This window comes from Schistocerca americana, chromosome 11, assembly GCF_021461395.2.
Source record: "Schistocerca americana isolate TAMUIC-IGC-003095 chromosome 11, iqSchAmer2.1, whole genome shotgun sequence".
In the NCBI taxonomy this organism is placed as follows: domain Eukaryota; kingdom Metazoa; phylum Arthropoda; class Insecta; order Orthoptera; family Acrididae; genus Schistocerca; species Schistocerca americana.
This window is the reverse complement of record NC_060129.1, coordinates 163,782,356-163,854,444: the sequence shown is the minus strand read 5'-3', so window position 1 is coordinate 163,854,444 and position 72,089 is coordinate 163,782,356. Positions and strand designations below refer to the sequence as shown.

The window sequence follows — 72,089 nt, the reverse complement described above, 5'->3', positions numbered from 1 at the left end:
AAGTAAATATCTGAGAAGAAATTTTTGGGATAACAATTTCAGTAAAAGAAGGAATCGGTTGGTAGCATGGGTTTATGAGTAATGGGAAAAATTCAATATGGGAAAAACGCAAATATGGGAAAAACGCAAATATGGGAAAAACGCAAATACGGGAAAAACGCAAATAAGGGAAAAACACAAATATGGGAAAAACGCAAATATGGGAAAAACGCAAATATGGGGAAAACGCAAATATGGGGAAAACGCAAATATGGGGAAAACGCAATATGGGGAAAACGCAAATATGGGAAAAACGCAAATATGGGAAAAACGCAAATATGGGAAAAACGCAAATATGGGAAAAACGCAAATATGGGAAAAACACAAATATGGGAAAAACGCAAATATAGGAAATACGCAAAAATGGGAAAAACGCAAATATGGGGAAAACGCAGATATGGGAAAAACGCAAATGTGGGAAAAACGCAAATATGGGAGAAACGCAAATATGGGGAAGACGCAAATATGGGGAAAACGCAAATATGGGGAAAACGCAAATATGGGGAAAACGCAAATATGGGAAAAACGCAAATATGGGAAAAACGCAAATATGGGAAAAACGCAAATATGGGAAAAACGCAAATATGGGAAAAACGCAAATATGGGAAAAACGCAAATATAGGAAATACGCAAAAATGGGAAAAACGCAAATATGGGGAAAACGAAGATATGGGAAAAACGCAAATGTGGGAATAAAGCAAATGTGGGAAAAATGCAAATATGGGAAAAACGCAAATATGGGAAAAACGCAAATATGGGAAAAACGCAAATATGGGAAAAACGCAAATATGGGAAAAACGCAAATATGGGAAAAACGCAAATATGGGAAAAACGCAAATATGGGAAAAACGCAAATATGGGAAAAATGCAAATATGGGAAAAACGCAAAATTGGAAAAAACGCAAAATTGGGAAAAACGCAAATATGGGAAAACCACAAATATGGGAAAAACGCAAATATGGGAAAAACGCAAATATGGGACAAACGGAAAAATTGGGAAAAACGCAAATATGGGAAAAACGCAAATATAGTTAAAACGCAAATATGGGAAACACACAAATATGGGACAAACGTAAATATGGGACAATCGTAAATATGGGACAAGCGTAAATATGGGACAATCGTAAATATGGGACAAGTGTAAATATGGGACAAACGTAAATATGGGACTAAAGTAAAAGTGGGACAAAAGTAATTATGGGAGAAGAAAAATTTGGGGCACAATTTGAGTAAAAGAAGGAATCTGTTGGTAGCATGGGTTTATGAGTAATGGGAAATACGCAAATATGGGACAAGCGCAGATATGGACAAATGCAGATATGGGACAAACGCAAATATGGGAAAAACGATAATATGGGAAAAACGATAATATGGCAAAAACTCAAATATGGGATAAATGCAAATATGGGATAAACGCAAATATGGGAAAAACGCAAATATGGGATAAATGCAAATATGGAAAAAACGCAAATATGGGAAAAACGTAAATAAGGGGAAAAACGCATATATGGGAAAAACGCATATATGGGAAAAACGCATATATGGGAAAAACGCAAATACGGGAGAAACTCAAATATGGGAGAAACGCAAATATGGGAGAAACTCGAATATGGGAAAAACGCAAATATGCAACAAACGCAAATATGCAACAAACGCAAATATGGGAAAAACGCAAATATGGGAAAAACGCAAATATGGGAAAAACGCAAATATGGGAAAAACGCAAATACGGGAAAAACGCAAATATGGGAAAAACGCAAATATGGGAAAAACGCAAATATGGCAAAAACGCAAATATGGCAAAAACGCAAATATGGGAAAAACGCAAATATGGGATAAACGCAAATATGGGAAAAACGCAAATATGGGAAAAACGCAAATATGGGAAAAACGCAAATATGGGAAAAACGCAAATATGGGAAAAACGTAAATATGGGAAAAACGCAAATATGGGAAAAACGCAAATATGGGAAAAAAGCAAATATGGGAAAAAAGCAAATATGGGAAAAAAGCAAATATGGGAAAAAAGCAAATATGGGAAAAACGCAAATACGGGAAAAACGCAAATACAGGAAAAACGCAAACACGGGAATGTTGCAAATACGGGAAAAACGCAGATACGGGATAAACGCAAATACGGGAAAAACGCAAAAATGGGAAAAAAGCAAATATGGAGAAAACGCAAATATGGGAAAAACGCAAATATGGGAAAAACGCAAATATAGGATAAACGCAAATATGGGAAAAACGCAAATATGGGAAAAACGCAAATATGGGAAAAACGCAAATATGGGAAACACACAAATATGGGACAAACGTAAATTTGGGACAATCGTAAATATGGGACAATCGTAAATATGGTACAATCGTAAATATGGGACAAGCGTAAATATGGGACAATCGTAAATATTGGACAAGTGTAAATATGGGACAAACGTAAATATGGGACAAACGTAAATATGGGACTAAAGTAAAAATGGGACAAAAGTAATTATGGGAGAAGAAAAATTTGGTGCACAATTTGAGTAAAAGAAGGAATCTGTTGGTAGCATGGGTTTATGAGTAATGGGAAATACGCAAATATGGGACAAACGCAGATATGGGACAAATGCAGATATTGGACAAACGCAAATATGGGAAAAACGATAATATGGGAAAAACGCAAATATGGGATAAATGCAAATATGGGATAAACGCAAATATGGAATAAACGCAAATATGGGAAAAACGCAAATATGGAAAATCGCAATTATGGGAACAACGCAATTATGGGAAACACGCAATTATGGGAAAAACGCAATTATGGGAAACACGCAAATATGGGAAAAACGCAAAAATACGAAAGACGCAAATATTGGGAAAAACGCAAATATGGGGAAAAACGCAAATATGGGAAAAACGAAAATACAGGAAAAACGCAAACACGGGACTGTTGCAAATACGGAAAAAACGCAAATACGGGAAAAAACGCAAATACGGGCAAAAAGGCAAATTCGGGAAAAACGCAAATATGGGATAAACGCAAATATCGGACAAACGCAAATATGGGAAAAACGCAAATATGGGGAAAACGCAAATATGGGAAAAAAATGCAAATATGGGAAAAACGCAAATGTGGGAAAAACGCATATATGGGAAAAACGCAAATATGGGAAAAACGCTAATATGGGAAAAACGCAAATATGGGAAAAACGCAAACATGGGAAAAACGCAAACATGGTAAAAACGCAAACATGGGAAAAAACGCAAATATAGGAAAAACGCAAATATGTTAAAAACGCTAATATGGGAAAAACGCAAAAATAGGAAAAACGTAAATATGGGAAAAATCGCAAATATGGGGAAAAACGCCAATATGGGGAAAAACGCAAATACGGGAAAACGCAAATACGGGAAAACGCAAATACAAGAAAAACGCAAATACAGGAAAAACGCAAACACGGGAATGTTGCTAATACGGAGAAACGCAAATACGGGAAAAACGAAAATACGGGAATAACGCATATACGGGAAAAACGCAAATACGGGAAAAACGCAAATATGGGAAAACGCAAATATGGGAAAAACTCAAATATGGGAAAAACGCAAATATGGGACAAACGTAAATATGGGACAAACGTAAATATGGGACAAACGTAAACATGGGACAAACGTAAATATGGGAAAAACGCAAATACGGGAAAAACGCAAATATGGGATAAATGCAAATATGGAAAAAACGCAAATATGAGAAAAACACAAATATGGGGAAAGCGCAAATATGGGAAAACGCAAATATGGGAAAAACGCAAATATGGGAAAAACTCAAATATGGGAAAAACTAAAATATGGGAAAAACGCAAATATGGGAAAAACTCAAATATGGTAAAAACGCAATTATGGGTAAAACGCAATTATGGGAAAAACGCAATTATGGGAAAAACGCAATTATGGGAAAAACGCAAATATGGGAAAAACGCAAATATGGGAAAAACACAAATATGGGAAAAACGCAAATATGGGAAAAAATGCAAAAATGGGAAAAACGCATAAATGGGAAAAACGCAAATATGGGAAAAAACGCAAATATTTGGAAAAACGCAAATATGGGAAAAACGCAAATATGGGAAAAACGTAAATATGGGAAAAACACAAATATGGGAAAAACGCAAATATGGGAAAAACGCAACTATGGAAAAAACGCAAATATGGGAAAAACGCAAATATGGGAAAAACGCAAATATGGGAAAAACGCAAATATGGGAAAAACGCAAATATGGGAAAAAAGCAAATATGGGAAAAAAGCAGATATGGGAAAAACGCAAATACGGGAAAAACGCAAATACAGGAAAAACGCAAACACGGGAATGTTGCAAATACGGGAAAAATGCAGATACGGGATAAACGCAAATACGGGAAAAACGCGAAAATCGGAAAAAACCAAATATGGAGAAAACGCAAATATGGGAAAAATGCAAATATGGGAAAGACGTAAAAATGGGAAAACGCAAATATGGGAAAACGCAAATATGGGAAAAACGCAAATATGGGAAAAACGCAAATATGGGAAACACACAAATATGGGACAAACGTAAATTTGGGACAATCGTAAATATGGGACAATGGTAAGTATGGGACAATCGTAAATATGGGACAAGCGTAAATATGGGACAATCGTAAATATGGGACAAGTGTAAATATGGGACAAACGTAAATATGGGACAAACGTAAATATGGGACTAAAGTAAAAATGGGACAAAAGTAATTATGGGAGAAGAAAAATTTGGGGCACAATTTGAGTAAAAGAAGGAATTTGTTGGTAGCATGGGTTTATGAGTAATGGGTCAATACGCAAATATGGGACAAACGCAGATATGGGACAAATGCAGATATGGGACAAACGCAAAAATGGGAAAAACGATAATATGGGAAAAACGCAAATATGGGATAAACGCAAATATGGGATAAACGCAAATATGGGAAAAACGCAATTATGGGAAAAACGCAAATATGGGAAAAACGCAAAAATACGAAAGACGCAAATATGGGGAAAAACGCAAATATGGGGAAAAACGCAAATATGGGAAAAACGAAAATACAGGAAAAACGCAAACACGGGACTGTGGCAAATACGGAAAAAATGCAAATACGGGAAAAAACGCAAATACGGGAAAAAGGCAAATTCGGGAAAAACGCAAATATGGGATAAACGCAAATATCGGAAAAACGCAAATATGGGAAAAACGCAAATATAAGGAAAACGCAAATATGGGAAAAATGCAAATATGGGAAAAACGCAAATGTGGGAAAAACGCAAATATGGGAAAAACGCAAATATGGGAAAAACGCTAATATGGGAAAAACGCAAATATGGGAAAAACGCAAACATGGGAAAAACGCAAACATGGGAAAAACGCAAACATGGGAAAAACGCAAACATGGGAAAAAACGCAAATATAGGAAAAACGCAAATATAGGAAAAACGCAAATATGTTAAAAACGCTAATATGGGAAAATCGCAAAAATAGGAAAAACGCAAATGTGGGAAAAATCGCAAATATGGGGAAAAACGCAAATATGGGGAAAAACGCAAATACGGGAAAACGCAAATACGGGAAAACGCAAATACAGGAAAAACGCAAATACAGGAAAAACGCAAACACGGGAATGTTGCTAATACGGAAAAACGCAAATACGGGAAAAACGAAAATACGGGAAAAACGCAAATACGGGAAAAACGCAAATACGGGAAAAACGCAAATATTGGAAAAACGCAAATATGGGAAAACGCAAATATGGGAAAAACTCAAATATGGGAAAAACGCAAATATGGGACAAACGTAAATATGGGACAAACGTAAATATGGGACAAACGTAAATATGGGAAACACGCAAATATGGGAAAAACACAAATACGGGAAAAACGCAAATACGGGAAACACGCAAATATGGGATAAATGCAAATATGGAAAAAACGCTAATATGGGAAAAACACAAATATGGGGAAAGCGCAAATATGGGAAAACGCAAATATGGGAAAAACGCAAATATGGGAAAAACGCAAATATGGGAAAAACACAAATATGGGAAAAACTCAAATATGGGAAAAACTCAAATATGGGAAAAACGCAATTATGGGTAAAACGCAATTATGGGAAAAACGCAATTATGGGAAAAACGCAATTATGGGAAAAACGCATATATGGGAAAAACGCAAATATGGGAAAAACGCAAATATGGGAAAAACGCAAATATGGGAAAAAATGCAAAAATGGGAAAAACGCAAAAATGGGAAAAACGCAAATATGGGAAAAAATGCAAAAATGGGAAAAACGCAAAAATGGGAAAACGCAAATATGGGAAAAAACGCAAATATGGGAAAAACGCAAATATGGGAAAAACGCAAATATTGCAAAAAACGCAAATATGGGAAAAACGCAAATATGGGAAAAAAGTAAATATGGCAAAAACACAAATATGGGAAAAACGCAAATATGGGAAAAACGCAAATATGGGAAAAACGCAAATATGGGAAAAACGCAAATATGGGAAACACGCAAATATGGGACAAACGTAAATATGGGACAAACGTAAATATGGCACAAAAGTAGGAATGGGACAATAGTAATTATGGGAGAAGAAAAACTTTGGGGGCACAATTTGAGTAAAAGGAGGAATCTGTTGGTAGCATGGGTTTATGAGTAATGGGAAAGACGTAAATATGGGACAAACGCAGATATGGGACAAACGCAGATATGGGACAAACGCAAATATGGGACAAACGCAAATATGGGAAAAACGCAAATATGGGAAAAACGCAAATACGGGAAAAACGCAAATATGGGAAAAATGCAAAAATGGGAAAAACGCAAATATGGGAAAAACGCAAATATGTGATAAATGCAAATATGGGATAAACTCAAATATGGGAAAAACGCAAATATGGGATAAATGCAAATATGGAAAAAACGCAAATATGGGAAAAACGCAAATATGGGAAAAACGCAAACACGGGAATGTTGCAAATATGGGAAAAACGCGAATACGGGGAAAAACGGAAATACGGGAAAAAACGCAAATATGGGGAAACAAGCAAATACTGGAAAAACGCAAATATGGGAAAAATCGCAAATATGGGGAAAAACGCAAATATGGGGAAAAACGCAAATACGGGGAAAAACGCAAATACGGGAGAAACGCAAATACAGGAAAAACGCAAACACGGGAATGTTGCAAATACGGGAAGAAGACAAATACGGGAAAAACGCAAATACGGGAAAAACGCAAATATGTGAAAAACGCAAATATTGGAAAAACGCAAATATGGGGAAAAACGGAAATATTGGATAAAACGCAACGATGGAGAAACACGCAAATACTGGAAAACCGCAATTACGGGAAAAACGCAAATACGGGAATGTTGCAAAACGGATATATGGGGAAAAACGCAAATACGGGAAAAACGCAAATACAGGAAAAACGCAAACACGGGAATGTCGCAAATACGGGAAAAACGCAAATACGGGAAAAACGCAAATATGGGAAAAATGCAAATATGGGAAAAATGCAAATATGGGAAAAATGCAAATACGGGAAAAACGCAAATATGGAAAAAACTCAAATATGGGACAAACACAAATATGAGAAAAACGCAAGTATGGGAAAAACGCAAATATGGGAATAGCGCAAATATGGGAATAACTCAAATATGGGAAAAACTCAAATATGGGAAAAACTCAAATATGGGAAAAACTCACATATGGGAAATACGCAAATATGGGACAAATGCAAATATGGGACAAACGTAAATATGGGACAAACGTAAATATTAGACAAACGTAAATATGGGACAAAAGTATATATGGGAGAAGAAAAATGTGGGGGCACAATTTGAGTAAAAGAAGGAATCGGTTGGTAGCATGGGTTTATGAGTAATGGGAAAAACGTAAATATTTGAAAAATGCACATATGGGAAAAACGCACATATGGGAAAAACGCACATATGGGAAAAACGCACATATGGGAAAAACGCACATATGGGAAAAAAGCAAATACGGGAAAAACGCAAATACGGAAAAAACGCAAATACGGGAAAAACGCAAATACGGGAAAAACGCAAATACAGGAAAAACGCAAACACGGGAAAAACCCAGATACGGGATAAACGCAGATACGGGATAAACGCAAATACGGGAAAAACGCAAATACGGGAAAAACGCCAAAATGGGAAAAAAGCAAATATGAGGAAAACGCAAATATGGGAAAAACGCAAATATGGGAAAAACGCAAATATGGGAAAAACGCAAATTTGGGAAAAACGCAAATATGGGAAAAACGCAAATATGGGAAAAACGCAAATATGGGAAAAACGCAAATATGGGAAACACACAAATATGGGAAACACACAAATATGGGAAACACACAAATATGGGACAAACGTAAATATGGGACAATCGTAAATATGGGACAAGCGTAAATATGGGACAATCGTAAATATGGGACAAGTGTAAATATGGGACTAACGTAAATATGGGACTAAAGTAAAAGTGGGACAAAAGTAATTATGGGAGAAGAAAAATTTGGGGCACAATTTGAGTAAAAGAAGGAATCTGTTGGTAGCATGGGTTTATGAGTAATGGGAAATACGCAAATATGGGACAAGCGCAGATATGAGACAGATGCAGATATGGGACAAACGCAAATATGGGAAAAACGATAATATGGAAATAACGCAAATATGGGATAAATGCAAATATGGGATAAACGCAAATATGGGATAAACGCAAATATGGGAAAAACGCAAATATGGAAAAAAGGCAAATATGGGAAAAACGTAAATATGGGAAAAACGCATATGTGGGAAAAACGCATATATGGGAAAAACGCATATATGGGAAAAACGCATATATGGGAAAAACGCAAATATGGGAAAAACTCAAATATGGGAAAAACGCAAATATGCAACAAACGCAAATATGGGAAAAACGCAAATATGGGAAAAACGCAAATTTGGGAAAAACGCAATATGGGAAAAACGCAAATATGGGAAAAACGCAAATATGGGAAAAACGCAAATATGGGAAAAACGCAAATATGGGAAAAAAGCAAATATGGGAAAAAAGCAAATATGGGAAAAACGCAAATACGGGAAAAACGCAAATACAGGAAAAACGCAAATACAGGAAAAACGCAAACACGGGAATGTTGCAAATACGGGAAAAACGCAGATACGGGATAAACGCAAATACGGGAAAAACGCAAAAATGGGAAAAAAGCAAATATGGGGAAAACGCAAATATGGGGAAAACGCAAATATGGGAAAAACGCAAATATGGGAAATACGCAAATATGGGAAAAACGCAAATATGGGAAAAACGAAAATATGGGAAAAACGCAAATATGAGAAACACTAAAATATGGGACAAACGTAAATTTGGGACAATCGTAAATATGGGAAAAACGCAAATATGGGAAAAACGCAAACATGGGAAAAAGAAGGAATCTGTTGGTAGCATGGGTTTATGAGTAATGGGAAATACGCAAATATGGGACAAACGCAGATATGGGACAAATGCAGATATGGGACAAACGCAAATATGGGAAAAACGATAATATGGGAAAAACGCAAATATGGGATAAATGCAAATATGGGATAAACGCAAATATGCGAAAAACGCAAATATGGGAAAAACGCAATTATGGGAAAAACGCAATTATGGGAAACACGCAATTATGGGAAAAACGCAATTATGGGAAAAACGCAATTATGGGAAAAACGCAAAAATACGAAAAACGCAAATATGGGGAAAAACGCAAATATGGGGAAAAACGCAAATATGGGGAAAAACGCAAATATGGGGAAAAACGCAAATATGGGGAAAAACGCAAATATGGGGAAAAACGCAAATATGGGAAAAACGAAAATACAGGAAAAACGCAAACACGGGACTGTTGCAAATATGGAAAAAACGCAAATGCGGGAAAAAACGCAAATACGGGAAAAACGCAAATTCGGGAAAAACGCAAATATGGGATAAACGCAAATATCGGAAAAACGCAAATATGGGAAAATCGCAAATATGGGGAAAACGCAAATATGGGAAAAACGCAAATGTGGGAAAAACGCATATATGGGAAAAACGCAAATATGGGAAAAACGCTAATATGGGAAAAACGCAAATATGGGAAAAACGCAAATATGGGAAGTACGCAAAAATGGGAAAAACGCAAACATGGGAAAAACGCAAACATGGGAAAAAACGCAAATATGGGAAAAACGCAAATATAGGAAAAACGCAAATATGTTAAAAACGCTAATATGGGAAAAACGCAAAAATAGGAAAAACGCAAATATGGGAAAAATCGCAAATATGGGGAAAAACGCAAATATGGGGAAAAACGCAAATACGGGAAAACGCAAATACGGGAAAACGCAAATACAGGAAAAACGCAAATACAGGAAAAACGCAAACACGGGAATGTTGCTAATACGGAAAAACTCAAATACGGGAAAAACGAAAATACGGGAAAAACGCAAATACGGGAAAAACGCAAATACCGGAAAAACGCAAATATTGGAAAAACGCAAATATTGGAAAAACGCAAATATGGGAAAACGCAAATATGGGAAAATCTCAAATATGGGAAAAACGCAAATATGGGAAAAACGCAAATATGGGACAAACGTAAATATGGGACAAACGTAAATATGGGACAAACGTAAATATGGGAAAAACGCAAATACGGGAAAAACGCAAATACGGGAAAAACGCAAATATGGGATAAATGCAAATATGGAAAAAACGCAAATATGGGAAAAACACAAATATGGGGAAAGCGCAAATATGGGAAAAACACAAATATGGGAAAAACTCAAATATGGGAAAAACTCAAATATGGGAAAAACGCAATTATGGGTAAAACGCAATTATGGGAAAAACGCAATTATGGGAAAAACGCAATTATGGGAAAAACGCAAATATGGGAAAAACGCAAATATGGGAAAAACGCAAATATGGGAAAAAATGCAAAAATGGGAAAAACGCAAAAATGGGAAAAACGCAAATATGGGAAAAAACGCAAATATGGGAAAAAACGCAAATATGGGAAATACGCAAATATGGGAAAGACGCAAATATGGGAAAAAACGCAAATATGGGAAAAAACGCAAATATGGGAAAAAACGCAAATATGGGAAAAAACGCAAATATGGGAAAAAACGCAAATATGGGAAAAAACGCAAATATGGGAAAAAACGCAAATATGGGAAAAACTCAAATATAGGAAAAACGCAAATATGGGAAAACGCTAATATGGGAAAAACGCAAAAATAGGAAAAACGCAAATATGGGAAAAATCGCAAATATGGGAAAAATCGCAAATATGGGGAAAAACGCAAATACGGGAAAAACGCAAATACGGTGAAAAACGGAAATATGGGAAAAAACGCAAATATGGGGAAACACGCAAATACTGGAAAAACGCAAATATGGGAAAAAACGCAAATATGGGGAAAAACGCAAATATGGGGAAAAACGCAAATATGGGGAAAAACGCAAATACGGGAAAAACGCAAATACATGAAAAACGCAAACACGGGAATCTTGCAAATACGGGAAAAACGCAAATACGGGAAAAACGCAAATATGGGAAAACCGTAAATACTGGAAAAACGATAATATGGGGAAAAACGGTAATATTGGAAAAAACGCAAATATGGGGAAACACGCAAATGCTGGAAAAACGTAAATACGGGAAAAACACAAATACGGGAATGTTGCAAAAAGGAAATATGGGGAAAAACGCAAGTACGGGAAAAACGCAAATGCAGGAAAAACGCAAACACGGGACTGTCGCAAATACGGGAAAAACGCTAATATGGGAAAAACGCAAATATGGGGAAAAACGCAAATATGGGAAAAAACGCAAATATGGGAAAAAACGCAAATATGGGAAAAAACGCAAATATGGGAAAAAACGCAAATATGGGAAAAACGCAAATATGAGAAAAACGCAAATATGGGAAAAACGCAAATATGGGAAAAGCGCAAATATGGGAAAAACGCAAATATGGGAAAAACGCCAATATGGGGAAAAACTCAAATATGGGAAAAACGCAAATATGGGACAAACGCAAATATGGGACAAACGCAAATATGGGACAAACGCAAATATGGGAATAACGCAAGTATGTAAAAAACGCAAATATGGGAAAAACGCAAATATGTGAATAGGATCATACCCCTACGCTACAAAAGCAAATAAGAGATACGTTAAGGAGAAGTAAACATCTTATGAAAGAGTTTCAAAAGAAAACCTTAATTAACATGAACCCTAGAGCACCTACGCTTAGAAGTCAGTTTAAGGTACACAAAAGTCAACACCCAGTTCGTCCCATTGTTAATGGAATAAAGAGCCCACATCACAAATTAGCGAGATTTTTACACACTAAAATTAAAGAAGCCTTTGTTTTTGAAAACAATTACTCTGTTAAAAATAGTGCTGAGGTAGTAAACAAGCTAAAATCAATAGAGATCACTTCTTCCTCTCGTTTGGTTTCTTTTGACGTCGTAAGTTTATACACCAATGTTCCAGTGGATATCACTCTTAAGATTATTGAAGGTAACATTCGACAACATAAAACTTTAAGTGAGCTACAGTTGTCGGAACTTACGTCACTACTGCAGGTTGTACTAGATTACAATTACTTTCAGTTTAATGGTAAAATGTATGAGCAACCATTCGGCTTAGCCATGGGTTGCCCGTTAGCTGGCATCTTTGCTGATATCTTTATGAATGCACTAGAAGAAAATTTCTTCAAAAACAACCCTACGTTAGGCAATAAGATTTCTTTTTATGCTCGTTATGTTGATGATATACTCATACTATTTCAAGGTTGTGACCAAGATCTACAACAACTGTTTCATGTTTTCAACAGTTTCCACGAGAAAATGAAATTTACAAAAGAGATACAAAATAACGAGAGAGAACTCAATTTTCTTGATTTGAAACTTAAGTTATCGGGTAACACCATTAGCTTCGACATTTTCCGTAAAGAAACTTTCTCTGATAATATTATTCCAGCAGATTCCTGTCATCCTCAAACTCACAAGATCGCCTTTTTTCATTCTGCAGTTCATCGCGCTGTGAGCACACCTTTAGCACAGAATTGTTTTGAAAATGAAATATTTTTATTAAAATCAATAGCCACTAACAATGGATACGACCCTAAATTAATTGACCAAATTGCTAGAAAAAAATAGCAGTAAAATTTTCTACTTTAGGAGATGACAGGGCAAAGAACTATGAGAGTAATAACTTTATTTCTATTCCATTTTTAGGGAACGTTTCATATAAGATAAAAAGACTTTTACAGAAACAATACGGTTATAGAGTTGCTTTTTCCGTAAATAATAGCCTCAAACGTAGAGTAATTCATAAGATTGGAGCACGAGAAGAACTCAGCACTAAGTCCGGTGTATACAAAATTACTTGTAATGACTGCCCAAACTATTACATAGGGCAGACAGGTAGACCCATTAAAGTTAGGTATAAAGAACACAAGTTAGGTAAAAATGGGGAAAACGTATATAATTCCACTTTTGCTGAACATCTATGGCTCTTACAGCACACGCCAAGAGAACTGGACGACGTAGAGCTGCTTCATGAAGCTGATAAAGGTGACAAACTAGACTTGCTCGAAGAATTAGAGATTTTCAAGCATCTGTCTCTAAAAGATGGTTTTGTTCTTAATGAACAGGTGCAGCTTCGAAACAAAAATTTTTTAGACAGTTTCAAACCCCTCATTGCCTTAATGTAATATAGTCTGGCTGACTAGGAGTTAATTTCTTGCTTGTTGATGCCGGTGAAATGCGCTTTTCCTATCTTGTTGGGATCTACATAATGTGATGTTTGTTAATTATGAATTTCAATGTGTATGTGTGGTTAAATGACTACTATGTTTTATTCATACAGACAGATGGTTTCGTTTTATTATAACATTTTGGTTGTTTCGCTAGTATGATTTCACTGCCTACATTACGCGAGACTCTCGCGCATTACAGTAGTGCCCTCTCTCGTTAGATGTTCCAAGCGCAAGCTTTATCCGTTTGACACTAGGACACAGGTAAATTTGGTTCTATATTTCTAGTTTACATAAATGTCTTTAATTGGCGTGATACGCTTTATTTATTAAGACAAAGTTTGAATTAACACAACGTTAATTAATTTAATGCGCTTATGTATGTATTTATGGATTGTAATATGCGCGAGTCTGGCACATGCAAGTGCCCTCTCTCGGCGAAACAATCTACCTTAGTGCCTTCACACTCGTGTCTCAACAGTTCATAGGTGAAGTAACATCGTTAAACTGTTCGCTTTGATCCTGTACCCATTACACATGTCGTACAAATGGAGATGATATTTTAATTACTGACGACGTCTTTTGGCATAATTGTTTCATTATTCTCCAGTGCATGATGTAATTTTAGTAAGTACTAAAGATTGTGTGCCTGTATTACTTTAGCAATTTCACCGTTATTGAAGCTTCTGTTTCTCACTTTCGTTGCTATGGCTTTTCTAATGAATGTGTCTTTCTATTCAGGAAATGTACTTCTGATGAAGGTATGTTTATATGTACCGAAACCTTGGTCAAGAATTTTAATAAAAAAATTCTATCCTGCAACTGTTTTTGGCTGCCATCCTTTATTGTGAAAAATATGTGAATAACGCAAATATGGCAAAAACTCAAATATGGGAAAAAGGCAAATATGGGACAAACGCAAATATGGGACAAACGTAAATATGGGACAAACGTAAGTATGGGACAAACGTAAATATGGGACAAACGTAAATATGGGACAAAAGTAAATATGGGAGAAGAAAAATTTGGGGGCACAATTTGAGTAAAAGAAGGAATCGGATGGTAGCATGGGTTTATGAGTAATGGGAAAAACGTAAATATTTGAAAAACGCAAATATGGGAGAAACGCAAATATGGGAGAAACGCAAATATGGGAGAAACGCAAATATGGGAAAAACGCAAATATGGGAAAAACGCAAATATGGGAAAAACTCAAATATGGGAAAAACGCAAATATGGGAAAAACGCAAATATGGGAAAAACGCAAATATGGGAAAAACGCAAATATGGGAAAAAACAGATACGGGAAAAAAGCAAATACGGGAAAAACGCAAATACAGGAAAAACGCCAACACATGAATGTTGCAAATACGGGAAAAACGCAAATATGGCAAAAACGCAAATATGGGAAAAACGCAAATATGGGGAAAACGCAAATATGGAAAAAAACGCAAATATGGGAAAATTGCAAATATGGGAAAATTGCAAATATGGGAAAAACGCAAAAATGGGAAAAACGCAAATATGGGAAAAACGCAAATATGGGAAATACGCAAATATGGGAAATACGCAAATATGGGAAAAACGCAAATATGGGAAAAATGCAAATATGGGAAAAATGCAAATATGAGAAAAACGCAAATATGAGAAAAACGCAAATATGGGAAAAACGCAAATATGGGAAAAACGCAAATATGGGAAAAACGCAAAAATGGGAAAAACGCAAAAATGGGGAAAACGCAAAAATGGGGAAAACGCAAAAATGGGGAAAACGCCAAAATGGGAAAAACGCAAAAATGGGAAAAACGCAAAAATGGGAAAAACGCAAATATGGGAATAACGCAAATATGGGTAACACGCAAATATGGGAAATACGCAAATATTTGAAAAACCCAAATATGGGAAAAACGCAAATATGGAAAAAACGCAAATATGGGGAAAACGCAAATATGGGGAAAAACGCAAATATCGGAAAAAACGCAAATATGGGGTAAAGCGCAAATATGGGGAAAAACACAAATACGGGAAAAACGCAAATATAGGAAAAATGCAAACACGGGAATGTTGCAAATACTGGAAAAACGCAAATACGGGAAAAACGTAAATATGGGAAAAACGCAAATATGGGAAAAACGCAAATATCGGAAAAACGTAAATATGGGAAAAACGTAAATATGGGAGAAACGCAAATATGAAGAAAACGCAAATATGGGGAAAACGCAAATATGGGGAAAACGCAAATATGGGGAAAACGCAAATATGGGAAAACCGCAAATATGGGAAGAAACGCAAATATGGGAAAAACGCAAATATGGGAAAAACGCAAATATGGGAAAACCTAAATATGGGATAAACGCAAATATGGAAAAACGCAGATATGAAATAAACGCAAATATGGAAAAAACGCAAATATGGGAAAAACGCAGATATGGGACAAACGCAAATATCGGAAACACGCAAATATGGGACAAACATAAATATGGGACAATCGTAAATATGGGATAATAGTAAATATGGGATAATCGTAAATATGGGATAATAGTAAATATGGGACAAACGTAAATATCGGACAAAAGTAAATATAGGAGAAGAAAAATTTGGGGGCACAATTTGAGTAAACGAAGGAATCTGTTGGTAGCATGGGTTTATGAGTAATGGGAAAAACGCAAATATGGTATAAACGCAAATTTGGGATAAACGCAAATATGGGATAAACGCAAATATGGGATAAACGCAAATATGGGATAAACGCATATATGGGATAAACGCAAATATGGGATAAACGCAGATATGGGATAAACGCAGATATGGAATAAACGCAGATATGGAATAAACGCAGATATGGAATAAATGCAAATATGGAATAAACGCAAATATGGGAAAAACGCAAATATGGGAAAAACGCAAATATGGGAAAAACGTAAATATGGGAAAAACGCAAATATGGGAAAAACGCAAATATGGGAAATCGCAAATATGGGAAAAACGCAAATATGGGAAATCGCAAATATGGGAAAAACGCAAATATGGGAAAAACGCAAATATGGGAAAAACGCAAATATGGGAAAAACGCAAATATGGGAAAAACGCGAATATGGGAAAAACGCGAATATGGGAAAAACGCGAATATGGGAAAAACGGAAATATGGGAAAAACACAAATATGGGAAAAACACAAATATCGGAAAAACACAAATATGGGAAAAACGCAAATATGGGAAAAACGCAAATATGGGAAAAAACAGATACGGGAAAAAAGCAAATACGGGAAAAACGCAAATACAGGAAAAACGCCAACACATGAATGTTGCAAATACGGGAAAAACGCAAATATGGCAAAAACGCAAATATGGGAAAAACGCAAATATGGGGAAAACGCAAATATGGAAAAAAACGCAAATATGGGAAAATTGCAAATATGGGAAAATTGCAAATATGGGAAAAACGCAAAAATGGGAAAAACGCAAATATGGGAAAAACGCAAATATGGGAAATACGCAAATATGGGAAATACGCAAATATGGGAAAAACGCAAATATGGGAAAAATGCAAATATGGGAAAAATGCAAATATGAGAAAAACGCAAATATGAGAAAAACGCAAATATGGGAAAAACGCAAATATGGGAAAAACGCAAATATGGGAAAAACGCAAATATGGGAAAAACGCAAAAATGGGAAAAACGCAAAAATGGGGAAAACGCAAAAATGGGGAAAACGCAAAAATGGGGAAAACGCCAAAATGGGAAAAACGCAAAAATGGGAAAAACGCAAAAATGGGAAAAACGCAAATATGGGAATAACGCAAATATGGGTAACACGCAAATATGGGAAATACGCAAATATTTGAAAAACCCAAATATGGGAAAAACGCAAATATGGAAAAAACGCAAATATGGGGAAAACGCAAATATGGGGAAAAACGCAAATATCGGAAAAAACGCAAATATGGGGTAAAGCGCAAATATGGGGAAAAACACAAATACGGGAAAAACGCAAATATAGGAAAAATGCAAACACGGGAATGTTGCAAATACTGGAAAAACGCAAATACGGGAAAAACGTAAATATGGGAAAAACGCAAATATGGGAAAAACGCAAATATCGGAAAAACGTAAATATGGGAAAAACGTAAATATGGGAGAAACGCAAATATGAAGAAAACGCAAATATGGGGAAAACGCAAATATGGGGAAAACGCAAATATGGGGAAAACGCAAATATGGGAAAACCGCAAATATGGGAAGAAACGCAAATATGGGAAAAACGCAAATATGGGAAAAACGCAAATATGGGAAAAACCTAAATATGGGATAAACGCAAATATGGAAAAACGAAGATATGAAATAAACGCAAATATGGAAAAAACGCAAATATGGGAAAAACGCAGATATGGGACAAACGCAAATATCGGAAACACGCAAATATGGGACAAACATAAATATGGGACAATCGTAAATATGGGATAATAGTAAATATGGGATAATCGTAAATATGGGATAATAGTAAATATGGGACAAACGTAAATATCGGACAAAAGTAAATATAGGAGAAGAAAAATTTGGGGGCACAATTTGAGTAAACGAAGGAATCTGTTGGTAGCATGGGTTTATGAGTAATGGGAAAAACGCAAATATGGTATAAACGCAAATTTGGGATAAACGCAAATATGGGATAAACGCAAATATGGGATAAACGCAAATATGGGATAAACGCATATATGGGATAAACGCAAATATGGGATAAACGCAGATATGGGATAAACGCAGATATGGAATAAACGCAGATATGGAATAAACGCAGATATGGAATAAATGCAAATATGGAATAAACGCAAATATGGGAAAAACGCAAATATGGGAAAAACGCAAATATGGGAAAAACGCAAATATGGGAAAAACGCAAATATGGGAAAAACGCAAATATGGGAAATCGCAAATATGGGAAAAACGCAAATATGGGAAATCGCAAATATGGGAAAAACGCAAATATGGGAAAAACGCAAATATGGGAAAAACGCAAATATGGGAAAAACGCAAATATGGGAAAAACGCGAATATGGGAAAAACGCGAATATGGGAAAAACGCGAATATGGGAAAAACGGAAATATGGGAAAAACACAAATATGGGAAAAACACAAATATCGGAAAAACACAAATATGGGAAAAACGCAAATATGGGAAAAACACAAATATGGGAAAAACGCAAATATGGGAAAAAAGCAAATATGGGAAAAACGCAAAAATGGGAAAAACGCAAATATGGGAAAAACGCAAATATGGGAAAAACGCAAATATGGGACAAACGCAAATATGGGAAAAAGGCAAGTATGGGAAAAACGCAAATATGGGAAAAACGCAAATATGGGAAAAACGCAAATATGGGAAAAACGCAAATATGGGAAAAACGCAAATATGGGAAAAACGCAAATATGGGAAAAACGCAAATATGGGAAAAACGCAAATATGGGAAAAACGCAAATATGGGAAAAACGCAAATATGGGAATAACGCAAATATGGGAATAACGCAAATGTGCGAAAAACTCAAATATGGGAAAAACGCAAATATGGGACAAACGCAATTATGGGACAAACGTAAATATGGGACAAAGTAAATATGGGGCAAACGTAAATATAGGACAAAAGTAAATATGGGACAAAAGTAAATATGGGACAAAAGTAAATATGGGAGAAGAAAAATTTGGGGGCACAATTAGAGTAAAAGAAGGAATCGGTTGGTAGCATGGGTTTATGAGTAATGGGAAAAACGTAAATATTTGAAAAACGCAAATATGGGAAAAACGCAAATATGGGAAAAACGCAAAAATGGGACAAACGCAAATGTGGAACAAACGCAGATGTGGGACAAACGCAAATATGGGACCAACGCAAATATGGGACAAACGCAAATATGGGACATACGCAAATATGGGACAAACGCAAATATGGGAAAAACGCAAATATGGGAAAAACGCAAAAATGGGGAAAACGCAAATATGGGAAAAACGCAAATATGGGAAAAACGCAAATATGGGAAAAACGCAAATATGGGATAAACGCAAATATGGGATAAACGCAAATATGGGATAAACGCAAATATGGGATAAACGCAAATATGGGAAAAACGCAAATATGGGATAAACGCAAATATGGGATAAACGCAAATAATGGAAAAACGCAAATATGGGAAAAACGCAAATATGGGAAAAACCCAAATATGGGAAAAACGCAAATATGGGAAAAACGCAAATATGGGAAAAACGCAAATATGGGAAAAACGCAAATATGGGAAAAACGCAAATATGGGAAACCCAAATATGGGGAAACCCAAATATGGGGAAACATAAATATGGGGAAACCCAAATATGGGAAAAACGCAAATATGGGAAAAACGCAAATATGGGAAAAACGCAAATATGGGATGAACGCAAATATGGGATAAACGCAAATATGGGATAAACGCAAATATGGGATAAACTCAAATATGGGAAAAACGCAAATATGGGAAACACGCAAATATGGGAAACACGCAAATATGGGAAACACGCAAATATGGGAAACACGCAAATATGGGAAACACGCAAATATGGGACAATCGTAAATATGGGACAATCGTAAATATGGGACAATCGTAAATATGGGACAATCGTAAATATGGGACAATAGTAAATATGGGAAAATAGTAAATATGATACAAACGTAAATATCGGACAAAAGTAAATACAGGAGAAGAAAAATTTGGGGGCACAATTTGAGTAAAAGAAGGAATCTGTTGGTAGCATGGGTTGATGAGTAATGGGAAAAACGCAAATATGGGAAAAACGCAAATATTGGATAAACGCAAATATGGGATAAACGCAAATATGGGAAAAACGCAGATATGGATAAACGCAAATATGGGAAAAACGCAAATATGGGAAAAACGCAAATATGGGAAAAACGCAAATATGGGAAAAACGCAAATATGGGCAAAACAGAAATATGGGAAAAACGCAAATACGGGCAAAACAGAAATATGGGAAAAACGCAAATATGGGAAAAACGCAAATATGGGAAAAACGCAAATATGGGAAAAACGCAAATATGGGAAAAACGCAAATATAGGAAAAACGCAAATATAGGAAAAACGCAAATATAGGAAAAACGCAAATATAGGAAAAACGCAAATATGGGAAAAAAGCAAATATGGGAAAAACGCAAATATGGGAAAAACGCAAATATGGGACAAACGCAAATATGGGAAATACGCAAATATGGGAAAAACGCAAGTATGGGAAAAACGCAAGCATGGGAAAAACGCAAATATTGGAATAACGCAAAAATGGGATAAACTGAAATATGGGAAAAACTGAAACATGGGAAAAACGCAAATATGGGACAAACACATATATGGGACAAACGCAATTATGGGACAAAAGTAAATATGGGACAAAAGTAAATATGGGACAAACGTAAATATGGGACAAAAGTAAACATGGGACAAAAGTAAATATGGGAGAAGAAAAATTTGGGGGCACAATTAGAGTAAAAGAAGGAACGGTTGGTAGCATGTGTTTATGAGTAGTGGGAAAAACATAAATATTTGAAAAACGCAAATATGGGAAAAACGCAAATATGGGAAAAACGCAGATGTGGGACAAACGCAGATGTGGGACAAACGCAGATGTGGGAGAAACGCAAATATAGGGAAAACGCAAATATGGGATAATCGCAAATATGGGATAAACGCAAATATGGGAAAACACAAATATGGGATAAACGCAAATATGGGAAAAACGCAAATATGGGAAAAACGCAAATATGGGAAAAACGCAAATATGGGAAAAACGCAAATATGGGAAAAACGCAAATATGGGAAAAATGCAAATATGGGAAAAACGCAAATATGGGAAAAACGCAAATATGGGATAAACGCAAATATGGGAAAAACGCAAATATGGGAAAAACGCAAATATAAGAAAAACGCAAATATGGGAAAAAAGCAAATATGGGAAAAACGCAAATATGGGGAAAAACGCAAATACGGAAAAACGTAAATATGGGACAAACGTAAATATGGGACAAACGTAAATATGGGGCAAACGTAAATATGGGACAAACGTAAATATGGGACAAACGTAAATGTGGCACAAACGTAAATATGGGACAAACATAAATATGGGACAAACATAAATATGGGAGAAGAAAAATTTGGGGCCCAATTTGAGTAAAAGAAGGAATCGGTTGGTAGCATGAGTTTATGAGTAATGTGAAAAACGTAAATATTTGAAAAACGCAAATATGGAAAAAACGCAAATATGGAAAAAAACGCAAATATGGAAAAAACGCAAATATGGAAAAAACGCAAATATGGAAAAAACGCAAATATGGAAAAAACGCAAATATGGGAAAAACGCAAATATGGGAAAAACGCAAATATGATACGCAAAAAACGCAAATACGGGAAAAACGCAAACACGGGAAAAACGCAAATATGGGAAAACCGCAAATATGGGAAAAACGCAAATATGGGAAAAACGCAAATATGGGAAAAACGCAAATATGGGAAAAACGCAAATATGGGAAAAACTCAAATATGGGAAAAGCGCAAATATGGGACAAACGCAAGTATGAGAAAAACGCAAGTATGGGAAAAACGCAAGTATGGGAAAAACGCAAGTATGGGAAAAACGCAAATATGGGAAAAATGCAAATATGGGAAAAATGCAAATATGGGAAAAACGCAAATATGCGAATAACGCAAATATGGGAAAAACTCAAATATGGGAAAAACTCAAATATGGGAAAAACGCAAATATGGGACAAACGCAAATATGGGACAAACGCAAATATGGGACAAACGCAAATATGGGACAAACGCAAATATGGGACAAACGCAAATATGGGACAAACGTAAATATGGGACAAATGTAAATATGGGACAAAAGTAAAAATGGGAGAAGAAAAATTTGGGGGCACAATTTGAGTAAAAGAAGGAATTGGATGGTAGCATGAGTTTATGAGTAATGGGAAAAACGTAAATATTTGAAAAACGCAAATCTGGGATAAACGCAAATATGGGAAAAACGCAAATATGGGAAAAACGCAAATATGGGAGAAACGCAAATATGGGAAAAACGCAAATATGGGAAAAACGCAAATATGGGAAAAACGCAAATATGGGGAAAAACGCAAATATGGGGAAAAACGCAAATATGGGGAAAAACGCAAATATGGGAAAAACACAAATATGGGTTAAAACGCAAATATGGGGAAAAACGCAAATACCGAAAAAACGCAAACACGGGAAAAACGCAAACACGGGAAAAACGCAAACACGGGAAAAACGCAAATACGGGATAAACGCAAATACGGGATAAACGCAAATATGGGATAAACGCAAATATGGGAAAAACGCAAATATGGGAAAAACGCAAATATGGGAAAAACGCAAATATGGGAAAAACGCAAGTATGGGAAATACGAATATATGGGAAAAACGCAAATATGGGAAAAACGCAAATATGGGAAAAACGCAAATATGGGAAAAACGCAAATATGGGAAAAACGCAAATATGGGAAAAACACAAATAAGGGAAAACGCAAAAATGGGAAAAAAGCAAACACGGGAATGTTCCAAATACGGGAAAAACGCAAATACGGGAAAAACGCAAATACGGGCAAAACGCAAATATGGGAAAAACGCAAATATGGGAAAAACGCAAATATGGGAAAAACGCAAATATGGGAAAAACGCAAATATGGGAAAAACGCAAATATGGGGAAAAACGCAAATATGGGAAAAATACAAATATGGGGTAAAACGCAAATATGGGGGAAAACGCAAATATGGGGAAAAACGCAAATACGGAAAAAAGCATACTCGGGAAAAACGCAAACATGGGAATGTTGCAAATACGGGAAAAACGCAAATACGGGATAAATGCAAATATGGGAAAAACGCAAATATGGGAAAAACGCAAATATGGGAAAAACGCAAGTATGGGAAAAACGCAAGTATGGGAAAAACGCAAGTATGGGAAAAACGCAAGTATGGGAAAAAAGCAAATATGGGAATAACGCAAATATGGGAAAAACGCAAATATGGGAATAACGCAAATATGGGAAAAACGCAAATATGGGGAAAAACGCAAATATGGGAAAAACACAAATATGGGGTAAAACGCAAATATGGGGAAAAACGCAAATACGGAAAAAACGCAAACACGGGAATGTTGCAAATATGGGAAAAACGCAAATACGGGAAAAACGCAAATATGGGATAAACGCAAATATGGGATAAATGCAAATATGGGAAAAACGCAAATATGGGAAAAACGCAAATATGGGAAAAACGCAAATATGGGAAAAACGCAAATATGGGAAAAACGCAAATATGGGAAAAACGCAAATATGGGAAAAACGCAAGTATGGGAAAAACGCAAGTATGGGAAAAACGCAAGTATGGGAAAAACACAAATATGGGAAAAACACAAATATGGGAAGAACGCAAATATGGGAAAAACGCAAATATGGGACAAACGCAAATATGGGACAAACGTAAATATGAGACAAACGTAAATATGGGACAAACGTAAATATGGGACAAACGTAAATGTGGGACAAATGTAGATATGGGACAAACGTAAATATGGGACAAACGTAATTATGGGACAAACGTAATTATGGGACAAATGTAAATATGGGACAAAAGTAAATATGGGAGAAGAAAAGGTTGGGGCCCAATTTGAGTAAAAGAAGGAATCGGTTGGTAGCTTGAGTTTATGAGTAATGTGAAAAACGTTAATATTTGAAAAACGCAAATATGGAAAAAACGCAAATATGGAAAAAACGCAAATATGGGAAAAACGCAAATATGGGAAAAACGCAAATACGGGAAAAACGCAAATACAGGAAAAACGCAAACACGGGAATGTTGCAAATACGGGAATGTTGCAAATACAGGAATGTTGCAAATACGGGAATGTTGCAAATACGGGAATGTTGCAAATATGGGAAAAACGCAAATGCGGGAAAAACGAAAAATACGGGAAAAACGCAAATATGTGAGAAACGCAAATCTGGGAAAAACGCAAATCTGGGAAAAACGCAAATCTGGGAAAAAACGCAAATCTGGGAAAAAACGCAAATGTGGGAAAAAACGCAAATGTGGGAAAAATGCAGATATGGGACAAACGCAAATATGGGAAAAACGCAAATGTGGGAAAAACGCAAATATGGGAAAAACGCAAATATGGGAAAAACGCAAACATGGGAAAAACGCAATTATGGGAAAAACGCAAATATGGGAAAAACGCAAATATGGGAAAACGCAAATATGGGAAAAACGCAAATATGGGAAAATCGCAGGTATGGGAAAAGCGCAAGTATGGGAAAAGCGCAAGTATGGGAAAAGCGCAAGTATGGGAAAAGCGCAAGTATGGGAAAAGCGCAAATATGGGAAAAACGCAAATATGGGAAAAACGCAAATATGTGAAAAACGCAAATATGTGAAAAACGCAAATATGTGAAAAACGCAAATATGTGAAAAACGCAAATATGGGAAAAAAGCAAATATGGGAAAAAAGCAAATATGGGAAAAACGCAAATATGGGAAAAAAGCAAATATGGGAAAAACGCAAATATGGGAAAAACGCAAATATGGGAAAAACGCAAATATGGGAAAAACGCAAATATCGGAAAAACGCAAACATGGGAAAAACGCAAGTATGGGAAAAACGCAAGTATGGGAAAAACGCAAGTATGGGAAAAACACAAATATGGGAAAAACGCAAATATGGGAAAAACGCAAATATGGGACAAACGCAAATATGGGACAAACGTAAATATGAGACAAACGTAAATATGGGACAAACGTAAATGTGGGACAAACGTAAATATGGGACAAACGTAAATATGGGACAAACGTAATTTTGGGACAAATGTAAATATGGGACAAAAGTAAATATGGGAGAAGAAAAGGTTGGGGCACAATTTGAGTAAAAGAAGGAATCGGTCGGTAGCATGAGTTTATGAGTAATGTGAAAAACGTAAATATTTGAAAAACGCAAATATGGAAAAAACGCAAATATGGAAAAAACTCAAATATGGAAAAAACGCAGATACGGAAAAAACGCAGATATGGAAGTAACGCAAATATGGAAAAAACGCAAATATGGAAAAAACGCAAATATGGAAAAAACGCAAATATGGGAAAAACGCAAATACAGGAAAAACGCAAATACAGGAAAAACGCAAACACGGGAATGTTGCAAATACGGGAATGTTGCAAATACGGGAATGTTGCAAATACGGGAATGTTGCAAATACGGGAAAAACGCAAATGCGGGAAAAACGCAAATACAGGAAAAACGCAAATATGGGAGAAACGCAAATCTGGGAAAAACGCAAATCTGGGAAAAACGTAAATATGGGACAAATGTAAATATGGGACAAAAGTAAATATGGGAGAAGAAAAATTTGGGGGTACAATTAGACTAAAAGAAGGAATTGGTTGGTAGCATGAGTTTATGAGTAATGGGAAAAACGTAAATATTTGAAAAACGCAAAACTGGGAAAAACGCAAATCTGGGAAAAACGCAAATATGGGAAAAACGCAAATATGGGAAAAACGCAAATATGGGAAAAACGGAAATATGAGAAAAACGCAAATATGGGAAAAACGCAAATATGGGAAAAACACAAATACGGGAAAAACGCAAAAATGGGAAAAAAGCAAACACGGGAATGTTCCAAATACGGGAAAAACGCGAATACGGGGAAAACGCAAATACGGGCAAAACGCAAATATGGGAAAAACGCAAATATGGGAAAAACGCAAATATGGGAAAAACGCAAATATGGGGAAAAACGCAAATATGGGAAAAATACAAATATGGGGTAAAGCGCAAATATGGGGAAAAACGCAAATACGGAAAAACGCAAACTCGGGAAAAACGCAAACATGGGAATGTTGCAAATACGGGAAAAACGCAAATACGGGATAAACGCAAATATGGGATAAATGCAAATATGGGAAAAACGCAAATATGGGAAAAACGCAAATATGGGAAAAACGCAAATATGGGAATAACGCAAATATGGGAATAACGCAAATATGGGACAAACGTAAATATGAGACAAACATAAATATGGGACAAACGTAAATATGGGACAAACGTAAATATGGGACAAACGTAAATATGGGACAAACGTAAATATGGGACAAACATAAATATGGGACAAACATAAATATGGGACAAACGTAAATATGGGACAAAAGTAAATATGGGAGAAGAAAAATTTGGGGATCAATTTGAGTAAAAGAAGGAATCGGTTGGTAGCATGAGTTTATGAGTAATGTGAAAAACGTAAATATTTGAAAAACGCAAATATGGAAAAAACCCAAATATGGAAAAAACGCAAATATGGAAAAAACGCAAATATGGGAAAAACGCAAATATGGGAAAAACGCAAATATGGAAAAAACGCAAATATGGGAAAAACGCAAATACGGGAAAAACGCAAATACGGGAAAAACGTAAATACGGGAAAAACGCAAATACGGGAAAAACGCAAATACGGGAAAAACGCAAACACGGGAATGTTGCAAATACGGGAATATTGCAAATACGAGAATGTTGCAAATACGGGAATGTTGCAAATACGGGAATGTTGCAACTACGGGAAAAACGCAAATGCGGGAAAAACGCAAATACAGGAAAAACGCAAATATGGGAGAAACGCAAATCTGGGAAAAACGCAAATCTGGGTAAAACGCAAATCTGGGAAAAAACGCAAATCTGGGAAAAAACGCAAATGTGGGAAAAAACGCAAATGTGGGAAAAATGCAGATATGGGACAAACGCAAATATGGGAAAAACGCAAATGTGGGAAAAACGCAAATATGGGAAAAACGCAAATATGGGAAAAACGCAAATATGGGAAAAACGCAAACATGGGAAAAACGCAAATATGGGAAAAACGCAAATATGAGAAAAACGCAAATATGGGAAAACGCAAATATGGGAAAAACGCAAATATGGGAAAAACGCAAATATGGGAAAAACGCAAATATGGGAAAAACGCAAATATGGGAAAAGCGCAAATATGGGAAAAGCGCAAGTATGGGAAAAGCGCAAGTATGGGAAAAGCGCAAGTATGGGAAAAGCGCAAGTATGGGAAAAGCGCAAGTATGGGAAAAGTGCAAGTATGGGAAAAGCGCAAATATGGGAACAACGCAAATATGTGAAAAACGCAGATATGTGAAAAACGCAAATATGTGAAAAACGCAAATATGTGAAAAACGCAAATATGGGAAAAAAGCAAATATGGGAAAAAAGCAAATATGGGAAAAAAGCAAATATGGGAAAAAAGCAAATATGGGAAAAACGCAAATATGGGAAAAACGCAAATATGGGAAAACCGCAAATATGGGAAAAACGCAAATATGGGAAGAACGCAAATATGGGAAGAACGCAAATATGGGAAGATCGCAAATATGGGAAAAACGCAAATATGGGGAAAAACGCAAATATGGGGAAAAACGCAAATATGGGGAAAAACGCAAATATGGGAAAAACACAAATATGGTGTAAAACGCAAATATGGGGAAAAACGCAAATACGGAAAAAACGCAAACACGGGAATGTTGCAAATACGGGAAAAACGCAAATACGGGAAAAACGCAAATATGGGATAAACGCAAATATGGGATAAATGCAAATATGGAAAAAACGCAAATATGGGAAAAACACAAATATGGTGTAAAACGCAAGTATGGGGAAAAACGCAAATACGGAAAAAACGCAAACACGGGAATGTTGCAAATACGGGAAAAACGCAAATACGGGAAAAACGCAAATACTGGAAAAACGCAAATACGGGAAAAACGCAAACACGGGAATGTTGCAAATACGGGAATGTTGCAAATACGGGAATGTTGCAAATACGGGAATGTTGCAAATACGGGAAAAACGCAAATACGGGAAAAACGCAAATACAGGAAAAACGCAAATATGGGAGAAACGCAAATCTGGGAAAAACGCAAATCTGGGAAAAACGCAAATCTGGGAAAAAACGCAAATCTGGGAAAAAACGCAAATGTGGGAAAAATGCAGATAGGGGACAAATGCAAATATGGAAAAAACGCAAATGTGGGAAAAACGCAAATATGGGAAAAACGCAAATATGGGAAAAACGCAAATATGGGAAAAACGCAAACATGGGAAAAACGCAAATATGGGAAAAACGCAAATATGGGAAAAACGCAAATATGGGAAAAACGCAAATATGGGAAAACGCAAATATGGGAAAAACGCAAATATGGGAAAAACGCAAATATGGGAAAAACGCAAATATGGGAAAAACGCAAATATGCGAAAATCGCAGGTATGGGAAAAGCGCAAGTATGGGAAAAGCGCAAGTATGGGAAAAGCGCAAGTATGGGAAAAGCGCAAGTATGGGAAAAGCGCAAGTATGGGAAAAGCGCAAATATGGGAAAATCGCAAATATGGGAAAAACGCAAGTATGTGAAAAACGCAAATATGTGAAAAACGCAAATATGTGAAAAATGCAAATATGTGAAAAACGCAAATATGGGAAAAAAGCAAATATGGGAAAAAAGCAAATATGGGAAAAAAGCAAATATGGGAAAAACGCAAATATGGGAAAAACGCAAATATGGGAAAACCGCAAATAGGGGAAAAACTCAAATATGGGAAAAACTGAAATATGGGAAAAACGCAAATATGGGACAAACGCATATATGGGACAAACGCAAATATGGAACAAACGCAAATATGGGACAAACGCAAATATGGGACAAACGCAAGTATGGGAAAAACGCAAGTATGGGAAAAACGCAAATATGGGAAAAACGCAAATATGGGAAAAACGCAAATATGGGTAAAACGCAAATATGGGTAAAACTCAAATATGGGAAAAACTCAAATATGGGGAAAACTCAAATATGGGGAAAACTCAAATATGGGACAAACGCCAATATGGGACAAATGTAAATATGGGACAAACGTATAAATGGGACAATCGTAAATATGGGACAAACATAATATGGGACAAACATAATATGGGACAAACATAATATGGGACAAAAGTAAAAATGGGACAAAAGTAAATATGGGAGAAGAAAAATTTGGGGGTACAATTTGAGTATAAGGAGGAATCGGTTGGTAGCATTAGTTTATGAGTAATGGAAAAAACGTAAATATTTGAAAAACGCAAATATGGGAAAAACGCAAATATGGGAAAAACGCAAATATGGGGAAAAACGCAAATATGGGGAAAAACGCTAATATGGGGAAAAACGCAAATATGGGGAAAAACGCAAATATGGGGAAAAACGCAAATATGGGGAAAAACGCAAATATGGGGAAAAACGCAAATATGGGGAAAAACGCAAATACGGAAAAAACGCAAACACGGGAAAAACGCAAACACGGGAATGTTGCAAATACGGGAAAAACGCAAATATGGGATAAACGCAAATATGGGATAACTGCAAATATGGGAAAAACGCAAATATGGGAAAAACGCAAATATGGGAAAAACGCAAATATGGGAAAAACGCAAATATGGGAAAAACGCAAATATGTGAAAAACGCAAATATGGGAAAAACGCAAATATCGGAAAAACGCAAATATGGGAAAAACGCAAGTATGGGAAAAACGCAAATATGGGAAAAACACAAATATGGGAAAAACACAAATATGGGAATAACTCAAATATGGGAAAAACGCAAATATGGGAAAAACGCAAATACGGGAAAAACGCAAATTCGGGGAAAACGCAAATATGGGGAAAACGCAAATATGGGGAAAACGCAAATGTGGGAAAAACGCAAACATGGGAAAAACGCAAACATGGGAAAAACGCAAACATGGGAAAAACGCAAATATGGGAGAAACGCAATAATGGGAGAAACGCAATAATGGGAGAAACGCAATAATGGGAGAAACGCAAAAATGGGAAAAACGCAAATATGGGAAAAACGCACATATGGGAAAAACGCAAATATGGGAAAAACGCAAATATGGGAAGAACGCAAATATGGGAAAAACGCAAATATGGTAATAACGCAAATATGGGATACACGCAAATATGGGAAACACGCAAATATGGGAAAAACGCAAATATGGGAAAAACGCAAATACGGGAAAAACGCAAATATGGGAAAAACTCAAATATGGGAAAAACGCAAATATGGGAAAAACGCAAATATGGGAAAAAAGCAAATATGGGAAAAACGCAAATACGGGATAAACGCAAATACGGGAAAAACGCAAATATGGGAAACACGCAAATATGGGACAAACGAAAATATGGGACAAACGTAAATATGGGATAAACGTAAATATGGGACAAACGTAAATATGGGAAAAACGGAATTATAGGAAAAAAGCAAATATGGGAAAAACGCAAATATGGGAGAAACGCAAATATGGGAAAAACTCAAAAATGGGGAAACGAAAATATGGGAAAAACGCAAATATGGGAATAACTCAAATATGGGTAAAACTCAAATATGGGAAAAACGCAAATATGGGAAAAACGCAAATATGGGAAAAACGCAAATATGGGACAAACGTAAATATGGGACAAACGTAAATATGGGACAAACGTAAATATGGGACAAACGTAAATTTGGGACAAACGTAAATATGGGACAAACGTAAATATGGTACAAACGTAAATATGGTACAAACGTAAATATGGGACAAACGTAAATATGGGACAAACGTAAATATGGGACAAAAGTAAATATGGGAGAAGAAAAATTTGGAGGTACAATATGAGTAAATGAAGGAATCGGTTGGTAGCACTGGTTTATGAGTAATGGGAGAAACGTAAATATTTGAAAAACGCAAATATGGGAAAAACGCAAATATGGTAAAAACGCAAATATGGTAAAAACGCAAATATGGTAAAAACGCAAATATGGGAAAAACGCAAATATGGTAAAAACGCAAATATGGTAAAAACGCCAATATGGTAAAAACGCAAATATGGTAAAAACACAAATATGGTGAAAACACAAATATGGGAAAAACACAAATATGGGAAAAACACAAATATGGGAAAGAAGCCACTATGGGAAAAACGCAAATACGGGAAAAACGCAAATACGGGAAAAACGCAAATACAGGAAAAACGGAAACACGGGAATGTTGCAAATACGGGAAAAACGCAAATACGGGAAAAACGCAAATATGGGATAAACGCAAATATGGGATAAACGCAAATATGGGAAAAACGCAAATATGGGAAAAACGCAAATATGGGAAAAAAGCATATATGGGAAAAACGCAAATATGGGAAAAACGCAAATATGGGACAAACGCAAATATGGGACAAACGCAAATATGGGACAAACGCAAATATGGGACAAACGCAAATATGGGACAAACGCAAATATGGGACAAACGCAATAATGGGAAAAACGCAAATATTGTATTAACGCAAATATGGGAAACACGCAAATATGGGAAAAACGCAAAAATGGGAAAAACGCAAATATGGGAAAAATGCAAATTTGGGAAAAACGCAAATATGGGAAAAACGCAAATATGGGAAAAACGCAAATATGGGAAAGATGCAAATATGGGGAAAAACGCAAATATGGGAAAAAACGCAAATATGGTAAAAACACAAGTATGGTAAAAACGCAAATATGGTAAAAACACAAATATGGGAAAAACACAAATATGGGAAAAACGCAAATACGGGAAAAACGGAAACACGGGAATGTTGCAAATACGGGAAAAACGCAATTACGGGAAAAACGCAAATATGGGAAAAACGCAAATATGGGGAAAACGCAAATATGGCAAAAACGCAAATATGGGAAATACGCAAATATGGGAAAAACGCAAATATGGGAAAAACGCAAATATGGCAAAAACGCAAATATGGCAAAAACGCAAATATGGGAAAAACGCAAATATGGGAAAAACGCAAATATGGGAAAAACGCAAATATGGGAAAAACGCAAATATGGGAAAAACGCAAATATGGGAAAAACGCAAATATGGGAAAAACGCAAATATGGGAAAAACGAAAATATGGGAAAAACGCAAATATGGGAAAAACGCAAATATGGGAAAAACGCAAATATGGGAAAAACGCAAATATGGGAAAACGCAAATATGGGAAAAACGCAAATATGGGAAAAACGCAAATATGGGAAAAACGCAAATATGGGAAAAACGCAAATATGCGAAAATCGCAGGTATGGGAAAAGCGCAAGTATGGGAAAAGCGCAAGTATGGGAAAAGCGCAAGTATGGGAAAAGCGCAAGTATGGGAAAAGCGCAAGTATGGGAAAAGCGCAAATATGGGAAAATCGCAAATATGGGAAAAACGCAAGTATGTGAAAAACGCAAATATGTGAAAAACGCAAATATGTGAAAAATGCAAATATGTGAAAAACGCAAATATGGGAAAAAAGCAAATATGGGAAAAAAGCAAATATGGGAAAAAAGCAAATATGGGAAAAACGCAAATATGGGAGAAACGCAAATATGGGAAAAACTCAAATATGGGAAAAACGCAAATATGGGAAAAACGCAAATATGGGAAAAACGCAAATATGGGAAAAACGCAAGTATGGGAAAAATGCAGGTATTGGAAAAACGCAAGTATGCAAAAAACGCAAGTATGGGAAAAACGCAAGTATGGGAATAACACAAATATGGGAATAACGCAAATATGGGAATAACGCAAATATGGGAAAAACGCAAATATGGGAAAAACGCAAATATGGGAAAAACGCAAATATGGGAAAAACGCAAATATAGTAAAAACGCAAATATGGTAAAAACACAAATATGGTAAAAACACAAATATGGTAAAAACACAAATATGGTAAAAACACAAATATGGGAAAAACACAAATATGGGAAAAACAAAAATATGGGAAAAACGCAAATACGGGAAAAACGCAAATACAGGAAAAACGGAAACACGGGAATGTTGCAAATACGGGAAAAACGCAATTACGGCAAAAACGCAAATACGGGAAAAACGCAAATATGGGAAAAACGCAAATATGGGGAAAACGCAAATATGGGGAAAACGCAAATATGGGGAAAACGCAAATATGGGGAAAACGCAAATATGGGAATAACGCAAATATGGGAAAAAAGCAAATATGGGAAAAACGCAAATATGGGAAAAACGCAAATATGGGAGAAACGCAAATATGGGAGAAACGCAAATATGGGAAAGACTCTAATATGGGAAAAACGCAGATATGGGAAAAACGCAAATATGGGAAAAACACAAATATGGGAAAAACGCAAATATGGGAAAAAAGCAAATATGGGAAAAACGAAAATATGGGAAAAAAGCAAATATGGGAAAAACTAAAATATGGGAATAAAGAAAATATGGGAAAAACGCAAATATGGGAAAAACGCAAATATGGGAAAAACGCAAATATGGGAAAAACGCAAATATGGGAAAAACGGAAATATAGGAAAAAAGCAAATATGGGAAAAACGCATATATGGGAAAAACGCAAATATGGGAGAAACGCAAATATGGGAAAAACTCAAATATGGGAAAAACGCAAATATGGGAAAAACGCAAATATGGGAAAAACGCAAATATGGGAAAAACGCAAATATGGGAAAAACGCAAGTATGGGAAAAATGCAGGTATCGGAAAAACGCAAGTATGGGAAAAACGCAAGTATGGGAAAAACGCAAGTATGGGAATAACGCAAATATGGGAATAACGCAAATATGGGAATAACGCAAATATGGGAAAAACTCAAATATGGGAAAAACGCAAATATGGGACAAACGTAAATATGGGACAAACGTAAATATGGGACAAACGTAAATATGGTACAAACGTAAATATGGGACAAACGTAAATATGGGACAAACGTAAAGTTGGGACAAAAGTAAATATGGGAGAAGAAAAATTTGGAGGTACAATTTGGTTAAAAGAAGGAATCGGTTGGTAGCATTAGTTTATGAGTAATGGGAAAAACGTAAATATTTGAAAAACGCAAATATGGGAAAAACGCAAATATGGTAAAAATGCAAATATGGTAAAAACGCAGATATGGGAAAGATGCAAATATGGGGAAACACGCAAATATGGGAAAAAACGCAAATATGGTGTAAAACGCAAATATGGGGATAAATGCTAATATGGGGATAAACGCAAACACGGGAATGTTGCAAATACGGGAAAAACGCAAATACGGGAAAAACGCAGATATGGGAAAAACGCAAATAAGGGAAAAACGCAAATATGGGAAAAACACAAATAAGGGAAAAACGCAAAAATGGGAAAAAAGCAAACACAGGAATGTTCCAAATACGGCAAAAACGCAAATACGGGGAAAACGCAAATACGGGAAAAACGCAAATACGGGAAAAACGCAAATACGGGAAAAACGCAAATACGGGAAAAACGCAAATATGGGAAAACCGCAAATATGGGAAAAACGCAAATATGGGGAAAAACGCAGATATGGCAAAAACGCAAATATGGGGAAAAACGCAAATATGGGGAAAAACGCAGATATGGGGAAAAACACAAATATGGGGTAAAACGCAAATAAGGGGAAAAACGCAAATACGGAAAAAACGCAAACACGGGAAAAACGCAAACACGGGAATGTTGCAAATACGGGAAAAACGCAAATACGGGATAAACGCAAATACGGGATAAACGCAAAAACGGGAAAAACGCAAATATGGGAAAAACGCAAATATGGGAAAAACGCAAATATGGGAAAAACGCAAATATGGGAAAAACACAAATATGGGAAAAACGTAAATATCGGAAAAACGCAAATATGGGAAAAACGCAAGTATGGGAAAAATGCAAGTATGGGAAAAACGCAAATATGGGAAAAACACAAATATGGGAATAACGCAAATATGGGAAAAACGCAAATATGGGAATAACGCAAATATGGGAAAAACGCAAATATGGAACAAACGCAAATATGGGACAAACCCAAATATGCGACAAACGCAAATATGGGACAAACGTAAATATGAGACAAACGTAAATATGGGACAAACGTAAATTTGGGACAAACGTAAATATGGGACAAACATAAATATGGGACAAACGTAAATATGGGACAAAAGTAAATATGGGAGAAGAAAAATTTGGGGCCCAATTTGAGTAAAAGAAGGAATCGGTTGGTAGCATGAGTTTATGAGTAATGTGAAAAACGTAAATATTTGAAAAACGCAAATATGGAAAAAACGCAAATATGGAAAAAACGCAAATATGGAAAAAACGCAAATATGGAAAGAACGCAAATATGGGAAAAACGAAAATACGGGAAAAACGCAAATACAGGAAAAACGCAAATACAGGAAAAACGCAAATACAGGAAAAACGCAAACACGGGAATGTTGCAAATATGGGAATGTTGCAAATACGGGAATGTTGCAAATACGGGAATGTTGCAAATACGGGAAAAACGCAAATATGGGAAAAACGCAAATATGGGAAAAACTCAAATCTGGGAAAAACGCAAATCTGGGAAAAACGCAAATCTGGGAAAAACGCAAATCTGGGAAAAACGCAAATCTGGGAAAAACGCAAATCTGGGAAAAACGCAAATCTGGGAAAAACGCAAATCTGGGAAAAAACGCAAATCTGGGAAAAAACACAAATCTGGGAAAAAACGCAAATCTGGGAAAAAACGCAAATGTGGGAAAAAACGCAAATGTGGGAAAAAACGCAAATGTGGGAAAAAACGCAAATGTGGGAAAAATGCAGATATGGGACTAACGCAAACATGGTAAAAACGCAAACGTGGTAAAAACGCAAACGTGGGAAAAACGCAAATATGGGAAAAACGCAAATATGGGAAAAACGCAAATATGGGAAAAACGCAAATATGGGAAAAACGCAAATATGGGAAAAACGCAAATATGGGAAAATCGCAGGTATGGGAAAAGCGCAAGTATGGGAAAAGTGCAAGTATGGGAAAAGCGCAAGTATGGGAAAAACGCAAATATGGGAAAAACGCAAGTATGGGAAAAACTCTAATATGTGAAAAACGCAAATATGTGAAAAACGCAAATATGGGAAAAAAGCAAATATGGGAAAAACGCAAATATGGGAAAAACGCAAATAGGGGAAAAACTGAAATATGGGAAAAACTCAAATATGGGAAAAACTCAAATATGGGAAAAACGCAAATATGGGCAAACGCAAATATGGCACAAACGCAAATATGGGAAAAACGCAAATATGGGAAAAACGCAAGTATGGGAAAAACGCAAATATGGGAAAAACGCAAATATGGGAAAAACGCAAATATGGGTAAAACGCAAATACGGGTAATACTCAAATATGGGAAAAACTCAAATATGGGGAAAACTCAAATATGGGGAAAACTCAAATATGGGGAAAACGCAAATATGGGACAAATGTAAATATGGGACAAACGTATAAATGGGACAAATGTAAATATGGGACAAACATAATATGGGACAAACATAATATGGGACCAAAGTAAATATGGGAGAAGAAAAATTTGGGGGTACAATTTGAGTAAAAGAAGGAATCGGTTGGTAGCATTAGTTTATGAGTAATGGAAAAAACGTAAATATTTGAAAAAGGCAAATATGGGAAAAACGCAAATATGGGAAAAACGCAAATATGGGAAAAACGCAAATATGGGAAAGGGGAAATATGGGAAAAGCAGAAATATGGGAAAAGCACAAATATGGGAAAAACGCAAATACGGGAAAAAAGCAAATATGGGAAAAATGCAAATACGTGAAAAACGCAAATACAGGAAAAACGGAAACACGGGAATGTTGTAAATACGGGAAAAACGAAATTACGGCAAATACGGGAAAAACGCAAATATGGGAAAAACGCAAATACGGGAAAAACGCAAATACAGGTTAAACGCAAATATGGGAAAAACGCAAATATGGGAAAAACGCAAATATGGGAAACACGCAAATATGGGGCAAACGCAAATATGGGACAAACGTAAATATGGGACAAACGTAAATATGGGACAAACGTAAATATGGGACAAACGTAAGTATGGGAAAAACGGAAATATAGGAAAAAAGCAAATATGGGAAAAACGCAAATATGAGAGAAACGCAAATATGGGAAAAACTCAAATATGGGAAAAACTAAAATATGGGGAAAACGCAAATATGGGAAAAACGCAAATATGGGAAAAACGCAAGTATGGGAAAAACGCAAGTATGGGAAAAATGCAAGTATCGGAACAATGCAAGTATCGGAAAAACGCAAGTATGGGAAAAACGCAAGTATGGGAAAAACGCAAATATGGGAATAACTCAAATATGGGTAAAACTCAAATATGGGTAAAACTCAAATATGGGAAAAACGCAAATATGGGAAAAACGCAAATATGGGAAAAACGCAAATATGGGACAAGCGTAAATATGGGACAAACGTAAATATGGGACAAACGAAAATATGGTAAAAACGCAAATATGGTAAAAACGCAAATATGGTTAAAACGCAAATATGGTTAAAACGCAAATATGGTTAAAACGCAAATATGGGAAAAACGCAAATATGGGAAAAACGCAAATATGGGAAAAACGCAAATATGGGAAAAACGCAAATATGGGAAAAAACACAAATATGGGAAAAAACACAAATATGGGAAAAAACACAAATATGGGAAAAACATAAATATGGGAAAAACACAAAAATGGGAAAAACACAAATATGGGAAAAACACAAATATGGGAAAAACACAAATATGGGAAAGAAGCAAATATGGGAAAAACGCAAACACGGGAAAAACGCAAACACGGGAAAAACGCAAATACAGGAAAAACGCAAATACAGGAAAAACGCAAATACAGGAAAAAAGGAAACACGGAAAAGTTGCAAATACGGGAAAACGCAAATACGGGAAAAACGCAAATATGGGAAAAACGCAATTATGGGATAAACGTATATATGGGATAAACGCAAATATGGGAAAAACGCAAATACAGGAAAAACGCAAATACAGGAAAAACGCAAACACGGGAATGTTGCAAATACGGGAATGTTGCAAATACGGGAATGTTGCAAATACGGGAAAAACGCAAATATGGGAAAAACGCAAATATGGGAAAAACGCAAATCTGGGAAAAACGCAAATCTGGGAAAAACGCAAATCTGGGAAAAACGCAAATCTGGGAAAAACGCAAATCTGGGAAAAACGCACATCTGGGAAAAACGCAAATCTGGGAAAAAAGCAAATCTGGGAAAAAACGCAAATCTGGGAAAAAACGCAAATCTGGGAAAAAACGCAAATCTGGGAAAAAACGCAAATGTGGGAAAAAACGCAAATGTGGGAAAAAACGCAAATGTGGGAAAAAACGCAAATGTGGGAAAAATGCAGATATGGGACAAACGCAAACATGGTAAAAACGCAAACGTGGTAAAAACGCAAACGTGGGAAAAACGCAAATATGAGAAAAACGCAAATATGGGAAAAACGCAAATATGGGAAAAACGCAAATATGGGAAAAACGCAAATATGGGAAAAACGCAAATATGGGAAAATCGCAGGTATGGGAAAAGCGCAAGTATGGGAAAAGTGCAAGTATGGGAAAAGCGTTAGTATGGGAAAAACGCAAATATGGGAAAAACGCAAATATGGGAAAAACTCTAATATGTGAAAAACGCAAATATGTGAAAAACGCAAATATGGGAAAAAAGCAAATATGGGAAAAACGAAAATATGGGAAAAACGCAAATAGGGGAAAAACTGAAATATGGGAAAAACTCAAATATGGGAAAAACTCAAATATGGGAAAAACGCAAATATGGGCAAACGCAAATATGGCACAAACGCAAATATGGGAAAAACGCAAATATGGGAAAAACGCAAGTATGGGTGTAAGTAGGCTGTTTATGTTTTCTTATTGGCAACGTTACGTAGCGCTCAATATGAAAATCACTGGTTGTGCTGTGTGCAGTCTGTGGCTGCTTTGCATTGTTGTCTGCCATTGTAGTGTTGGGCAGCGGCAGCTGGAGGTGAACAGCGCGTAGCGTTGCGCAGTTGGAGGTGAGCCGCCAGCAGTGGTGGATGTGGGGAGAGAGATGGCGGAGTTTTGTAATTTTTCATGAACTGATATATTTACATATGATGATATCAAGGTAAATACATTGTTTGTTCTCTATTAATATCTTTCATTTGCTAACTATCCCTATCAGTAGTTAGTGCCTTCCATAGTTTGAATCTTTTATTTAGCTGGCAGTAGTGGCGCTCGCTGTATTGCAGTAGCTTGAGCAGCGAAGATTTTTGTGAGGTAAGTGATTTGTGAAAGGTATAGTTTAATGTTTGTCAGGGCCATTCTTTAATAGGGAATTTTGAAAGTCAGATTGCGTTGCGCTAACAAAAATATTCAGAGTGAATTTGTAGAAGTTAGATCTCCTAATCCCAATAACGACGCGCGCCAAAAAGAGACAGACAATGACTCGCACAGCAGGCAGCTGCGTGCGGCCGCTGGCTCAGGGAAAAATAACAAAGACGCTAGCCATGAGAAAAGATTTAGCATTCTTTACCGACGTGTAAAACATGACAATTGCTTTGCAGTTGAAAGTCTGCGTACTAGGAAGAGTAAAGGTTTACACCACATTTCACATGTAAAACCATTTATTGAGAGATAATCTGCTTTTTAACTTCGTCTTTGCCATATAACTTTTCACTTTACATGACTAGTATGCTTTGTCAGATTTAGAATCTGTTAACATGTAACAATGTTTGAAGTTAAATATCCAGTCTAGAACCTAGGGAACATTTTTAAACAAAAATTACGAATGCATTGTTATAGTGAACAGACGACACAGTGTTGTATTTGTACATTCTTGCTTGTTTGTTGCACGATTACGTAACGACTTGAAAGGTCTCTGTTGGATTCCTTTCATGTTTGATTTCTTAAATCTGTTGTCATTTATGGAATAAATTCCTCTTCTAAATTTACTGTGGCGTTTCTGACTATCTGGGAGGAGACTGAGTAGTGGAACGTGTTACCTTTACACGTAGACAAGAACGATCTGTCACACTACTACACTTTAAAGCACAGTTTATATGTAATTCTTATATGTAATTCATGTCACACAGTCTCATACGGAACCTACATCCGCTTTCTTTTATATACTGTATATGATAAGATACTGTCATCCCCCTTCCCTTTTGTGTGAGAGGATGAATGAGCATATGTATTTCTAGTTGCATGCTTGAGGGTAGCAGACAAGGCTGTCTGCTAGAGAACAGTAGGACCAACGTCGGAACAGGTAGCTACGCTTCCTAAAAGCAAAGAGGTTTCTATCCTTAGTATGGTCCTGTCCGTCCGTTGTCATGTTGGTATAGGAAGCTGCCCCTCTGGCCCCTTCCGTTTGTCTTTGTGAGCCACCCTCAGGAAACACGCTCGGCAGTAGGCAGTTGCAGTCTGGCGGTGGCGAGCGTCTGAAGTGGTAAGATCTCCGGCTAAGCGCGTGTCTGCTAAGTCCATAGGACAATGGATTTGTTAAGTTCAGCCTAACTGAAAATTTAATCATCTTTATCTCGGGTTTAGCTCTAAAATATCTAAGGTTATCTTAAATTGCAGCGTAGTGTAATTCTCGTGTGAAGTTCAGATTATTTTGGGGTAGTTGCTTTGTCATTACTTTGCGAGTAAAGTGGAACCACGTGTTGATCAGTAACTCTAACTAAGTTCATCAATCTTAAATGTGAATGCTTGTGTGATTATAACGTCTCGTCTTGACAATATTTTACAATATAACAACTTTTCTTTATGCTTTTCTTTATGTTCAACCCACGTGGAGTGTACTTTGCGAGACCAGTACCACGTGCTTATATAACTGTTTGACCCATCAGGTTAATAGTAAGACGTTAGTAACCAGTTCAAGGTTTTGCTTTTGTCAATTGCTTTTCGATCTAATGTATTTTAATTATCAAAATTATTGTGGAGTTGTACGCTTTGTGTAAACCAAGTTGACCACGTGGAGCATGTGGTGTAATCATCAAAGTAGCCCTCAGCTATTCTTTTTGCGAAGACTTCACAAAGAGTTAATATGAATTTAGTATACCAGTGTGTGGTAATTACATGACGGACAGGATTGTGCTACGAACGTAATTTCTTTGGGTAAAAACTGAATCTGTTGGTTGTGGTTAATTTCTTCTTGCTTATGTTTCAATGTTCTTCGTGAGTTATTTTATGAATGCAGTGTCGTATGCAGTCTCCCAATCTTGGCTCCATATTTTATGTGTTCCGTAAGATTACAATCTCACATTTTTCAATCGTAAATAAGGCACCAGCTCAGTTATAACTCACGTATAATATGCTGAAATTTCAATGAACAATCATAAAATAAATTTCCAAATATAAACTGATTTCTTTCTCTTTATTTAAATTCTCTTTTTTATATATATATATATTACCGGTTTTGTATGACTGTTAAAAGATTATCATTAATGTTAGTCTGCTTGGTAAACCTAGACTAAATATCTGATGAAACAGTTGCCCAGTAATCCACGGTTAACGTCCCCAGACAGATCACGGCTTTTAACCCACTTTCATTGTCAATTAGCACCGATATCAGCATACCAAATTAAAGTTACAACATTACAGACTATAAGGCTCACATACTTAGAACATTTACCAGTACTGCTAATGAGATTTTAATGCAACATTTTGGTTTATTTGAAAATACATTCTGAATTTAAAGTGCTTTCTGAGAGATACCAGATGACACAGAGGTTAGTTTATGTGACAGCTACACAATTTTTATCACGACGCTACTAATGAGTGACAATTTACAATGTTGCTTTTGCGGTGTATCTGTTTTATATCTGCACAGTTTTTCTGAATTCTTCTGGAAAGTAAAACAGGTTTTAGTAGTAACTTTTGTGGTATAGCAACAATGAGACAGCCTTTTTCGTGGCATAACAATACGTTACTGTACAGTACTTTCCTCATCACGGCAATAAGCGTAATAACTAAGATATCTATACGCAAAGCATTTCACTTTTGTGTATCATGAGGTAAGTACATTGACTTTAGCAGAACTTTGCTTACAGAGGACGATAACTACGACAGTTCCACAGAATTATCTTACAGCAAGACGCGCATTTAGCGCTACAGGACACGCATTTGAGTGATTAATCTTATACTTAAAACACTTATTTTCAAAGATTTTTTAATTACAAAGAAAGTTTTCCGTGATACATTTCATTCCATTGCTGTAATTTGTAACACCTGAGGGTATAATTACATTTATCCTCAGGGGGGTACACACTTACTTTGTGTACCATGTGTGTGGCAACCACAAGGAACCCTAGGTGATATGGTATTTGCTTATACAACTTTACACATCGGTACCATATTTCTCTAACACAGAATTACACAGCTATCTGATTATTTGACAGAGAGAGACAAACATTTATTTTACTACATCAGTGACAGATGTTTACGCAATTACACAGTTGGATAACTTCACACTTATGAAACTGTATTTTGTCTGTACTTTGTAAACTGTTCATATTTTTTCGGAATCATTGTGATACTATGAGAGCTTTGAATGATGTATTTGGTATGAGATCATGATTTTTAAAGTACGTTTGAGGCAGCTGACACTTTTGACATGAGCAGAGAATTATTTTAGGCTTAGAAATTATTGGAGGAAGTTACGACGATTTTGAGATTTGACTGAGGTGTTATGATGTTATTATTACGACGACGATGTGTATTATGTTGTTGAGGAATGTTTATTATGCTACGTATTTCTCATGATGAAATATTGAAGAAGTGTCGACGAATATGTATATGTATAATGAGGTAAGGAATAAGGAGTAGGGGTTAGGGACTCTGATTTATGAAAAGGATGTTGGAAACCAAGAATCGTACTTTAAGAGTTATTAAATGTGTGTAAATGTGTGACTGTATCACAATGCTGACGAATTTTTTTGGACACTGTTATATTCATAGGATTTTGTTTCTACACATTTGCAAAGTAAATTCTCGACCTGTGAAATTTTGTATATATGACTCTCACTGTAGCGGTAAATATTTCCGTAAGAAAGTTAAGTGACCACCTGCACGTAATGCGTCGCGGGCACCCAGCTGTGTCAGACGCCTGGAGAAAAAGCCATTATTGCGAGCCCTTGTCAGCGGCACAGGTAGAACAAAAAAAAAAGGGGAGGCCATTATCCTCGGAAATATTTTTACATCTGCACACCTGATTACGACAAGCGTCTTTCTACGAGAGTTGAGAGCTACTAACTTATGAAATGTCACATGACTACTGAATGATATTTTTATGCTTTGCTTTTCATAGTTGCTTATTTCATTTGACATCTGGTTTTCAGCTGTGTTGCAGCATTGCTTTTATAAAATGAAATGCATTTGCTAATGTGAACACTTTCTGTCAACAGATCTATTAAATAATTATTTTATGATCCACATTCTTTAAAAAAAGGAGCACTTGGAAAGGAAAGAACAATAAGAAGGAACTAGTAACTGCATTCATAATTTTCTTTTCAAGTAATTGGTAACTTTTTGGTAGAATAACTTCTTGTGGTGCACCACTTTAATTACATAGACATTAAGATGTGAATATACATTTCCCTTATCTGCATTGTTGTTTAGTGTAATATTTTTTCTGCTTGCGCTATGTCATGTTTAGGTATAAGTTGCTGCTGTTTGCCAGGCATAGTGTTATTGAATTTGACTTTTGCTCATTTATGCTGCTAGCTTTGCCAATTTGCATTTTTTGCATTGCTGTTTGTGTTGATTTGTTATGTGATGCTGCATTGCCTCGTCCCTTAGTTTAGCATCTGAGCTCAGTAGATTTAAGTTAGCTTAAGAGGGGTAGACTATATAAGAAACTAACTATGATGAATTGGAAGAAATGCATTGAGAAAACAGGTTTAGGTAGGATTTTCTTGGAAATAAATGTTGAGGTAAGAAATGTGTGAACATATAAATATAGAAAGCATGCTTAGATAGAATTTTTTTGGTGGAAACAAAGGATGAAATAAGAGGAAAGATATATGAAGTTTTGGGTTGGACTGCAGTACCAAATGTTACACTGAAAACGAACCCTGTCCTTTCCTATTGGTGTTATCCCACTATGTGTTTGTGTACCCTTGAGTATTTGTTTTATTCCTGTCTCTGTGTAATTTCATAGAATTTTTTCTTCTTTTAATATTAAGCTACATTCACTATGATGAGAAATACTGTTATCCTCGAATATAATTGGCATTAATAATATGTTATTTTCTTTGTAAAGTTGTTTACAATTCTGTTCTGTTTCAATGTTCATGTGTGAAATTAATGTTTCGAAAACTATTCTCATTATTTTATGTATGTACTTATGTCACTATTTTTGTAACACTGATGTATATGTTTATTTCTATTCTTTTGTAAAGCCTGTACTACAAATGTTATCTGTATTATTATGTTTTTAATGATGTATTTTGTACCTTTGTTATTGTATTCTTATGTTATAAAATTGTAATTGTCACCAGTTCATGATATTATTAACTTGTTAGTTACATTTCACTGCACACGTTTCTGTTGGTCATAGTATATGGACAATATGTGAGAAGTAGGGACTGTTCGTGTTTGCACGTGTGTTAATAATTCTGCAAGGGACTGGATAACAGCATTGCTGGTTCTAAGGACAATTCCAAAAACTTTGTGAGTGCACAAGTGGTGTTTTATGGACTTGCTATATTCTCCGCAAGACTCTTCGATGGTGAATGTGCACCTGCACAATCGCAACAGATGGCTGCTGGCCTTCTCTACAAGGACTACAGTGGGTCTGCTCTGTGATGACTTACCTACCAATACTCTTCAAAATTTCGACTGACTCTGCTGTGGGTTTGCTCTGTTGTGGCCCATTACCTGTCAGCATGTCAAGAGTCAGCACTGTTTTTCCGTTGGAAGGACAATGCTACTTCTTCAAGACTGCATGGAAATCCACTACTTCTGTGTGCATTTTCTTTTACTGCTCAGACTTTGAGAAAAAACACTGCTATTCTACTGTTATGTACGATTAGGACTGTCTTTAGGGACTGTGAGAAAATTTGAGCTTTTGACCAACGTTGTATCAATAAGTGTGTGCATTTTATATCTTTGTTACTGTAATTGAGAAAAATTTTTGTCAAATCTGTATTGGCCAGTGCCCAACACCATTTGTAAAAAAATTTTTGTGGGGAGCATGGGGGCTATGTAAGTAGGCTGTTTATGTTTTCTTATTGGCAACGTTACGTAGCGCTCAATATGAAAATCACTGGTTGTGCCGTGTGCAGTCTGTGGCTGCTTTGCATTGTTGTCTGCCATTGTAGTGTTGGGCAGCGGCAGCTGGAGGTGAACAGCGCATAGCGTTGCGCAGTTGGAGGTGAGCCGCCAGCAGTGGTGGATGTGGGGAGAGAGATGGCGGAGTTTTGTAATTTTTCATGAACTGATATATTTACATATGATGATATCAAGGTAAATACATTGTTTGTTCTCTATTAATATCTTTCATTTGCTAACTATCCCTATCAGTAGTTAGTGCCTTCCATAGTTTGAATCTTTTATTTAGCTGGCAGTAGTGGCGCTCGCTGTATTGCAGTAGCTTGAGCAGCGAAGATTTTTGTGAGGTAAGTGATTTGTGAAAGGTATAGTTTAATGTTTGTCAGGGCCATTCTTTAGTAGGAAATTTTGAAAGTCAGATTGCGTTGCGCTAAAAATATTGTGTGTCAGGTTAAGCACAGTCTTGTATAATTGTTGAAAGGGGACGTTTCATGGGAAAAACGCAAATATGGGAAAAACGCAAATATGGGAAAAACGCAAATATGGGTAAAACGCAAATACAGGTAAAACTCAAATATGGGAAAAACTCAAATATGGGGAAAACTCAAATATGGGGAAAACTCAAATATGGGGAAAACGCAAATATGGGACAAATGTAAATATGGGACAAACGTATAAATGGGACAAACGTAAATATGGGACAAACATAATATGGGACAAACATAATATGGGACAAACATAATATGGGACCAAAGTAAATATGGGAGATGAAAAATTTGGGGGTACAATTTGAGTAAAAGAAGGAATCGGTTGGTAGCATTAGTTTATGAGTAATGGAAAAAACGTAAATATTTGAAAAACGCAAATATGGGAAAAACGCAAATATGGGAAAAACGCAAATATGGGAAAAACGCAAATATGGGAAAAACGCAAATATGGGAAAAACAGAAATATGGGAAAAACACAAATATGGGAAAAACGCAAATATGGGAAAAAAGCAAATATGGGAAAAATGCAAATACGTGAAAAACGCAAATACAGGAAAAACGGAAACACGGGAATGTTGCAAATACGGGAAAAACGCAATTACAGCAAATACGGGAAAAACGCAAATATGGGAAAAACGCAAATACGGGAAAAACGCAAATACGGGATAAAAGCAAATATGGGAAAAACGCAAATATGGGAAAAACGCAAATATGGGAAACACGCAAATATGGGGCAAACGCAAATATGGGACAAACGTAAATATGGGACAAACGTAAATATGGGACAAACGTAAATATGGGAAAAACGGAAATATAGGAAAAAAGCAAATATGGGAAAAACGCAAATATGGGAGAAACGCAAATATGGGAAAAACTCAAATATGGGAAAAACGCAAATATGGGAAAAACGCAAATATGGGAAAAACGCAAATATGGGACAAGCGTAAATATGGGACAAACGTAAATATGGGACAAACGAAAATATGGTACAAACGTAAATATGGTACAAACGTAAATATGGGACAAACGTAAATATGAGACAAACGTAAATATGGGACAAAAGTAAATATGGGGGAAGAAAAATTTGAAGGTACAATTTGAGAAAATGAAGGAATCGGTTGGTAGCATTAGTTTATGAGTAATGGGAAAAACGTAAATATTTGAAAAACGCAAATATGGGAAAAACGCAAATATGGTAAAAACGGAAATATGGTAAAAACGCAAATATGGTAAAAACGCAAATATGGTTAAAACGCAAATATGGTTAAAACGCAAATATGGGAAAAACGCAAATATGGGAAAAACGAAAATATGGGAAAAACGCAAATATGGGAAAAACGCAAATATGGGAAAAAACACAAATATGGGAAAAAACACAAATATGGGAAAAAACACAAATATGGGAAAAACACAAATATGGGAAAAACACAAATATGGGAAAAACACAAATATGGGAAAAACACAAATATGGGAAAGAAGCAAATATGGGAAAAACGCAAACACGGGAAAAACGCAAACACGGGAAAAACGCAAATACAGGAAAAACGCAAATACAGGAAAAACGCAAATACAGGATAAACGGAAACACGAGAATGTTGCAAATACGGGAAAACGCAAATACGGGAAAAACGCAAATATGGGAAAAACGCAAATATGGGATAAACGCATATATGGGATAAACGCAAATATGGGAAAAACGCAACAATGGGAAAAATGCAAATATGGGAAAAAAGCATATATGGGAAAAAAGCATATATGGGAAAAACGCAAATATGGGAAAAACGCAAATATGGGACAAACGCAAATATGGGACAAACGCAAATATGGGACAAACGCAAATAAGGGACAAACGCAAATATGGGACAACGCAAATATGGGACAAACGCAAATATGGGACAAACGCAAATATTGTATTAACGCAAATATGGGAAACACGCAAATATGGGAAAAACGCAAAAATGGGAAAAACGCAAATACGGGAAAAACGCAAATATGGGAAAAACGCAAATATGGGAAAGATGCAAACATGGGGAAAAACGCAAATATGGGAAAAAACGCAAATATGGTGTAAAACGCAAATATGGGGATAAACGCTAATATGGGGATAAACGCAAACACGGGAATGTTGCAAATACGGGAAAAACGCAAATACGGGAAAAACGCAAATATGGGAAAAACGCAAATATGGGAAAAACGCAAATAGGGGAAAAACGCTAATATGGACAAAACGCAAATATGGGAAAAACGCAAATATGGGAAAAACGCAAATATGGGAAAAACGCAAATATGGGAGAAACGCAAATATTGGAAAATCGCAGGTATGGGAAAAACGCAAATATGGGAAACACGCAAATATGGGAAAAACGCAAATATGGGAAAAACTCTAATTTGGGAAAAACGCAAATTTGGGAAAAACGCAAATATGGGAAAAACCCAAATATGGGAAAAACGGAAAAACAGGAAAAAAGCAAATATGGGAAAAACGAAAATATGGGAAAAACGCAAATATGGGAAAAACTCTAATATGGGAAAAACGTAAATATGGGAAAAACGCAAATACGGGAAAACCGCAAATATGGGAAAAACGCAAATATGGGAAAAACGCAAATATGGGAAAAACGCAAATATGGGAAAAACGCAAATATGGGAAAAACGCAAATATGGGAAAAACGCAAATAGCTGAAAAACGGAAATATAGGAAAAAAGCAAATATGGGAAAAACGCAAATATGGGAGAAACGCAAATATGGGAAAAACTCAAATATGGGAAAAACGCAAATATGGGAAAAACGCAAATATGGGAAAAACGCAGGTATCGGAATAACGCAAGTATGGGAAAAACGCAAGTATGGGAAAAACGCAAATATGGGAATAACGCAAATATGGGATAACGCAAATATGGGTAAAACTCAAATATGGGAAAAACGCAAATATGGGAAAAACGCAAATATGGGAAAAACGCAAATATGGGAAAAACGCAAATATGGGACAAACGCAAATATGGGACAAACGTAAATATGGGACAAACGTAAATATGGGACAAACGTAAATATGGGACAAACGTAAATATGGTACAAACGTAAATATGGGACAAACGTAAATATGGGACAAACGTAAATATGGGACAAAAGTAAATATGGGAGAAGAAAAATTTGGAGGTACAATTTGAGTAAAAGAAGGAATCGGTTGGTAGCACTAGTTTATGAGTAATGGGAAAAACGTAAATATTTGAAAAACGCAAATATGGGAAAAACGCAAATATGGTAAAAACGCAAATATGGGAAAGATGCAAATATGGGGAAACACGCAAATATGGGAAAAACACAAATATGGTGTAAAACGCAAATATGGGAATAAACGCAAACACGGGAATGTTGCAAATATGGGAAAAACGCAAATACGGGAAAAACGTAAATATGGGAAAAACGCAAATATGGGAAAAACGCAAATATGGGAAAAACGCAAATAGGGGAAAAACGCAAATATGGGAAAAACGCAAATATGGGAAAAACGCAAATATGGGAAAAACGCAAATATGGGAGAAACGCAAATATTGGAAAATCGCAGGTATGGGAAAAACGCAAATATGGGAAAAACGCATATATGGGAAAAACGCAAATATGGGAAAAACGCAAATAAGGGAAAAACTCTAATATGGGAAAAACGCAAATTTGGGAAAAACGCAAATATGGGAAAAACGCAAATATGGGAAAAACGCAAATATGGGAAAAACGGTAAAACAGGAAAAATGCAAATATGGGAAAAACGAAATTATGGGAAAAACGCAAATATGGGAAAAACTCTAATAAGGGAAAAACGCAAATATGGGAAAAACGCAAATACGGGAAAACCGCAAATATGGGAAAAACGCAAATATGGGAAAAATGCAAATATGGGAAAAACGCAAATATGGGAAAAACGCAAATATGGGAAAAACGCAAATATGAGAAAAACGCAAATATGGGAAAAACGCAAATATGGGAAAAACGCAAATATGGGAAAAACGCAAATATGGGAAAAACGCAAATAGGGGAAAAACGGAAATATAGGAAAAAAGCAAATATGGGAAAAACGCAAATATGGGAGAAACGCAAATATGTGAAAAACTCAAAAATGTGAAAAACGCAAATATGGGAAAAACGTAAATATGGGAAAAATGCAGGTATCGGAATAACGCAAGTATGGGAAAAACGCAAGTATGGGAAAAACGCAAATATGGGAATAACGCAAATATGGGAAACGCAAATATGGGTAAAACGCAAATATGGGAAAAACGCAAATATGGGAAAAACGCAAATATGGGACAAACGTAAATATGGGACAAACGTAAATATGGGACAAACGTAAATATGGGACAAACGTAAATATGGTACAAACGTAAATATGGGACAAACGTAAATATGGGACAAACGTAAATATGGGACAAAAGTATATATGGGAGAAGAAAAATTTGGAGGTACAATTTGAGTAAAAGAAGGAATCGGTTGGCAGCACTAGTTTATGAGTAATGGGAAAAACGTAAATATTTGAAATACGCAAATATGGGAAAAACGCAAATATGGTAAAAACGCAAATATGGGAAAGATGCAAATATGGGGAAACACGCAAATATGGGAAAAACGCAAATATGGGGATAAACGCAAATATGGGGATAAACACAAACACGGGAATGTTGCAAATACGGGAAAAACACAAATACGGGAAAAACGCAAATATGGGAAAAACGCAAATATGGGAAAAACACAAATATGGGAAAAACGCAAATATGGGAAAAACGCAAATATGGGACAAACGTAAATATGGGACAAACGTAAATATGGGACAAACGTAAATATGGGACAAACGTAAATATGGTACAAACGTAAATATGGGACAAACGTAAATATGGGACAAACGTAAATATGGGACAAAAGTATATATGGGAGAAGAAAAATTTGGAGGTACAATTTGAGTAAAAGAAGGAATCGGTTGGCAGCACTAGTTTATGAGTAATGGGAAAAACGTAAATATTTGAAATACGCAAATATGGGAAAAACGCAAATATGGTAAAAACGCAAATATGGGAAAGATGCAAATATGGGGAAACACGCAAATATGGGAAAAACGCAAATATGGGGATAAACGCAAATATGGGGATAAACACAAACACGGGAATGTTGCAAATACGGGAAAAACACAAATACGGGAAAAACGCAAATATGGGAAAAACGCAAATATGGGAAAAACACAAATATGGGAAAAACGCAAATATGGGAAAAACGCAAATATGGGAAAAACGCAAATATGGGAAAAACGCAAATATGGGAAAAACGCAAAAATGGGAATAACGCAAATATGGGAGAAACGCAAATATGGGAGAAACGCAAATATGGGAAAAACGCAGGTATGAGAAAAACGCAAATATGGGAAAAACGCAAATATGGGAAAAACGCAAATATGGGAAAAACGCAAATATGGGAAAAACGCAAATTTGGGAAAAACGCAAATATGGCAAAAACGCAAATATGGGAAAAACGCAAATATGGGAAAAACGCAAATATGGGACAAACGTAAATATGGGACAAACGTAAATATGGGACAAACGTAAATATGGGACAAACGTAAATATGGGACAAACGTAAATATGGGACAAACGTAAATATGGGACAAAAGTAAATATGGGAGAAGAAAAATTTGGAGGTACAATTTGAGTAAAAGAAGGAATCGGTTGGTAGCACTAGTGTATGAGTAATGGGAAAAACGTAAATATTTGAAAAACGCAAATATGGGAAAAACGCAAATATGGTAAAAACGCAAATATGGGAAAAACGCAAATATGGGAAAAACGCAAATATGGGAAAAACGCAAATATGGGAAAAACGCAAATATGGGGATAAACGCAAACACGGGAATGTTGCAAATACGGGAAAAACACAAATACGGGAAAAACGCAAATATGGGAAAAACGCAAATATGGGAAAAACGCAAATATGGGAAAAACACAAATATGGGAAAAACACAAATATGGGAAAAACGCAAATACGGGAAAAACGCAAATACAGGAAAAACGGAAACACGCGAATGTTGCAAATACGGGAAAAACGCAAATACGGGGAAAACGCAAATATGGGAAAAAGGCAAATATGGGAAAAACGCAAATATGGGAAAAACGCAAATATGGGAAAAACGCAAATATGGGAAAAACGGAAATATAGGGAAAAAGCAAATATGGGAAAAACGAAAATATGGGAAAAACGCAAATATGGGAAAAACGAAAATATGGGAAAAACGCAAGTATGGGAAAAATGCAAGTATGGGAAAAACGCAAATATGGGAAAAACGCAAATATGGGAATAACGCAAATATGGGAATAACGCAAATATGGGTAAAACTCAAATATGGGAAAAACGCAAATATGGGACAAACGTAAATATGGGACAAACGCAAATATGGGACAAACGTAAATATGGGACAAACGTAAATATGGGACAAACGTAAACATGGGAGAAGAAAAATTTGGAGGTACAATTTGAGGAAAGGAAGGAATCGGTTGGTAGCATTAGTTTATGAGGAATGGGAAAAACGTAAATATTTGAAAAACGCAAATATGGGAAAAACGCAAATATGGTAAAAACGCAAATATGGTAAAAACGCAAATATGGGAAAAACACAAATATGGGAAAAACACAAATATGGGAAAACGCAAATACGGGAAAAACGCAAATACAGGAAAAATGGAAACACGCGAATGTTCCAAATACGGGAAAAACGCAAATACGGGGAAAACGCAAATACGGGGAAAACGCAAATATGGGAGAAACGCAAATATGGGAAAAACGCAAATATGGGAAAAACGCAAATATGGGAAAAACGCAAATATGGGAAAAACGCAAATATGGGAAAAACGCAAATATGGGAAAAACGAAAATATGGGAAAAACGCAAATATGGGATAAACGCAAGTATGGGAAAAACGCAAGTATGGGAAAAACGCAAGTATGGGAAAAATGCAAGTATCGGAAAAACGCAAGTATCGGAAAAACGCAAGTATGGGAAAAACGCAAATATGGGAAAAACGCAAATATGGGAAAAACGCAAATATGGGAAAAACGCAAATATGGGAAAGATGCAAATATGGGGAAAAACGCAAATATGGGAAAAAACGCAAATATGGTGTAAAACGCAAATATGGGGATAAACGCTAATATGGGGATAAACGCAAACACGGGAATGTTGCAAATACGGGAAAAACGCAAATACGGGAAAAACGCAGATATGGGAAAAACGCAAATAAGGGAAAAACGCAAATATGGGAAAAAACACAAATAAGGGAAAAACGCAAAAATGGGAAAAAAGCAAACACAGGAATGTTCCAAATACGGGAAAAACGCAAATACGGGGAAAACGCAAATACGGGAAAAACGCAAATACGGGAAAAACGCAAATGCGGGAAAAACGCAAATATGGGAAAATTGCAAATATGGGAAAAACGCAAATATGGGGAAAAACGCAAATATGGGGAAAAACACAAATATGGGGTAAAACGCAAATATGGGGAAAAACGCAAATACGGAAAAAACGCAAACACGGGAAAAACGCAAACACGGGAATGTTGCAAATACGGGAAAAACGCAAATACGGGATAAACGCAAATATGGGATAAACGCAAATATGGGAAAAACGCAAATATGGGAAAAACGCAAATATGGGAAAAACGCAAATATGGGAAAAACGCAAATATGGGAAAAACGCAAATATGGGAAAAACGCAAATATGGGAAAAACGCAAGTATGGGAAAAAGGCAAGTATGGGAAAAACGCAAGTATGGGAAAAACACAAATATGGGAAAAACGCAAATATGGGAAAAACGAAAATATGGGAAAAACGCAAATATGGGATAAACGCAAGTATGGGAAAAACGCAAGTATTGGAAAAACGCAAGTATGGGAAAAATGCAAGTATCGGAAAAACGCAAGTATCGGAAAAACGCAAGTATGGGAAAAACGCAAATATGGGAAAAACGCAAATATGGGAAAAACGCAAATATGGGAAAAACGCAAATATGGGAAAGATGCAAATATGGGGAAAAACGCAAATATGGGAAAAAACGCAAATATGGTGTAAAACGCAAATATGGGGATAAACGCTAATATGGGGATAAACGCAAACACGGGAATGTTGCAAATACGGGAAAAACGCAAATACGGGAAAAACGCAGATATGGGAAAAACGCAAATAAGGGAAAAACGCAAATATGGGAAAAAACACAAATAAGGGAAAAACGCAAAAATGGGAAAAAAGCAAACACAGGAATGTTCCAAATACGGGAAAAACGCAAATACGGGGAAAACGCAAATACGGGAAAAACGCAAATACGGGAAAAACGCAAATACGGGAAAAACGCAAATATGGGAAAATTGCAAATATGGGAAAAACGCAAATATGGGGAAAAACGCAAATATGGGGAAAAACACAAATATGGGGTAAAACGCAAATATGGGGAAAAACGCAAATACGGAAAAAACGCAAACACGGGAAAAACGCAAACACGGGAATGTTGCAAATACGGGAAAAACGCAAATACGGGATAAACGCAAATATGGGATAAACGCAAATATGGGAAAAACGCAAATATGGGAAAAACGCAAATATGGGAAAAACGCAAATATGGGAAAAACGCAAATATGGGAAAAACGCAAATATGGGAAAAACGCAAATATGGGAAAAACGCAAATATGGGAAAAACGCAAGTATGGGAAAAAGGCAAGTATGGGAAAAACGCAAGTATGGGAAAAACACAAATATGGGAAAAACGCAAATATGGGGAAAACGCAAATATGGGAAAAACACAAATATGGGAATAACGCAAATATGGGGAAAACGCAAATATGGGAAAACGCAAATATGGGAATAACGCAAATATGGGAAAAACGCAAATATGGGACAAACGCAAATATGGGACAAACGTAAATATGGGACAAACGCAAATATGGGACAAACGTAAATATGAGACAAACGTAAATGTGGGACAAACGTAAATGTGGGACAAACGTAAATATGGGACAAACGTAAATATGGGACAAAAGTAAATATGGGACAAAAGTAAATATGGGAGAAGAAAAATTTGGGGCCCAATTTGAGTAAAAGAAGGAATCGGTTGGTAGCATCAGTTTATGAGTAATGTGAAAAACGTAAATATTTGAAAAACGCAAATATGGAAAAAACGCAAATATGGAAAAAACGCAAATATGGAAAAAACGCAAATATGGAAAAAACGCAAATATGGGAAAAACGCAAATATGGAAAAAACGCAAATATGGGAAAAACGCAAATACAGGAAAAACGCAAATACAGGAAAAACGCAAACACGGGAATGTTGCAAATACGGGAATGTTGCAAATGCGGGAAAAACGCAAATACGGGATAAACGCAAATATGGGAAAAACGCAAATACGGGATAAACGCAAATATGGGAAAAACGCAAATATGGGAAACACGCAAATATGGGGCAAACGTAAATATGGGACAAACGTAAATATGGGACAAACGTAAATATGGGACAAACGTAAATATGGGAAAAACGGAAATATGGGAAAAACGCAAATATGGGAGAAACGCAAATATGGGAAAAACTCAAATATGGGAAAAACGAAAATATGGGGAAAACGCAAATATGGGAAAAACGCAAGTATGGGAAAAACGCAAGTATGGGAAAAATGCAAGTATCGGAAAAACGCAAGTATGGGAAAAACGCAAATATGGGAATAACTCAAATATGGGTAAAACTCAAATAAGGGTAAAACTCTAATATGGGAAAAACGCAAATATGGGAAAAATGAAAATATGGGAAAAACGCAAATATGGGAAAAACGCAAATATGGGAAAAACGCAAATATGGGACAAACGTAAATATGGGACAAATGTAAATATGGGACAAACGTAAATATGGTACAAACGTAAATATGGTACAAACGTAAATATGGGACAAACGTAAATATGGGACAAACGTAAATATGGGACAAACGTAAATATGGGACAAACGTAAATATGGGACAAAAGTAAATATGGGAGAAGAAAAATTTGGAGGTACAATTTGAGTAAATGAAGGAATCGGTTGGTAGCATTAGTTTATGAGTAATGGGAAAACGTAAATATTTGAAAAACGCAAATATGGGAAAAACGCAAATATGGTAAAAACGCAAATATGGTAAAAACGCAAATATGGTAAAAACGCAAATTTGGTAAAAACGCAAATATGGTTAAAACGCAAATATGGGAAAAACGCAAATATGGGAAAAAACGCAAATATGGAAAAAAACACAAATATGGGAAAAAACACAAATATGGGAAAAACACAAATATGGGAAAAACACAAATATGGGAAAAACGCAAATATGGGAAAAACGCAAATATGGGAAAAACGCAAATATGGGAAAAACGCAAATATGGTAAAAACGCAAATTTGGTAAAAACGCAAATATGGTTAAAACGCAAATATGGGGAAAACGCAAATATGGGAAAAACGGAAATATCGGAAAAACGGAAATATGGGAAAACCGCAAATATGGGAAAAACGCAAATATGGGAAAACCGCAAATATGGGAAAAACGCAAATATGGGAAAAACGCAAATATGGGAAAAACGCAAATATGGGAAAAACGCAAATATGGGAAAAACGCAAATATGGGAAAAATGCAAATATGGGAAAAACGCAAATATGGGAAAAACGCAAATATGGGAAAAACGCAAATATGGGACAAACGTAAATATGGGACAAATGTAAATATGGGACAAACGAAAATATGGTACAAACGTAAATATGGTACAAACGTAAATATGGGACAAACGTAAATATGGGACAAACGTAAATATGGGACAAACGTAAATATGGGACAAACGTAAATATGGGACAAAAGTAAATATGGGAGAAGAAAAATTTGGAGGTACAATTTGAGTAAATGAAGGAATCGGTTGGTAGCATTAGTTTATGAGTAATGGGAAAAACGTAAATATTTGAAAAACGCAAATATGGGAAAAACGCAAATATGGTAAAAACGCAAATATGGTAAAAACGCAAATATGGTAAAAACGCAAATTTGGTAAAAACGCAAATATGGTTAAAACGCAAATATGGGAAAAACGCAAATATGGGAAAAATCGCAAATATGGGAAAAAACACAAATATGGGAAAAAACACAAATATGGGAAAAACACAAATATGGGAAAAACACAAATATGGGAAAAACGCAAATATGGGAAAAACGCAAATATGGGAAAAACGCAAATATGGGAAAAACGCAAATATGGTAAAAACGCAAATTTGGTAAAAACGCAAATATGGTTAAAACGCAAATATGGGAAAAACGCAAATATGGGAAAAACGGTAATATCGGAAAAACGGAAATATGGGAAAACCGCAAATATGGGAAAAACGCAAATATGGGAAAACCGCAAATATGGGAAAAACGCAAATATGGGAAAAACGCAAATATGGGAAAAACGCAAATATGGGAAAAACGCAAATATGGGGAAAACGCAGGTATGGGAAAAACGCAAATATGGGAAAAACGCAAATAGGGGAAAAACGGAAATATAGGAAAAATGCAAATATGGGAAAAACGCAAATATGGGAAAAACGCAAATATGGGAAGAACGCAAATATGGGAAAAACGCAAATATGGGAAAAACGCAAATATGGGAAAAACGCAAATATGGGAAAAACGCAAGTATGGGAAAAATGCAGGTATCGGAAAAACGCAAGTATGGGAAAAACGCAAGTATGGGAAAAACGCAAATATGGGAATAACGCAAATATGGGAATAACGCAAATATGGGAATAACGCAAATATGGGATAACGCAAATATGGGTAAAACTCAAATATGGCAAAAACGCAAATATGGGAAAAACGCAAATATGGGAAAAACGCAAATATGGGAAAATCGCAAATATGGGAAAACGCAAATATGGGAAAAACGCAAATATGGGAAAAACGCAAATATGGGAAAATCGCAAATATGGGAAAAACGCAAATATGGGAAAAACGCAAATATGGGAAAAACGCAAATATGGGAAAAACGCAAATATGGGAAAAACGCAAATATGGGAAAAACGCAAATATTGGAAAAACGCAAATATGTGAAAAACTAAATATGGGAAAAACTAAATATGGGAAAAACTAAATATGGGAAAAACTAAATATGGGAAAAACTAAATATGGGAAAAACGCAAATATGGGAATAACGCAAATATGGGAAAAACGACAATATGGGAAAAACGCAAATATGGGAAAAACTCAAATATGGGAAAAACGCAAATATTGGACAAACGCAAATATGGGACAAACGCAAATATGCGACATACGTAAATATGGGACAAACGTAATTGTGGAACAAACGTAAATATGGGACAAAAGTAAATATGGGAGAAGAAAAATTTGGGGGCACAATTTGAGTAAAAGAAGGAATCGGTTGGTAGCATGGGTTTATGAGTAGTGGGAAAAACGCAAATATGGGAAAAACACAAATATGGGAAAAACGCAAATATGGGAAAAACGCAAATATGGGAAAAACACAAGTATGGGAAAAACGCAAATGTGGGAAAACGCAAATATGGGAAAAACGCAATTATGGGACAAACGCAAATATGCGACATACGTAAATATGGGAGAAACGTAATTGTGGGACAAACGTAAATATGGGACAAAAGTAAATATGGGAGAAGAAAAATTTGGGGGCACAATTTGAGTAAAAGAAGGAATCGGTTGGTAGCATGGGTTTATGAGTAATGGGAAAAACGCAAATATGGGAAAAGTGAAAATATGGGAGAAACGCAAATAGGGGAAAAACGCAAATAGGGGAAAAACGCAAATAGGGGAAAAACGCAAATAGGGGAAAAACGCAAATAGGGAAAAAACGCAAATATGGGAAAAACGAAAATATGGGAAAAACGCAAATACGGGAAAAACGCAAATATGGGAAAAACGCAAATAGGGGAAAAACGCAAATATGGGAATAACGCAAATATGGGAATAACGCAAATATGGGTAAAACTCAAATATGGGAAAAACACAAATATGGGAAAAACACAAATATGGGAAAAACGCAAATACGGGAAAAACGCAAATACAGGAAAAACGGAAACACGCGAATGTTGCAAATACGGGAAAAACGCAAATACGGGGAAAACGCAAATACGGGGAAAACGCAAATATGGGAGAAACGCAAATATGGGAAAAACGCAAATATGGGAAAAACGCAAATATGGGAATAACGCAAATATGGGAAAAACGCAAATATGGGAAAAACGCAAATATGGGAAAGACGCAAATATGGGAAAAACGCAAATATGGGAAAAACGAAAATATGGGAAAAACGCAAATATGGGAAAAACGCAAGTATGGGAAAAACGCAAGTATGGGAAAAACGCAAATATGGGAAAAACGCAAATATGGGAAAAACGCAAATATGGGAAAGATGCAAATATGGGGAAAAACGCAAATATGGGAAAAAACGCAAATATGGTGTAAAACGCAAATATGGGGATAAACGCTAATATGGGGATAAACGCAAACACGGGAATGTTGCAAATACGGGAAAAACGCAAATACGGGAAAAACGCAGATATGGGAAAAACGCAAATAAGGGAAAAACGCAAATATGGGAAAAAACACAAATAAGGGAAAAACGCAAAAATGGGAAAAAAGCAAACACAGGAATGTTCCAAATACGGGAAAAACGCAAATACGGGGAAAACGCAAATACGGGAAAAACGCAAATACGGGAAAAACGCAAATACGGGAAAAACGCAAATATGGGAAAATTGCAAATATGGGAAAAACGCAAATATGGGGAAAAACGCAAATATGGGGAAAAACACAAATATGGGGTAAAACGCAAATATGGGGAAAAACGCAAATACGGAAAAAACGCAAACACGGGAAAAACGCAAACACGGGAATGTTGCAAATACGGGAAAAACGCAAATACGGGATAAACGCAAATATGGGAAAAACGCAAATATGGGAAAAACGCAAATATGGGAAAAACGCAAATATGGGAAAAACGCAAATATGGGAAAAACGCAAATATGGGAAAAACGCAAATATAGGAAAAACGCAAGTATGGGAAAAACGCAAGTATGGGAAAAACGCAAGTATGGGAAAAACACAAATATGGTCAAAACGCAAATATGGGGAAAACGCAAATATGGGAAAAACACAAATATGGGAATAACGCAAATATGGGGAAAACGCAAATATGGGAATAACGCAAATATGGGAATAACGCAAATATGGGAAAAACGCAAATATGGGACAAACGCAAATATGGGACAAACGTAAATATGGGACAAACGCAAATATGGGACAAACGTAAATATGAGACAAACGTAAATGTGGGACAAACGTAAATGTGGGACAAACGTAAATATGGGACAAACGTAAATATGGGACAAAAGTAAATATGGGACAAAAGTAAATATGGGAGAAGAAAAATTTGGGGCCCAATTTGAGTAAAAGAAGGAATCGGTTGGTAGCATCAGTTTATGAGTAATGTGAAAAACGTAAATATTTGAAAAACGCAAATATGGAAAAAACGCAAATATGGAAAAAACGCAAATATGGAAAAAACGCAAATATGGAAAAAACGCAAATATGGGAAAAACGCAAATATGGAAAAAACGCAAATATGGGAAAAACGCAAATACAGGAAAAACGCAAATACAGGAAAAACGCAAACACGGGAATGTTGCAAATACGGGAATGTTGCAAATGCGGGAAAAACGCAAATACGGGATAAACGCAAATATGGGAAAAACGCAAATACGGGATAAACGAAAATATGGGAAAAACGCAAATATGGGAAACACGCAAATATGGGGCAAACGTAAATATGGGACAAACGTAAATATGGGACAAACGTAAATATGGGACAAACGTAAATATGGGACAAACGTAAATATGGGAAAAACGGAAATATGGGAAAAACGGAAATATGGGAAAAACGCAAATATGGGAGAAACGCAAATATGGGAAAAACTCAAATATGGGAAAAACGAAAATATGGGGAAAACGCAAATATGGGAAAAACGCAAGTATGGGAAAAACGCAAGTATGGGAAAAATGCAAGTATCGGAAAAACGCAAGTATGGGAAAAACGCAAATATGGGAATAACTCAAATATGGGTAAAACTCAAATAAGGGTAAAACTCTAATATGGGAAAAACGCAAATATGGGAAAAATGCAAATATGGGAAAAACGCAAATATGGGAAAAACGCAAATATGGGAAAAACGCAAATATGGGACAAACGTAAATATGGGACAAATGTAAATATGGGACAAACGTAAATATGGTACAAACGTAAATATGGTACAAACGTAAATATGGGACAAACGTAAATATGGGACAAACGTAAATATGGGACAAACGTAAATATGGGACAAACGTAAATATGGGACAAAAGTAAATATGGGAGAAGAAAAATTTGGAGGTACAATTTGAGTAAATGAAGGAATCGGTTGGTAGCATTAGTTTATGAGTAATGGGAAAAACGTAAATATTTGAAAAACGCAAATATGGGAAAAACGCAAATATGGTAAAAACGCAAATATGGTAAAAACGCAAATATGGTAAAAACGCAAATTTGGTAAAAACCCAAATATGGTTAAAACGCAAATATGGGAAAAACGCAAATATGGGAAAAAACGCAAATATGGAAAAAAACACAAATATGGGAAAAAACACAAATATGGGAAAAACACAAATATGGGAAAAACACAAATATGGGAAAAACGCAAATATGGGAAAAACGCAAATATGGGAAAAACGCAAATATGGGAAAAACGCAAATATGGTAAAAACGCAAATTTGGTAAAAACGCAAATATGGATAAAACGCAAATATGGGGAAAACGCAAATATGGGAAAAACGGAAATATCGGAAAAACGGAAATATGGGAAAACCGCAAATATGGGAAAAACGCAAATATGGGAAAACCGCAAATATGGGAAAAACGCAAATATGGGAAAAACGCAAATATGGGAAAAACGCAAATATGGGAAAAACGCAAATATGGGAAAAATGCAAATATGGGAAAAACGCAAATATGGGAAAAACGCAAATATGGGACAAACGTAAATATGGGACAAATGTAAATATGGGACAAACGTAAATATGGTACAAACGTAAATATGGTACAAACGTAAATATGGGACAAACGTAAATATGGGACAAACGTAAATATGGGACAAACGTAAATATGGGACAAACGTAAATATGGGACAAAAGTAAATATGGGAGAAGAAAAATTTGGAGGTACAATTTGAGTAAATGAAGGAATCGGTTGGTAGCATTAGTTTATGAGTAATGGGAAAAACGTAAATATTTGAAAAACGCAAATATGGGAAAAACGCAAATATGGTAAAAACGCAAATATGGTAAAAACGCAAATATGGTAAAAACGCAAATTTGGTAAAAACGCAAATATGGTTAAAACGCAAATATGGGAAAAACGCAAATATGGGAAAAATCGCAAATATGGGAAAAAACACAAATATGGGAAAAAACACAAATATGGGAAAAACACAAATATGGGAAAAACACAAATATGGGAAAAACGCAAATATGGGAAAAACGCAAATATGGGAAAAACGCAAATGTGGGAAAAACGCAAATATGGTAAAAACGCAAATTTGGTAAAAACGCAAATATGGTTAAAACGCAAATATGGGAAAAACGCAAATATGGGAAAAACGGAAATATCGGGAAAACGGAAATATGGGAAATCCGCAAATATGGGAAAAACGCAAATATGGGAAAACCGCAAATATGGGAAAAACGCAAATATGGGAAAAACGCAAATATGGGAAAAACGCAAATATGGGAAAAACGCAAATATGGGGAAAACGCAGGTATGGGAAAAACGCAAATATGGGAAAAACGCAAATAGGGGAAAAACGGAAATATAGGAAAAATGCAAATATGGGAAAAACGCAAATATGGGAAAAACGCAAATATGGGAAAAACGCAAATATGGGAAAAACGCAAATATGGGAAAAACGCAAATATGGGAAAAACGCAAGTATGGGAAAAATGCAGGTATCGGAAAAACGCAAGTATGGGAAAAACGCAAGTATGGGAAAAACGCAAATATGGGAATAACGCAAATATGGGAATAACGCAAATATGGGAATAACGCAAATATGGGATAACGCAAATATGGGTAAAACTCAAATATGGCAAAAACGCAAATATGGGAAAAACGCAAATATGAGAAAAACGCAAATATGGGAAAATCGCAAATATGGGAAAACGCAAATATGGGAAAAACGCAAATATGGGAAAAACGCAAATATGGGAAAATCGCAAATATGGGAAAAACGCAAATATGGGAAAACCGCAAATATGGGAAAAACGCAAATATGGGAAAAACGCAAATATGGGAAAAACGCAAATATGGGAAAAACGCAAATATTGGAAAAACGCAAATATGTGAAAAACTAAATATGGGAAAAACTAAATATGGGAGAAACTAAATATGGGAAAAACTAAATATGGGAAAAACTAAATATGGGAAAAACGCAAATATGGGAATAACGCAAATATGGGAAAAACGACAATATGGGAAAAACGCAAATATGGGAAAAACTCAAATATGGGAAAAACGCAAATATGGGACAAACGCAAATATGGGACAAACGCAAATATGCGACATACGTAAATATGGGACAAACGTAATTGTGGAACAAACGTAAATATGGGACAAAAGTAAATATGGGAGAAGAAAAATTTGGGGGCACAATTTGAGTAAAAGAAGGAATCGGTTGGTAGCATGGGTTTATGAGTAGTGGGAAAAACGCAAATATGGGAAAAACGCAAATATGGGAAAAACGCAAATATGGGAAAAACGCAAATATGGGAAAAACGCAAATATGGGAAAAACGCAAGTATGGGAAAAACGCAAATGTGGGAAAACGCAAATATGGGAAAAACGCAATTATGGGACAAACGCAAATATGCGACATACGTAAATATGGGAGAAACGTAATTGTGGGACAAACGTAAATATGGGACAGAAGTAAATATGGGAGAAGAAAAATTTGGGGGCACAATTTGAGTAAAAGAAGGAATCGGTTGGTAGCATGGGTTTATGAGTAATGGGAAAAACGCAAATATGGGAAAAGTGAAAATATGGGAGAAACTCAAATAGGGGAAAAACGCAAATAGGGGAAAAACGCAAATAGGGGAAAAACGCAAATTGGGGAAAAACGCAAATAGGGGAAAAACGCAAATAGGGGAAAAACGCAAATAGGGGAAAAACGCAAATATGGGAAAAACGCAAATATGGGAAAAACGCAAATATGGGAAAAACGCAAATATGGGAAAAACGCAAATATGGGAAAAACGCAAATACGGGAAAAACGCAAATATGGGAAAAACGCAAATATGGGAAAAACGCAAATATGGGAAAAACTCTAATATGTGAAAAACGCAAATATGTGAAAAACGCAAATATGTGAAAAAAGCAAATATGGGAAAAACGCAAATATGGAAAAAACGCAAATAGGGGAAAAACTCAAATATGGGAAAAACTCAAATATGGGACAAACGCAAATATGGGACAAACGCAAATATGGGACAAACGCAAATATGGGACAAACGCAAATATGGGAAAAACGCAAGTATGGGAAAAACGCAAATATGGGAAAAACGCAAATATGGGAAAAACGCAAATATGGGAAAAACGCAAATACAGGATAAACGCAAATATGGGAAACACGCAAATATGGGATAAACACATATATGGGATAAACGCATATATGGCATAAACGCAAGTATGGGAAAAACGCAAATATGGGAAAAACTCAAATATGGGGAAAACTCAAATATGGGACAAACGCAGATAAGGGACAAACGCAAATATGGGACAAATGTAAATATGGGACAAACGTATAAATGGGTCAAACATAATATGGGACAAACATAATATGGGACAAACATAATATGGGACAAACATAATATGGGACCAAAGTAAATATGGGAGAAGAAAAATTTGGGGGTACAATTTGAGTAAAAGAAGGAATCGGTTGGTAGCATTAGTTTATGAGTAATGGAAAAAACGTAAAGATTTGAAAAACGTAAATATGGGAAAAACGCAAATATGGGAAAAACGCAAATATAGGAAAAACGCAAATATGGGAAAAACGCAAATATGGGAAAAACAGAAATATGGGAAAAACACAAATATGGGAAAAACGCAAATATGGGAAAGAAGCAAATATGGGAAAAATGCAAATACGGGAAAAACGCAAATACAGGAAAAACGGAACACGGGAATGTTGCAAATACGGGAAAAACGCAATTACGGCAAATACGGGAAAAACGCAAATATGGGAAAAACGCAAATACGGGAAAAACGCAAATACGGGATAAACGCAAATATGGGAAACACGCAAATATGGGACAAACGTAAATATGGGACAAACGTAAATATGGGACAAACGTAAATATGGGACAAACGTAAATATGGGAAAAACGTAAATATGGGAAAAACGTAAATATGGGAAAAACGGAAATATAGGAAAAAAGCAAATATGGGAAAAACGCAAATATGGGAGAAACGCAAATATGGGAAAAACTCAAATATGGGAAAAACGAAAATATGGGGAAAACGCAAATATGGGAAAAACACAAGTATGGGAAAAACGCAAGTATGGGAAAAATGCAAGTATAGGAAAAACGCAAGTATGGGAAAAACGCAAGTATGGGAAAAACGCAAATATGGGAATAACGCAAATATGGGAATAACTCAAAAATGGGTAAAACTCAAATATGGGAAAAACGCAAATATGGGAAAAACGCAAATATAGGACAAACGTAAATATGGGACAAACGTAAATATGGGACAAACGTAAATATGGTACAAACGTAAATATGGTACAAACGTAAATATGGGACAAACGTAAATATGGGACAAACGTAAATATGGGACAAACGTAAATATGGGACAAAAGTAAATATGGGAGAAGAAAAATTTGGAGGTACAATTTGAGTAAATGAAGGAATCGGTTGGTAGCATTAGTTTATGAGTAATGGGAAGAACGTAAATATTTGAAAAACGCAAATATGGGAAAAACGCAAGTATGGTAAAAACGCAAATATGGTAAAAGCGCAAATATGGTTAAAACGCAAATATGGGAAAAACGCAAATATGGGAAAAACGCAAATATGGGAAAAACGCAAGTATGGGAAAAACGCAAATGTGGGAAAAAACACAAATATGGGAAAAAACACAAATATGGGAAAAACACAAATATGGGAAAAACACAAATATGGGAAAAACACAAATATGGGAAAAACACAAATATGGGAAAGAAGCAAATATGGGAAAAACGCAAACACGGGAAAAACGCAAATACGGGAAAAACGCAAATACAGGAAAAACGCAAATACAGGAAAAACGGAAACACGGGAATGTTGCAAATACGGGAAAACGCAAATACGGGAAAAACGCAAATATGGGAAAAACGCAAATATGGGATAAACACATATATGGGATAAACGCATATATGGCATAAACGCATATATGGGAAAAACGCAAATATGGGAAAAAAGCATATATGGGAAAAAAGCATGTATGGGAAAAACGCAAATATGGGACAAACGCAAATATGGGACAAACGCAAATATGGGACAAACGCAAATATGGGACAAACGCAAATATGGGACAAACGCAAATATTGTATTAACGCAAATATGGGAAACACGCAAATATGGGAAAAACGCAAAAATGGGAAAAACGCAAATATGGGAAAAACGCAAATATGGGAAAAACGCAAATATGGGAAAAACGCAAATATGGGAAAGATGCAAATATGGGGAAAAACGCAAATATGGGAAAAAACGCAAATATGGTGTATAGCGCAAATATGGGAATAAACGCTAATATGGGGATAAACGCAAACACGGGAATGTTGCAAATACGGGAAAAACGCAAATACGGGAAAAACGCAAATACGGGAAAAACGCAAATATGGGAAAAACGCAAATACGGGAAAAACGCAAATATGGGTAAAACGCAAATATGGGAAAAACGCAAATAGGGGAAAAACGCAAATAGGGGAAAAACGCAAATATGGGAAAAACGCAAATATGGGAAAAACGCAAATATGGGAAAACGCAAATATGGGACAAACGCAAATATTGGAAAATCGCAGGTATGGGAAAAACGCAAATATGGGAAACACGCAAATATGGGAAAAACGCAAATATGGGAAAAACGGAAATATAGGAAAAAAGCAAATATGGGAAAAACGCAAATATGGGAGAAACGCAAATATGGGAAAAACTCAAATATGGGAAAAACGCAAATATGGGAAAAACGCAAATATGGAAAAAACGCAAATATGGGAAAAACGCAAATATGGGAAAAACGCAAAAATGGGAAAAACGCAAATATGGGAAAAACGCAAATATGGGAAAAACGCAAATATGGGAAAAACGCAAATATGGGAAAAACGCAAATATGGGAGAAACGGAAATATGGGAGAAACGCAAATATTGGAAAATCGCAGGTATGGGAAAAACGCAAATATGGGAAAAACGCAAATATGGGAAAAACGCAAATATGGGAAAAACGCAAATATGGGAAAAACGCAAATATTGGAAAAACGCAAATATGGGAAAAAAGCAAATATGGGAAATACGCAAATATGGGAAAAACGCAAATATGGGAAAAACGCAAATATGGGAGAAACGCAAATATGGGAAAAACGCAAATATGGGAAAAACGCAAATATGGGAAAAACGCAAATATGGGAAAAACGCAAATATGGGAAAACGCAAATATGGGAAAAACGCAAATATGGGAAAAACGCAAATATGGGAAAAACGCAAATATGGGAAAAACGCAAACATGGGAAAAACGGAAATATAGGGAAAAAGCAAATATGGGAAAAACGAAAATATGGGAAAAACGCAAATACGGGAAAAACGAAAATATGGGAAAAACGAAAATATTGGGAAAACGCAAGTATGGGAAAAATGCAAGTATGGGAAAAACGGAAGTATGGGAAAAACGCAAGTATGGGAAAAACGCAAATATGGGAAAAACGCAAATATGGGAAAAACGCAAATATGGGAATAACGCAAATATGGGAATAACGCAAATATGGGAATAACGCAAATATGGGAATAACGCAAATATGGGAATAACGCAAATATTGGTAAAACTCAAATATGGGAAAAACGCAAATATGGGACAAACACAAATATGGGACAAACGTAAATATGGGACAAACGTAAATATGGGACAAACGTAAACATGGGAGAAGAAAAATTTGGAGGTACAATTTGAGGAAAGGAAGGAATCGGTTGGTAGCATTAGTTTATGAGGAATGGGAAAAACGTAAATATTTGAAAAACGCAAATATGGGATAAACGCAAATATGGTAAAAACGCAAATATGGTAAAAACAAAAATATGGGAAAAACACAAATATGGGAAAAACACAAATATGGGAAAGAAGCAAATATGGGAAAGAAGCAAATATGGGAAAGAAGCAAATATGGGAAAAACGCAAATACGGGAAAAACGCAAATACAGGAAAAACGCAAATACAGGAAAAACGGAAACACGCGAATGTTGCAAATACGGGAAAAACGCAAATACGGGAAAAACGCAAATATGGGAGAAACGCAAATATGGGAAAATCGCAAATATGGGAAAATCGCAAATATGGGAAAATCGCAAATATGGGAAAAACGCAAATATGGGAAAAACGCAAATATGGGAGAAACGCAAATATGGGAGAAACGCAAATATGGGAAAAACGCAAATATGGGAAAAACGCAAATATGGGAAAAACGCAAATATGGGAAAAACGCAAATATGGGACAAACGCAAATATGGGACGAATGCAAATATGGGACAAACGCAAAAATGGGAAAGACGAAAAAATGGGAAAGACGCAAAAATGGGAAAGACGCAAAAATGGGAAAGACGCAAAAATGGGAAAGACGCAAAAATGGGAAAAACGCAAATATGGTAATAACGCAAAAATGGGAAAGACGCAAAAATGGGAAAAACGCAAATATGGTAATAACGCAAATATGGGAAAAACGCAAATATGTGAAAAACGCAAATATGGGAAAAACGCAAATATGGGAAAAACGCAAATATGGGAAAAACGCAAATATGGGAACAACGCAAATACGGGAACAACGCAAATATGGGAACAACGCAAATATGGGAACAACGCAAATAGGGGAAAAACGCAAACAGGGGAAAAACGCAAATATGGGAAAAACGCTAATAGGGGAAAAACGCAAATAGGGGAAAAACGCAAATATGGGAAAAACGCAAATTTGGGAAAAACTCAAATATGGGAAAAACGCAAATATGGGACAAACGCAAATATGCGACATACGTAAATATGGGACAAACGTAATTGTGGAACAAACGTAAATATGGGACAAAAGTAAATATGGGAGAAGAAAAATTTGGGGGCACAATTTGAGTAAAAGAAGGAATCGGTTGGTAGCATGGGTTTATGAGTAGTGGGAAAAACGCAAATATGGGAAAAACGCAAATATGGGAAAAACGCAAATATGGGAAAAACGCAAATATGGGAAAAACGCAAATATGGGAAAAACGCAAATATGGGAAAAACGCAAGTATGGGAAAAACGCAAATGTGGGAAAAACGCAAATATGGGAAAAACGCAATTATGGGACAAACGCAAATATGCGACATACGTAAATACGGGAGAAACGTAATTGTGGGACAACCGTAAATATGGGACAAAAGTAAATATGGGAGAAGAAAAATTGGGGGCACAATTTGAGTAAAAGAAGGAATCGGTTGGTAGCATGGGTTTATGAGTAATGGGAAAAACGCAAATATGGGAAAAACGCAAATATGGGAAAAACGCAAGTATGGGAAGAACGCAAATGTGGGAAAAACGCAAATATGGGAAAAACGCAAATATGGGAAAAACGCAAATATGGGAAAAACGCAAATATGGGATAAACGCAAATATGGGGCAAACGCAAATATGGGGCAAACGCAAATATGGGACAAACGCAAATATGGGAAAAACGCAAATATGGGAAAAACGCAAATATGGGAAAAACGCAAATATGGGAAAAACGCAAATATGGGAAAAACGCAATTATGGGGAAAAACGCAAATATGGGGAAAAACGCAATTATGGGGAAAAACGCAAATATGGGAAAAACGCAAATATGGGAAAAACGCAAATATGGGAAAAACGCAAATATGAGAAAAACGCAAATATGAGAAAAACGCAAATTTGGGAAAAACGCAAATATGGGAAAAACGCAAATATGGGAAAAACGCAAATATGGGAAAAACGCAAATATGGGAAAAAACGCAAATATGGGAAAAAACGCAAATGTGGGAAAATTACAGATATGGGACAACTGCAAATATGGGAAAAAAGCAAATATGGGAAAAACGCAAATATGGGAAAAACGCAAATACGGGAAAAACGCAAATACAGGAAAAACGCAAATATGGGAAAAACTCAGGTATGGGAAAAATGCAGGTATGGGAAAAATGCAGATATGGGAAAAACGCAGATATGGGAAAAACGCAGGTATGGGATAAACACAGAGATGGGAAAAACGCAAATATGGGAAAAAAGCAAATATGGGACAAACGCAAATATGGGACAAACGCAAATATGGGAAAAACGCAAATATGGGAAAAACGCAAATTTGGGAAAAACGCAAATATGGGAAAAACGCAAATATGGGAAAAACGCAAATATGGGAAAAACGGAAATATGGGAAAAAACGCAAATATGGGAAAAAACGCAAATGTGGGAAAATTACAGATATGGGACAACTGCAAATATGGGAAAAAAGCAAATAAGGGAAAAACGCAAATATGGGAAAAACGCAAATACGGGAAAAACGCAAATACGGGAAAAACGCAAATATGGGAAAAACTCAGGTATGGGACAAACGCAGATATGAGACAAACGCAAATATAGGAAAAACGCAAATATGGGAAAAACGCAAATATGGGAAAAACGCAAATATGGGAAAAACACAAATATGGGAAAAACACAAATATGGGAAAAACGCAAATATGGGAAAAACGCAAATATGGGAAAAACCCAAATATGGGAAAAATGCAAATAAGGGAAAAACGCAAATATGGGAAAAACGCAAATATGGGAAAAACGCAAATATAGGAAAAACGCAAATATAGGAAAAACGCAAATATGGGAAAAACGCAAATATGGGAAAAACGCAGGTATGGGAAAAATGCAGATATCGGAAAAACGCAGATGTGGGAAAAACGCAGATATGGGAAAAACGCAGGTATGGGACAAACACAGAGATGGGAAAAACGCAGAGATGGGAAAAATTCAGGTATGGGAAAAACGCAGATATGGGAAAAACGCAGATATGGGACAAACGCAGATATGAGACAAACG

At 36.0% G+C, this 72,089-nt stretch overlaps 6 protein-coding genes across 6 annotated transcripts; all 6 read left to right on the top strand.

Moving 5' to 3' along the window:
- Positions 1 to 33,752: 33,752 nt before the first annotated feature.
- Positions 33,753 to 34,595, top strand: LOC124553460 (polygalacturonase 1 beta-like protein 2). The gene has a single exon (XM_047127319.1). It carries the CDS (start codon positions 33,753 to 33,755, stop codon positions 34,593 to 34,595), a length of 843 nt encoding a protein of 280 aa, XP_046983275.1.
- Positions 34,596 to 47,891: 13,296 nt separating this feature from the next.
- On the top strand, positions 47,892 to 48,719 carry LOC124553459. Its single transcript, XM_047127318.1, has one exon. It carries the CDS (start codon positions 47,892 to 47,894, stop codon positions 48,717 to 48,719), a length of 828 nt encoding a protein of 275 aa, XP_046983274.1.
- A 9,019-nt stretch (positions 48,720 to 57,738) lies between these two features.
- LOC124553458 lies at positions 57,739 to 58,221 on the top strand. Its single transcript, XM_047127317.1, has one exon. The coding sequence runs from the start codon at positions 57,739 to 57,741 to the stop codon at positions 58,219 to 58,221; it is 483 nt and encodes a 160-aa protein (XP_046983273.1).
- A 4,063-nt stretch (positions 58,222 to 62,284) lies between these two features.
- On the top strand, positions 62,285 to 62,761 carry LOC124553456. Its single transcript, XM_047127316.1, has one exon. It carries the CDS (start codon positions 62,285 to 62,287, stop codon positions 62,759 to 62,761), a length of 477 nt encoding a protein of 158 aa, XP_046983272.1.
- A 347-nt stretch (positions 62,762 to 63,108) lies between these two features.
- Positions 63,109 to 63,591, top strand: LOC124553455. Its single transcript, XM_047127315.1, has one exon. The coding sequence runs from the start codon at positions 63,109 to 63,111 to the stop codon at positions 63,589 to 63,591; it is 483 nt and encodes a 160-aa protein (XP_046983271.1).
- A 4,200-nt stretch (positions 63,592 to 67,791) lies between these two features.
- LOC124553454 lies at positions 67,792 to 68,802 on the top strand. The gene has a single exon (XM_047127314.1). The coding sequence runs from the start codon at positions 67,792 to 67,794 to the stop codon at positions 68,800 to 68,802; it is 1,011 nt and encodes a 336-aa protein (XP_046983270.1).
- Positions 68,803 to 72,089: the final 3,287 nt, after the last annotated feature.

What these genes read in the sequence shown, in the direction of transcription:
- LOC124553460 (XM_047127319.1), top strand. Translation starts at nt 33,753, where the DNA reads ATGGGAAAAACACAAATATGGGAAAAACAAAAATATGGGAAAAACGCA.
- LOC124553459 (XM_047127318.1), top strand. Translation starts at nt 47,892, where the DNA reads ATGGTTAAAACGCAAATATGGTTAAAACGCAAATATGGGAAAAACGCA.
- LOC124553458 (XM_047127317.1), top strand. Translation starts at nt 57,739, where the DNA reads ATGGTTAAAACGCAAATATGGGAAAAACGCAAATATGGGAAAAATCGC.
- LOC124553456 (XM_047127316.1), top strand. Translation starts at nt 62,285, where the DNA reads ATGGTTAAAACGCAAATATGGGAAAAACGCAAATATGGGAAAAAACGC.
- LOC124553455 (XM_047127315.1), top strand. Translation starts at nt 63,109, where the DNA reads ATGGTTAAAACGCAAATATGGGAAAAACGCAAATATGGGAAAAATCGC.
- LOC124553454 (XM_047127314.1), top strand. Translation starts at nt 67,792, where the DNA reads ATGGGAAAACGCAAATATGGGACAAACGCAAATATTGGAAAATCGCAG.